Source organism: Hypanus sabinus, chromosome 26, assembly GCF_030144855.1.
Source record: "Hypanus sabinus isolate sHypSab1 chromosome 26, sHypSab1.hap1, whole genome shotgun sequence".
Taxonomy (NCBI): Eukaryota; Metazoa; Chordata; class Chondrichthyes; order Myliobatiformes; family Dasyatidae; genus Hypanus; species Hypanus sabinus.
The window spans coordinates 20,818,330-20,890,418 of NC_082731.1; positions in this window are offsets into that span (position 1 = coordinate 20,818,330).

Consider the following 72,089-nt stretch of genomic DNA (forward strand, 5'->3'; position numbering starts at 1 on the left):
GGAAACATAAATTGATCATATAGAACAAATGTACAATTAAATGGTATATACACATACACATGGATTTCTACGTTGTATGTACATAAAGCGCAGCAAGAACATGAGCATGCGCAGGCTGTGGGATGTGGTTCTGTGGGATGTGTAGATATGCTTAACTACTTAACTAAAAGCTTAACTACTATCATAATTCATACGTTCCTTAAGAATGGCCTTCTAAGTTTCTTTCTGAGAGTTTTTAAACGCTTCATGTCCCCTCTCTGTTGTTTTTACGTTGTCTCTAACATCACTTGTCAGGCACATTATGTTATTCTTCCATTCGAAAAGTTCTTCCTATTTGGAATATATCTGACTTGCACTTCCCTCATCTTTCTCAGAAACTCCAGAAGCTTTCTTGTGGCGTACTTACTGCCAATGATTATTCGAAAACCTTCCTCATTTCTGCGACAATAGAGAAGCAAGAGGAGCAAACTTTTGGATGGTTATCCCGCACCGCCTTTGCCGAAGCTAAGGCTTCCCCTCGTAGCAGCCCTATGATGTTCACAATCTTCGATTTATCGGAAGCGTAGGTACATGGCTGCAGCTCGAAAACCGGGGAGCATGGAGCAGGAAGGCCCGGCAGCCGCCTAGGTCCCTGGCGTAGGATTCAGACTCGGGCACAGACGGTTCTCGAGGGGATGGGGTTGCTGACTCCGTGGGCGAAGCCATCCTGAGCGGTGCGTTTGGGTAGCTGGGTTAATTGAAGGGGGGTGCGAAGGCAAAAGCGGAGACCCGGTCCATTCGTTCACTGATCTTCTGCACATTTTGGTGAGTTTTCGAAGGTTTCTGTGATCTCCCGAAGTAGTTGGTCATGGGCGCCCAACAGGTAGCCCTGGCTGGTCAGGGACTGTTGTACGGGATCCGTGTCTCCTGGCTTCATTGAGGCCAGTTCGTTCTGTTGTTGGGACGTGGCGGAGGAACGAACTAAAGTGCTGAACATGGCCACGGAAGCCGAGTAGCCTGTCGTAGCCAGCGTGGGAAGGGTTCCAAAGGGTGCTTTACCCGGAGTCTTGATCATGGTAGATAATTCAGGAATAAGTCTAGACTTAGAACTAATAGTCCTAAACAACATAGAGTGAGGGTACTCGTACACGAGTTGACCAACAAACTGGCACATTCTAGTTCTCGTCACAGGATTCTTATAGTACTTTGGTTGATGGCATGCAGGTGTTCTTAGTTATTGGAACCTGGGAATTGATTGGGAACTAAAGGAAATGTTTAAGGCCCAATTCCTGACGAAGATAGCCAGGTGCCAGAAGGGACCATGAAAGGAATGGAAGGTTAAGGGCTGAGTGTAGGTAGGTGGGACTAGCTGACTGTAAGCGTTCGGCACGGACTAGAAGGTCCGAGATGGCTTGTTTCTGTGCTGTAATTGTTATATGGTTATAAGCAACTACCGTGGCATTACTATGATAAACGTTCCAGGGCAAGATATGGGCTGATGTTACACAGGAAATAAAGCCTATATATAATAAGTGAGAACGAGTATGGATTTAGTGGGAAGTGCAGGATAGGTGGAATCACATAAGGGAAAATGACTATGCTGAACCAGGTGAAAGGCCAGAAGGAATGCCATAGGTAAAGCGAGGAATAAAAAGCCCAGATGGATGAGCCCGTGGTGGTATGCAAATGATCTTAGCTGAAGGAACGTGGGCTTGTGTAGAAACTGTGGCTTTGTATTAGGTAGAACCTGGTAAGTAACAAATGGTGGGCCTATTTCAATCATCAATATCAACTGCTTTCTCAGACCTTCCTTCAGTTTTATGACGGTAGACTGGTCTCTCTACTTTCTCTGAACTGATATGTGTATTCGGCATGCTCTGTTTTCATATCTGCAGACGTCAGTAAAAAATGAATTGTGTTATAGTTGCTCTGCCTCTCTCTCTCTCTCTCTCTCTCTCTCTCTCTCTCTCTCCATCTCTCTCTCTCTCTCTCGCTCTCTCTCTCTCTCTCCATCTCTTTCTCACCTCCCCTTTCTGGCTCTTTCTCTTTCTCTCCCTCCTTCACGGCAGCAGGAATAATAACGGCGCTCAGCGCAATGGTTTTTTCTTCGGTTACGAGGCCGGGGGATAATGACGGAGCCTGGAAGGCTCAGTCAATAGAAGGGTCAGTCGACATCGATAGGTCAGAGAGCTGAAAAGCGGCAAGAGAGCAGGAACACCAGTACGCTCATACATCGTCCGACCAGACCAGTAGACCATTAATTCACTGGTCAACGTTAACTGACTAGAAAACAAAATGGAATGACTGAGACTGAGACTGAAAGAAAATACTGAAATGCTGCATTCCGGTTTCCAAGGAAGTGTTATAACATCCTCGACTCGTTTTTTCAACACGACGGAATCATTCTGTACTGCACGGATTGGAGTCCTAACGAGGAAATCCAAAGAAAGTGGCCTCTGCATATACATAAATAAAGTTTATTGCACCAAATCTCTCTAATGGTTAGCAGTCACCGTTCTATACCATTGAGCACTTTCCAAATAAATAGTCAATGAATATTCCGTGCTCTAGCGGTTTATCACCGTTGTGTCGTCATCGATGTCTGCACACCCGCGAGTCCTGGCGGACACGGTGCACTGGGAATCAGAACTTGACGAATCAAGCATTTGAATTATGTTTTTGGAAGTTCAGTAGATTTCAACATGATAATCTGCATGCCATTTTACTCAGAACCCCCCCAACAAAAAAAATTACCATAACCTTCAGTGTACATATAGATTATATTATATATATAAGACACGGTACATACAAAACCACCAACGTTCTCATGTTGGCCACATGGACGACATATGCATCCATGACGTATGCAGGCAATCGGTTTGTTTCCCTACATTTTGTCCGAAGTAATTGGCTGATGCTAAGGGAGATTGCCACACTAACATTGGGGAATAAGCCTGATCTGCCACTGTCTACTTCAGAAAGCGTGCATGTGACGACGGTACCAGCTGGACGGTCATATCTTTGCCCAGCCAGCAGCAATTGGTGATGCAGAGTAGATTAATATAAAATACTGTCAGCGGACTTCGTTTTTAAAAAACGCATGCTGCCAACGCCAGGAACCAGAACTGTTCTCAGAGCTGCCGGAGGTTACTTCATCGTGTTCGTCAAGGGGGTAACAACAGTTTACGCTGATAAAAATGAGTCAGGAAACCCTCTCAGTGAAAGATTCTCAAAGTATGTGGTGGGTTATCAAGGGCATTATGGAGTATGCGACGAAGAAGGAAAAAAAAAACACGTCCATTGTACCAGTTACACCTTCTTTCCTGATGCTGTAAATAGCTTTAAAGCAAAATTCATGAATTCAACACAATAAAAAAAACAACCTGCTGCCCCATTCAAGTGTGCAGGCTGTCTGTAACAGCAGCAGACGTCAGAAGGAGTCAACACTGGAGAGCTGTGGCACCAGACAGCTTCCCAGGCAGAATACTCATGGTATGTGCAGTTTCTCATTAAGTCTTCAAGGAAATCCTTTAACACTTCATTAATCCAGCCTGCTGTCTCCACGTACTTTAAATCAGATAGATTTTAACTGCTCCAAGAAAATCTTCAAACTCAGTACTGAACTACTGCCGCCCGGCGGCAATAAAGACATTCATCGTGAAGTGTTTTAAACGGCTGTTCATCGCACACATCAAAAACTCCATTCCTACACTTCACCGGACGCTCATTAATTGATGTTATAGTGTTTCTTTTGCATCTAGTTCGGAATTACCTGGAAAACATGAACACATCTCAAAATATTAACACACGCAGCATCCACGCCATCACGTATAAACAGTTACTCCCCTCCCCCTTCCCCAAACCTCCAGGCTGGCGAATAATATCAAATAAGATACTAAAAGTGGTGTTAAGTATATTAAGGGGGAAAAGAGAGTTAAGGGTAGATATAAGACCATTAGAAAATGACGGTCGAGATATTGTAATAAGAAACGCAAAGATGGCAGAAGAATTGAATGAGTATTTTGCTTCACAGTGAAGTGGGTGCAGCAAAAATTACGACAGAAAATGCGTTCATGAAGCTTAATTGTCTCAGTTTGGATAATTCTCCTGGACCTGAAGGAATGCACCTCAGGGTATGAAGGAAATAGCTGCAGAGATTGCGAAGGCACTAAAATGATCTATCAAGAATCGATAGCTTCTGGCTTTCTTCCGGATGAATGGAGAATTAGATATATTACTCAGCTATTAAAGAAGAATGTGAGGCAACAGAAAGGAAACGATAGACCTGCCAGCCTGATGTCAATGAATAGGACTTTGTTGGAATCGATTGTTAGGTATGAAAAGAGTACTTGGAAGCACATGAAGAGATAAGCCAAAATCAGCATGGTTTCCTGAAAGGAAAATCCTGCCTGACTAACGTACTGCAATGTTTGAGCACATTACAAGCGGGATAGAGAAAATAGATGTAGTAGATATGGTGTACTTACATTTTCAGAAGGCCTTTGACAAGATGCCGCACACAAGGCTGCGTAGAAAGATAGAGCCCCTGGAATTACCAGGAAGTTACTAGCATGACTGGAGCAATTGCTGACCGGGAGAAAGTAAAGAGAAGGAATATTCTGGCTGGTTACTGGTTACCAGTACAGTTCAAGAGAGGTCGGTGTTGGGACGTTTGCATTATACGATGTATTGTATGTACGTGATTTGGAATATGGGATTAATGTATTTGCGCCTAAATATGGCGATGACGCAAACATAGGTGGAGGAGCGGATAGTGCTGAGGAAACAAACAGCCTCCAGAGACATAAATAGTTTAGAGGAAGGGGCCCATAAGTTGTAAATGAAATACGTGGTGGGATAAACTCACAGGCGGACTACTATTTAAATTGGCCGAAATTGAAAAATACAAAGATCTAAAGGTACTTGGGAGTCCATGTTCAGGATACCCTAAAGTTTAACCACCAGGTTGAGTCGGTGGTGAAGAAGGTGAATGCAAAGTTTGCATTAGGGTTCTATAAGGCACTCGTGAGACCACACTTGGAGCATTGCGTGCAGTTTTGGGATCCTTATTTTAGAATTGATATGCTGACATTGAACGAGGAGTTGTTGAGATAGTACTTCCGTCAGAGTGTGGTAAACCTGTGGAATTTCTGGCCACAAGCGGTTTTGGAAGGGGCAAGTCATTATGTACATTAAAGGCAGAGATAGCTAGGTTCTTCATTAGCCAGGGTATCAAAGGCTATGTGGAGAGGGCAGGAGAATGGTGATAAATGGAGGAATTGGATAAGCCCATGACTGAATGGCGGAGCAGATTTGATGGGCCTACTGGCCTACTCCTGTTCCTATAGTTTATGGCCTGAACAGAAATGCCTTATGATTATGAAATAAATAGATTGTTTTCTCTAGTGTTGCATTTTTTTGTTCTTAGCGAAGAATCGTTGGAATTACTCTCATTATTCTAACTTTAATTTGCCATACTTACCACAGAACGAGTGTTGTCCACATTGAATATATTCCCACCCAACTACTATCATTGATGACATAATACCTACACTCATAGCTATTTGGTTACTATCATAATACTTTGATCTGCACCTCCTGTAAAAATCTCGATTGTATCAAGGTAAGAGTTTTGAAAGGTAATTCGTTATTCTCTTGCTTAAGCGTATGAAATGCATGCACTAATAACATTCGCTTCTCCATCAGGTTTTAACACTTTGGAACACACTTAGGCCGAAATATACTCTGGCCACTCGCGGTGCCATCGTATTAAAAGACATTCGACACGAATCCCAGTAGAAGGCGTTGAAATAGAATCAGAATCATCCTCACAAAGAACTATCATCAGATTTCGGTTACAGATCGAGACAAATGATGCCAAAAATATGAGAGGTATGGTTACGGGGTAATTGTGCCACAAAGGAGATAATATCAGGCAGTAGTTCTCTCTGAAGTCGATTGCAGGCAGATTTTAGGGAGATCACATTTAATATAAAAACGCTGAAACGAGCTAAAACATTTGAAACAAAATATTTCTTGCTCTCTCACTGGAGTCTGTTAATTTAGATTATCTTTGAATAAATTACAAATTTATTGAGAGGATGATCGCGTTGATTATTTGTGTAAACATCTTTGAGAATTGAAAGAAACCCAGATTTGTACGCCAATGTGAAGGAGTAAATGGTGATCCTTTCAATCAGATCGCAGAAAATGTCTCGTCAGATTGTTACGAGAATTCGTCTCTTTTATAATGTGTCGTAGCTTCCAGTAGCTTTCAGTATTTGCAGATATTCATTACTGGTCAATCGATGGGAGAGGCTTTTCCAGCTCTTGCTGTTATCGTGTTGACCACTGAAAATGGTAGATTTGATATGCTTTATCTTCTTTGTTACATTGCACTTGCACACGAAGGTATACATTACTAAGTATGCCAAACGAGCTCGAACTCTGCAGTTATACACCGCGCTGTGGATACGTTTTTTATCGCGTAAAATCATTACCTAATATAAAGAGTAAAATCCGGAAGTACAATAGCTCCAGCAGGTATATTTGTTTTTTCTAAGTCGACTGGATCTTCCTCCGGTATATTTACTGCTAAACAAATTTTTAAAAAAATCCAGGCATCAGCACATTGAAGATTTGAGCTCTGCTCATTTTTTTCTGTTGATTCTCAAATATTTCTTTATAGAAAGTTTAAGCATATAACATTCAAATGATGTATCCGTTAACTGCAACGTTTTTAATTGTCTCAAAAGTTTACACAGGGAATGTTTCCTGATTGGTTTATAATTTCATCCCACTCTGTCCCTGATGTAAATATTACAGAGCCGCCTGGCGCATAATAAGTCAGTTGTGACAACCATTCCACTTGTACTTGGAGACTTCCTATTTTCACTTAAGTTTATATTCACAATAACAGTTTAAGGATGCATTTCTGTTCAGCCAGCCACACAACTCAGCTCTAATGAACAAGCTCAAAACCTGGGTCTCATTTCCAACCTCTGTATCTGGATCAGAACTCTTCAACGTGCGACCACTGTATATACAAATTGGAAATAGGAAATCATCCTCACGAACGAGCAATCGTACTGCACGATCGAGCTGTGCATTCAGGTTTGAACACAACTGTACCCATTTCATTTCCAGAATCAAGACTACCCACCAAATGGTGAAGTTGCCACAAGAAGCACTAAAATGTTCTTGATATAATGGGAAGACATTGCAGGATCCTCCAGGTACGACTTGCAACAGAAGCTATCTGTCATTTGAGCGACCGACTGTTGCGCCGATTCGCAATAATCTATATAGACGCACTAGATATTAACTCAATAAAAATGCTAAGAAAAGGTGCAATACACTTGAGTTATCAACATAACAGCCCCAACTGTTAATACTGCGCAGTTTGGTGACCTTACATAAGCTTGGGAATTACAAAACCCATCTCAATTATGACTGGATGGCCTCTGTCGAATGGAAGACTGTGACAAACATCAGCACAATTAGGAAACGCTATGTCTTTAATATTTTCTCTAGTATTGGAATGATAACCTTCATATTGCTTATTGTTTATTTTTCCAGTAACACAAAACATAGCTTTCCAGCACAAAGTACTTGTTTCAGAATAAAAGGTTGATTATTATTCACGTAAAGAATATCAGCAAAATGAGTGTACAAGCATTAAGGTAATCACCTAGGTGAAGATGTATTGCCGAATTCATGAAAACGTCCAGTACTGTGTCTGCTGTCGATCGGCTAAAATTGTCAATTGAACAGGGGACAATTTTACGACATATCACATGACAAGTACATTTTCATGAACTGTGAAAATGCACTTTCGGTTCAACTAAGATATTAATACCAACGATCGTGCATATCCTATAAGGCAATTTTATTGGATATTCATTCTAAAATTTCAATACTCTTGATATAATTACCACAGTCTAAAATCTAAATGATGAGTTGCTTAGAGACTTTTACTGTAAATGTTGCAAATACAAGTACAATGCTCCACTCTATTGGACTCGTGGCGTCAACACTGCTCAGAATTATGTATGGAAGGTTTCAAAAGATTCAAAAGTACATTTAATGTCAGAGAAATGTATACAATGTACATCTAAGTATTTTTGTCATAAACATACACGAAAGCAGAGGGGTGCCCCACAGAATGAATGAGAGTTGCATGCTACAACCCGAAATCACCACCCCCTGCACCCCGCCATCTCCCTTCTCCCACGGTTAAGCACCAGAGTGCAACGATCTCTCGCCCCCGCAACAGCGAAACAGCGTCGGCACCCTTCACTGGACACTCAAGCATGCAACAAAACTTAATTGAAGACACAGATTTGAAGTACCCAAAGACTATTCATTTACAGGGTAATTCCACTTACCACAGAGTCTCTCTCGTCCTAATAAGTGAAACAGAGATGTCTGACGTTCACAGCGAGAAAGGAAACATAGCAAGCAACTCATTGAATTCCGATGTTAAACGGCCGTTGCGCCGCTTTTTCCGACCTCTGTGCCCAATGATCTCGGGTCTCTTGGCACACAGCCAGATATCTTCCGTCTCCCACGACACAACAATTTCCTGCATTGGCACAGATTCGAGGCCTCTCACAAACAGCCATGAAATTCCAAAATACCGAAGGCTTGCTAATCTGCTTGGCAGCGTTCCTGGCATACAGGATAACGGCCAGTCCTGCAAACCCGAGATCCGGACCCATTCCCACAACGACCCGACGACAGCGTGTAACCCCAGGCTGGGACTAAAAAGAACCCTGAAAGCGAAAACATAGAGATATTAACCATAGAAATATAGCTGTTTCCGAAGATGCAACCAAAGGAATCATTGTCTCCAACGCTCCACCTGCGCATCAAGTGACCTAATTTCTGAGAGCAAGCGCCATTCATGTTTGAATGACAGATGAGTTCAACCAAATATATTGCTACTTTATACTCTTTTTTTAATGAGAACGAAATTAAATCTGTCCAGAGACACAGTGGATCGTGTCTTGGAATCAACACTAGCGGTATATTTCGAATAACTAACTCGGAGGATTCAATTACACTCAGCTTTTATTTATATCGGGAACAATCTGACGCTGGGATTTACATAGGTGGGCCACTCGCGTGGTAATAAAATAATCAACCACATAATGCACAACTTTCCTCCGAAGTTCAATTAAATCTTCAGCTGAAATCAAAAGACACATGATTTCTTCTGAGTGATATCACCGAACAATAACTTCTTCAACGTTTCGAAGAATAATGTTGATTAGGATATGTGGGATTCTTGTTCGAGAGCTTGGTCCCTTTCTATGTCAAAATAAACTTTAATTGGATTAATGCATTCGTACTGATTATTGTGGCAGCTCCAGATATGAAAGGTGAATATTCAGTGAAATCAAATACCACATAAGAATCACTTAAATTGAAGTGATTTCTCTCACAGTTACAGCCATCGAAGAGCAATAGAATTCATTGCCAATGCCAACTGGATATATCACTAGTGCGAAAAATTAACTAGTTAGTTTCATATGAAACTGTGTCATCATATGATATTCTATGAAACATAAGACTAAGCCTTTGGGATTCAGTTTGCATTTATGTTCGCCTTGATTTGTTCGCCCTCTATTGAGCCCTCGAGGAAACTGTGAAAGAGGGTTTTTGTTCGAATAATTCGGGTTTTTAAGCACCGTGGCTCATCGCGCAGATGTAGGTGGCCGAGTCAGACAGCTTGGTGTTGTTAATCGACAGTTCAGTATATTTTTTAATTTTATCATAGGAAGCAAATAATCGGTCGGTTACATGTTCATTTCGGTATACTGTTCCTGTGATAATCCGAATTATATACTGTGGTCGCTGTCCAGTGCGCTGCCTGTACCAGAAAACATTCGGGAATGAATCACTCGTTTGCAAAGTACAGTTTAGGGTAATACTTCTTTCTTCTTCAAACGTCATTGCATCTACTGACTGTTCCACTGAGTCTTGAAGGCTCCAGTCTAACAGTAAAATAAAAAATAAAACATCAAAAGCTGTACTTCGAACAACATGCTACTTAAATAGAGAGCAAAACACGCGGTTACAGAGAATTAAAAAGTCTGGAATAATACAGTGAAGGAGCATCTTACCCAGAAGAAACACAATAATGAGGACCTGCGTGAGGCAGTTCGCCATATTCACTCTGTGTCTGTACTTCCCTGACTCCAGCTGGAAACTCATTGCCAGAGGAGAAAAACACTTATCTTGTCCAATTCGACCAATCACAAGAGGCAACGCAAGGTGTTAAATCTCCAATTACACAATACAAAAAGGGCGTTCAGTCGTAATGCAGGAAATGAAATTTCGCAGAAGTGCAGAACATAGGAGTCAAGTACTCTGTGAGCGAAACGCCACTCATCGGCGAATGAATGCAGGGCAGGCAGCAATTCTCGTGGAGAAGACTGTCAACAAATTGCGATTGCTCATCGAAGCAGATGGTGCGAGCAGATTTAAAGGGACAGTAATGAAGCCGGAGTGCAGGAAAAGATAAAATTGCAGTCTTTACTCTTCTTCGTCATGGATAACTGGCAGAACGTAGAGAATTGATCTGAAAAGCAGAAATGAGCAAGCAGCAATGGGCACGATATTTGGATGTAGCACATGCAGCCTATGCTAACTACTTTTCTCTGAATAACTTATCAATTCATTTCGCGGATGGAAGTGTGACCGTTTGTGTATCTGTTGAGAAGTGAAGAAGACACGGACTTGAATGTAACAGCGACAGAAACAAAGAAGATATATTCCCCCAGATGTCATCAAAGCTTTTGTAATTCTCTCACGAGAAGTGTTTCTTCTTCGATTATCGTAGAAGCTTCCACGCCAGATGGGTTTCCGTCTTTTATAACTGTGGACAAACAAAACTCGCGGATTTGATGAAGCGTTTTCTTTTACCGCCAGAACCAGGACTGAAAATTCCCGATGATCAAGTTGCTCAACATCAAACTAATGGGTATTAAAGTTCGATGGATGTACGTAGATATATATGTCAGGACATAAGCAATATCTCCTTTCGGAGAAAGTTGAAATTATTCAGCAAATTTCCCACCTAACATATAAATTTATCATGCTCCTATTTTCTGAGGTAGAGACTCTGAAATAAACAAATAAAACGAGAACGACATTTTGTTTCTTGCGATTGTTCTGCAGTATATGATGTTGAACCATCCCAGTGGACGTTTCCGCAGGGTTGATTAATGACTCACAAGTCGTAAAGTTCAAAATCCAAGTCCCTAAAATTGGGAACAGAGGCATGTGACGACTTGGCCTTGGGTTGTTGGCTGTGCCGTTCATCATCGGCAAGAATACAAGCGATTTTTAATTATGATAAAATGTCGTGGTATGAGAAGTAAACAAAATTCCCACTAAGAGAGGCATATTTGAAGAATGTACAGCAATTTTATTGACCCCAATCCTGGATTGTATGACCGTGAGTAATATCCTAAACAGATGATGTATTCAAACTGTGATGATCTCGAATCAGGGGTATCGAAAGTTGAATCCATCTCGACTTGAGATTTAATATCTCAGATATCCTTATACTTGGATTTAAAAAACAACTTTTTCACCTAAATTTTAAATCATTTTATGAATTAGAGACGATTTCATACTCTGCATATGCTATGAAAAGAAACAGATTGAGAGGAATTCAAACGAGAGGACATGATTTGAGATTTAGGGGGTAAAAGTTTAAGGGAAACACGAGGGGGTATTTCCTTACTCAGAGAGAGATAGCTGTGTGGAATGAGCTTCCTGTAGAAGTAGTGGAGACCAGTTCAGTTGTGTCATTTCAGGTAAAATTGGATAGATATATGGACAGGAAAGGAGTGGAGGTTTATGGGCTGAGTGCGGGTAGGTGGGACTAGGTGAGATTAAGAGTTCAGCACGGACTAGGAGGGCCGAGATGGCCTGTTTCCATGTTGTGATTGTTATATGGTTACATGGAATAAGGTGAAGTTGTTCCTGTAAAATCAGAAATGGTATGTTGTGCGAGACATACAGTGGTGCTGTCTCATTCTTTATGATACGACGTTATTCTAATGATTCGATGTGTTCAGTGCTGCGAGACATCAGCGTGTTTTTTCTCTCATTTTAAACATATAACCGGACTGATCAATGCCGGATCAATAACACCGCAAAAGGCATCGTTCACCTGGACCAAAAATGAAATAACGTCACTGCATCTTTTTCCTTCAATTTATAATTTATCCGCAATTATCGGGACAGACAACCGGAGTTTGCCGTATGGTGACCAGCTACAAGAGTCTGTGAACATCTGGCTTAATTCACTAATGGTCGTTTTGCTGATACGGTCCAGTTGTTGTGAAGGAGCAGCAACTGACTATGGCACCTGTGCAGCTGACTGACTCCGCACGGTATTTCCGTGTGGAGATGAAATTAAGAGAAAGTGGATGAGTCCTCTCACAGCTACTGCGCACATTTCTGCATTACGGCTCTGTTTCAAACAGTGTCAAACGCACATGGGCCACTAAACAGGAAGCAGAGCCTTTGAACTTTATTGCAACTGCTTCAGTGGGTCTTACATATAAGGTAATATGTAATATAAAGTAATTCGTTAAAAGGTAACAATAAAATGATATATCTGAGAGTAATTACCACGAGTTATTAATCAATCAATATTCATTATGATACTTGATGTTGCAGGTTTCTTTAGTATCAAGTTACACATTGCGAAGAAAGGTAATACTAAATATCGCACTTTCTGTCGTAGGAATAAGAATGCATTGTCAAATAACTCAGTCTAACGTATTAGCACCTGGTGTCGTATGAAGCGATTTTATGTCTGCGTTCTTCCGTTACTTCTGCAGCTGCCTGTATGAAATTTTGTGAAGGCGATAAAGTGCTCAGTAATTGTCATGAATTTTGTCAGACGACCACAATAAAAAAAGGACGTCGGAACCAGTTTCAGAGAATTTGCTGTAATATGGAGTGAATTTGTAAATCTTTAAATAGGATCACGTACAAGGTCACTGCATGCTCATCATTAATAAGACACGATCAAATATTGTGGCGACGTCCACTTTAATGCAAACCTATGATAAAAGCAACATAACGCGTCCTCAGTTTCAAAAATGAAAGAGAACTTGAAACAAACATCCACAAGATAAGACAGCATCTGTGCAGTGCGAAGATTGTGCTATTCATTGTATACCGAATAACTATTGCAATCTATTACAATCCAGTGTAATGTACAGAGTGAGTGACCAGAGTGCATCAGAGACCCGACTAAATAAAATAAATTCTTAGAGATTTCTGCAGCATAAAAGAGGATTAACTAACATACCGCAATTAATCTAATATTAGCAGGCATTTTGAGAATGTTTTCGTAGAAATATTTGTTATTTTCACTCATTTAACTGCGCCTAAACTCCATTTTGACGCACATTTAATGAATGGATTTCATATGTCCTCTCAGTTAGGCAGATCTGGAAAATGAAAAATCAAGCATTTATGAAGTTAACACCAGTTACCTCGTCACTGTTTCATTTTCTGTTTTGACGAAGCATTCCATCTCAAGAACCCAAGAAACATGAAAATATGCTTAATATGTCAAGCAACTTGAAGAAAGTCTGATTTCCTTTATCTACTATTGGGCTATTACAACAAACAAACGGGAAAATAAAGTTTGCATCAGAAAATGACAACTTCCCAAATGAAATACGGCATTCATAGTGAATATAACTCAGTCGGGAAGAGAATAAGCTCCCTCGATTTAGAATTAATTATTTATTTTTCATCTAAATGCTCTAGATTTTTATTTCTTTCTCTGCTGTTTTCTCTTTCTCTTTTTTTTAAATTACAATATCTATCGATCCGCTGGAAAATGTCCAGGTAAATTTTGAGTAAACTGTTAATGCAATGATGCAGCTTTGATCTACCAAGTAGACATTGCTGTTGTTTTTTTTTCCCCCAGGCGTCCAATAGGCAGCGTGTATGAATTATAGATAGTGGCCAGCATTTTTTGGTTTCATACTCTAAGCTTACCTTTCAGGTTGAATAAATAGTATATCAATAAATATCTGAGAACAAACAAAAATAACTAACCTACTGAATAAGTAGCATAAATTGATAAATAAATAAACACATTAACGGATTCGAGGTACATGAATAAATAGATTGTTTAAATAAATAAATGAATTATTGAGGAAATAGATAGATAGCTCTGTAGATAAAGAGATAAGGATAAATCAGCAAGCAGGCAAATAAACAAGTAAGTTTTGACGTTTAAAACAATTCACCAGATACTGTGTCTCATGATTCACTGCATGACTCAACTACCCTCAGAGGGTGAGACTATTCTGGAACATTCCGAGGCGTTACTGAATTGAGAAGTTACTCACACTTCCAGTCAGTCGGGCTTTACTGTTCAAACATTTGTACCGGCTGGACCATCACTCTCCTTCCGAATAATATTGTGTAGCTGGTACTTGTGGTCCATGACTAATTTCTTTCAAATGATCTTTCAAAACATAATGTTCTCATTGCATTCTTCTGTTCATATTATGAAATCTGTATTCAGTATTTAAGACGTGCAGAAATATAAAATTTGGGATCGAAAAGGAAAATTGAAACCAACAAACATTTAGTAAACTTATCCGTTTCCTGCTGTTAACAGATTCGCGACGCATGACTTGGAGTGCCGCGAGCGTAACGGAAGAATTGCTCAACTAAGTTGCAATCCATTTATGCTTCTGAACACACTTACCCACCTACACTTTCACTATGAACACTATGAAATCAATTCAAATATGGCAAAACAGAGGACGTGTAATCGGATATGTTATTGCAGTGAATGATTGCTTTACCTTTTCACACGGAAAAGATTAACGATTAGAGGCATTTTTGAAGCAGCTTCCGGCATGCATTGTAATCAGTTTCATCGGTTCTGTAAAAATACAAATAGGTGGGGATTTAATTGAATTTATCTGTCATCCATTTGCGTTGGATAAATTGTTTAAGAATAGAAATTCATCCTGACTTCTCACCGAGTATTTAATTTGCAGCGTATGCCCATTCTTATTTATTTACTTATTTCCTTATTGGTTGCTTGATACTTATAAATTTCTTGAACTACAATGAGGGATTTACCCTTTTTGCTCTTCAAGGTTCGCAGTCTGGCATTCATCGGATTTAATCCTAGCCATATTAAGTTATTATTTACAATAAGGAATCAGCCTATCAAAGCATACCAGACCTTCAGCTGTTGGAGGAAACCATGCGCCCGAAATAAATGCCACGTGGTCCGGGGAGAAAGACAGACGGATAGACAGACATATTTTATGGATCCCAAAGGTTTCGTTACAGTCGCTCCAACCAAGAATAATTTAGAAAAATAGCAATATAAAACCGTAAATAATTAAATAATAATAAGTAAATTATTCCAAGTGGAAATACGTCCAGGACCAGCCTGTTGGCTCAGGGTGTCTGACACTCCGAGGTATGAGTTTTAATGTTTGATGGCCACAGGCAGGAATGACTTCCTATGCCGCTCAGTGTTATATCTCTGTGGAATGAGTCTCTGGCTGAACCTTCTCCTGTGCCTAACCAGTCCATTACGGCGTGGATGGGAGACATTGTCCAAGATGACATGCAACTCTGACAGCATTCTGTTTTCAGACACCACCGTCAGAGAGGCCAGTTCCACACCCACAACATCACTGGCCTTACGAATGAGCTTGTTGATTCTGTTGGTGTCTAATACCCTCAACCTGCTGCCCCAGCACACAACAGCAACCATGGTAGCACTCTCTTCACAGGCAGCGGTGGTATTTGAATACGGACCATAGGTACAGTAGATCATTGTGCTAACAAGTATGCCACTATATAGCTGTTTCACCTCTCCCTTTTTTATGATCCTCGTGACAACCAAAATCTTTTCCAAAACTATTTCGGCTGCTCTACATTCAGCACTCAGTATATTACTTTAGGAGTTTATAACGGATTTCCGGGCTATCGACACTGCAGTAATTTCAAGCGGGTTCGGGATATTTCTCCCAATATAAGATTCCTCCACGCGAAAACGTGCACCGGGCTTGGTCGTTATTGGGTTTCGAAATCATATCTTTCGTAACTAACAATCGTTCACGCATTCGACCAGTTTATTGCCATTTGACGCCAGCAGCGTAAGTTTCCGTAATGTATCAAGCAAATTTGTTGTTCCAACAGTTTTCGTAGCAGGCTGCTAGATGTTCGTACCTTTTTATTTGCAAGTTTAGGCTGTAAACCCCAGAAATTACACTTACTCCTCCGAACAAACAGTTATAGAGCAAATGTACATGGCGTTAATCGTGATCATATTGCAGTTACACAAGTGCGTATCCTGCGTAGGTACCCACGATGATCCTACAATAAGGAATGAAATATCTTTCAGTTGCTGGTAGTTACGGCGCAGATTCTTCTATTGGCGGTTTATTATTATGTTTATATTTTTAAGTGGAATGTATGAGCAACCTGTTCAACGAATATAGTTTAATTTTTACTTCAACACTTTTAATCATTTGCTTGAACCGCTCAGTTTCTATAGCAACACTAATAGACAGTATGGACCTTTAGCGATATATATGAAGTTACGTAGATTAGGGCAATAGGACAGGAAGCTCTGTAATTTGTAAGAAATAAGCTGAAAATAGATTCTGTTGGTTCCCAGTTTTCTTCACATAATAGTCGGCATTGCAGCCTCATTCTCTGTGTACTGAAAGACATTCGTCTGATGTATATTTCCCGCATTCGCACATCTAATGGAGCTGCAATAGTTCAGATAAGCAAAATGAAACAAACAGAAGACTGAATCTCACTTTTTAGTCCTAGGAAGTATCAGCCAGTCGTTGAAAGGGAATGCGATCATTTAAGGTTTTCCAAACTCGCTCTGAGGAACTGAGCAGTTCAGGTCTGCAATTTGCATTTTCTTTACAACCATACCTCCGTCTGCCAACTGTAAACCAAAATTACTTTCGATATTTTTGCTTGGCTTCTCAGTGAGCACAACTGAGAAACTTACGGGAGAAACAAGGAGGAATTCCTCAGCGACATATAGTATGATTACTTAAAGTGTAGTATTAGCATATGTAGCCTTCACATCTATCGGGTTATCTCAACTTTAAGGCCTGGCTTTTGTTAGGGATAAGAAGCGTCAACCTCAAAGCACTTTGTTGACATTGTGTCGTTTTTGGCTGCCTCGCTTCCTATCCTCCCATACTGCATCGCAACAAAGAGCGTCATTTTACACTGGGCAGCATGAATAAAACTTGTCATTTTCCACATCGCTACAGAACCTTGATGACAACAGTTACATTCTGTCGGAATGTTAATTTGAATTGTCAGTTTTCAAAGTTAAGGTGTTAAGTCCGCCAACACTGTTGGGCACATAGTCTCTTGATAGGGAGTCACTACTATCTATCTGAGATGGAGGCGTTAACCATCTACCCAAGCCCAGGACTGTGAACGCCCTGCATGCGTTCCTTGGATTCTGCGGATGGTATCGCGTTTCTTGAAGAACTACTCGAAAGAGAGTCACCCGGTAAATCAGCTTCGGTACGGTTACCCTCTATCGGGGACAAAACGAAGGATGGTGAAAGGAGAGGGCAGTAATTATTATCTTAGCCCTTCTGAAGCTTTTGGAACGAGATGGGATTCGAATTATGAAAGGATTGCAAGATATGCTTGTTGACCCAGAGCCTGACTTGGACTTGGGAGGGCTTTATAAGAGGGCTTCGCGGCGACGTGGGGAGACTGAAGTTGCAGCAGAAAGGAACGCTTCGATGCTCCTCTAAAATGGGATATGGTCCAGAAGGAGGTGGAAATGAGAGTGGGTTCTATGATTCCTTATGAAAAAAAAATAATAATTGAAGGAGAATGTCGGCACTCGCCGGGGCAGTTGAAATGGTGTGCACCAGCAGCAGAGAGTGAGGTCCGCAGCTGCACCATACACTCGAGCTGGGCTATGATGGACTCTCAGATAGTCTGGCCCACGTAACCCCGGGGAAACAGAGTGTTACGACTATCCTCCTAGTGAGATATGGCAGTGCATTTACAAATGTGTTAGAGATTCTGACCGTTTTCAAAATTGCTTTGAAAACTGTGTTATTAATGATGGAATGAAAAATTATTTCGAAGACATGAAGTCTTGACTATTTTGGTACGGGGTAGTGTTATTCCCTGAGCCATTTTCTTAACTATTATGCTGTATTTATTTCATTTAACAGTTCTGCAAGAACAATCTGATCGGTTTTCGGCCTGTTTCTGTTATTGCTGAAGATAAGGAATAAAGAGAAAGGTGGTTCATCAAATTAGTATTATAAAACTGAGGGGAAGATTGTCTGGTGAGGGACACTGACGTTGGAGCTTTGGTTCGGCGGGAGATGAAGAGAGAAGACGCTGAAAAGTACAGTTCGTACGTCTCCAGCCACTGCGGGACGTGATTCGATGAATACCGGATTGATGATCGATTGAGGATAGGTGAATACTTTGAAAAGCTGAACTCCAAATTGTGTACATTTGGCAGTTTAATTAAAATGGGCCCATTTCTTATTTTTTCTAAAACTTTAGTTAATTTTAATTTTTTTATATATATAACTCCTTCTATCGTTCACCGGGTACTGTCTGTCACTTTGGTGACACTGTTTAGTAACCGTGCAGCAAATTGCACAACATCCTCACAGACCTGTCTATGGCATTGGAGTCCCGTCTCCATATTACGAGTTTGACAAGACCGGTGAGAGTCTTCTCTGCACTTACCCAGGGAAGGAAACCATAAGGTTTTATCTGTGTTCAGCCTCAAGCTGTCTAACACAAAACAACAGAAAAAAACCCAAAACAAAACAAATATCCCAGTAAGCAACACTTTCGAAAAATGAATCTTATCGAGTGTGATGTAGTGTTCACACCCAAACATGCTAAATCTGCGTCACTTACACAAACATTGTAAGCAGAATCGTGAATTGGAAAATGCGAGCAGAACATGATTAAAAATTAAACTGACCTAATAATAGCTTGGACAGGAACGCTAAATGCACATGACCATTCGACATATCGCACCCTGTGACAGATTGGACCACGGTTTTATTTTCTTTTTTATAAATCTACGTGACACATTGAGTACTGGATTAGAGAATTCGTTATTACAAAATCATAGGAATTCTATCATGAAATTCGTTCTGACTGCTATGCCAATATTCGGAATTACGTTTTATCACTGTTTATCGAACATCCATTCAAGATTTCAGTTTCCATATTTGCAACGAAATGTAATTTGAACGATATGTTATTGCTCGCTGGTTTCAGGTCCACCTCGATTCAGGATTAACACCACCCTCGGTGCAATATCCTATGTGTAAAATTATATATCACTTGAACTGTTCGAGATTTCTCCCCTCACACTAAACAGCAGCATAAAGAAGCCTTCAATGGGGAAAAAATGCCTCCGCGTTCGATCATGTGTATGCAGTTTATATTTTACATAAACCTCCACCTCTTCTGCCTCTTTCATCGAATGTATTGTAATGCCCGGGGCTATGAAATCGCTATTTTGAAAATCCGATCTCCACTTCAAGAGTATCCAGTTAATGGCTTTTGCATTGTATTTCTAACTGCCATATCTGTGCTTTAGTAGGATGACCAGAACTGTCGTTATATTTACGGTCTTTCACGACAATAACCTATTGTACGTCGAACTGGAAATTTCATGTTCAGAATTTGGTTAACGTAATTACTATTTGTGTTGCTTTTACTGTTCTTTACCGCAACATCATTCACCGGCTACGTATATCGGAATTTGTTAGTGTTAATTCCTCACAATCCATAACCTTCATTCACTATATGTGAGCACCACGTGAAAGCAAATATTGATTAGATTTTCTTGTTTGTGACTGTAATTGAAGACCAACAACTAGTGAAAAATAATGAAACAAACGCAGATTATATTAAAAGTAGTCTGAGAGCATATACGAAAATATCGAAAGAAAGGAGTGTCGAGGATTTCATCTATAGTCGCAATTTATTGTAACTTATTTCGTTTCAAATTGTTAATGCCTTGATTGCCTTGATTAATGTAGTTTTGAGGTTGGTCTGAACTCAGTACTTGCGACTGCTTTGCATTATTATGCCAAATATTGCTTATGACTACTATCCGTAGACATTTCTGGGTGAAATTGCGCAAAAAAACATGCGTGCGAAAAGGTGCAGTTTGGTTATTCTTTACGAATAACCTCTTCTCGGGTTACCAGTCGGGTTCAGGCGTCAAATGTTACCGACATTTCCCGGGTAAACTCAGCCAGCATCATCAAGGATGGGGATGTCCAATCATGTGTATGTCTAGTCCCATGATATTTATACCTCCGTCGACCAATCTTGTGATTGGTCATTCCTCGTGTAATCAGACTTCACCTGCTACACCTTGTTCAGAAGAGAATGAAACTTGTTATTTGTTGCAGAACTGCCTTTGTTAGAATACTTTTCTTTGAGGTTCTGTTTCAATTATTTCATCCCTAAAACCCCTAAAGTCCCTAAAGCCATCGGCGCGGTACAGTAACTTTCTGTTGTCAAAGTCAATTCCATGGTCATTGCGAAAGCAATATTCTACTACAGACGATTTACCCGGGTAACCCAAAAGAGTACAGCTCATGTGCTCCTTAATAATATTTTGGACTCGGAGAGTCTCCACGATAAAATAAGGCGATTGAACTCTACGTACTACCGAATGGCTACAACGTGAAAGGACCAACAGATAAAGTGGGAAACGAGGAGGATCCCGTCGTGACCGTCTTTCTTCCCTATATTTCCACGTTTCCTGACGGATTACAATGATTTTAAGATATTCGGATTGATAGCATCCAGAAACTGTAAGGAAGCTCAGATCACAACTAATGCGGTTCAACTATTACGTGGGATTCCGTTATGCTGGTGTTTAAAGGATTCCTGAGAATGTGGACCAACATATATATGGCAGAAGAGACGCACGGTAGAAATCCGCGTCAAGGAACAGATTCGTTTGCAATAGCTGAAAATATCGTCGCTATTGAAATATTGCATTCCCAATGGCCATAGGTTTGACTTCGATGGTAGAAAACTATTTTGCCGCCCAATGACTTTTGGGACAGCCCGGCGAATGAAGCCTTTGAAGTGAAGTGAGAGAAGCAGAATTTTAAAAGAAGACGAAGCCCTCTCTAAAACTAAAAATAAGACGACTATACACAGCTCTGGACAGTGGAACCCTGATTGGATGAAGACTACCACTTATGGGGGTGAACAACAGGTGTGTACATCCCACAAGACTAGACACGTCGCCGTATTATCTTTGTATAAGATGGCAGAGTCTGTCATCCAAACGTTGCTGAACTTCTTTGTTGAGAAGCCAGACCATTTGGTTTTTCACGTCCCTCTATTCTGAGACAACGCCTTAATCTCCCTCACCAACAAATGTTGATCATATCTTCTTTACATCAACTCTATTGATACCTTTCACCATTTTATGTTGTTCTGAGAAATCCCACCCTCACAATTCTTCCAAAATGCAGCGTATACTGGCACATCAGCTTCAAATACTATGTGCCTCCACGATGTGTTCGAAATTTACACGCAAAACTCCAAATACGGTGTTCCCACCTTGGAACGGCTCTCAGGAAGAGGGCTTTGAATACCAAACCGACCTTGGATCGGGGACATACAGTACCTTCATAAGCTTGGCACTGTGACCTGAACGACTTCTATCCAGAGCTGTTGATCAATACAGTGATAAATCTGCCCTGGACACGATCCCTCATCTCTCAGATCGTCGTCTAGAAAATAGAGTAAATAAGAGTATGCTGAGCAGATCCAAAGGATTGTTAGGAAAGCTACAGTTTCGTTGGGCTCCGGCAGTCACAGCATGGAGTTCAAGACTTCCGAGGTAATCTCTCTGCTTCATAAAACCCTAGTTAGATCACACATGGAATATTGATCCGCTCTGATCGCCTGTTTTTCGGAAGAATGTAAGGAAGTTAGAGATGGCTTGGATTAGATTTACTGGGATATGACCTTGCTAAGTCAGTTCTCTGTCAAAGAAAACATGGACAATCAAAGTCCTTTCGATTTGAAGTGAACGAGGCGGTGAATTGATGGAGTTTTACAAAATGCCAAATACATGAATCGAATGGGTCGTCAAAGATTTGTTCTTAGGGCGGTCAGATAGAAAACGAGTTCTGTTCACGGAGGCTAGTGGGTGCGAAGAAGTATCAGTCAGTTGTTATGGTAGCGACAGATATACTGCGGCAACTATGAAATTCTTAGTTAACCAGATGTATGAAAGGAAATAAATGGAGGGAGATGTGGGATACAAAGTTTAATTTAATCTTAGAGTCGGTGATGTATACCGCACAGATTTTGGGCGTAATACCAACATTGTTCTGCAATGTTCTGTTCTATGCAGGCTATTGGCGATGCTAGCATGCAATATCCTTTTACAGCAAAAGACAGAGAGAGAGAGAGCAAGAGCGAGAGAGGGAGCGAGATAGAGAGTGGGAGAGAGGAGAGAGAGGGAAAGCGGTGGTGGTGTGATGGTGTGGGGGGTGTGCAGACTATTTTTCACATGGTCCATGCACACTTACTGCTGAACAAATGTTAGGAATATTATAGTTGTATGGTATATGTCAGTCTAATCATTAGACTTTTCAAAACACTCCACCAATACCAACATCCAACGTCTGACTGCAGAAAAGAGACGCATTTTATTGGCAATAGTAAACACAATGTACACTGTAGATGCTGTGGTTAAATCAACACGTACAAAAAATGCTGGATGAACTCAGCCGGTCGGGCAGTATCCGTTGAAAGAAGCAGTCAACATCGAGACCCTTCGTCGGGACTAAAGAAGGAGCGGGCAGGGGCCCTATAAAGAAGGGAGGAGGGTGGAAAACCAATCAGAGGGAAGATCAAGGGGTGGGTGAGGGGAAGCAGGGCGGGGATAGGCAGGAGAGGTGAAGAAGGAATCTAAGCGGAAAGCACTATGGGTAGTAGTAGGAGACAGAGTCATGAGAGGTGATAGGCAGCTAGAAGAGGAGACAGAGTGATGGTGGGATGGGAAAGGAAGAGGGAGGGGATTACCGGAACTTGGAGAATTCAATGTACATACCAAGGGGCTGGACACTACCTAGACGGTATATGAGATTTTGTTCCTCCAACCGAAGTATGGTCTCATCATGGGAATAGAGGACGCCATGTATGGACATATCCGAATGGGAATGTGAAGGAGAGGCGATGTGAATTGTCCACACGCCCCTCCCCACAGATCTCCCACCTGGCTCTTATCCCTGCAATCGTAACTGCTACACCTCATGTCATACCACTATTCAGGGGCCCAAACAGACCTTCCAGGTGAGCAAATACTTCATTTGTGAGTCTTTTGTATCCGGTGCTCCCGGTGCGGCCTCCTCTACATCGGCGAGCCCCGACACAGATTGGGGGACCGCTTCCTCGAGCAACTACGCTCCGTCCGCAATAACAGACAGGATCGTCCAGTTGCCACTCACTTCAAATCTCCTTCGCCAAGGAAAAGGACAGTTCTTTATGTCTTATTTATTTACTTTGTCGAAATTTCTTCGGAGAAGGAATACTTTGACTAGGATCAGCAGTAACGTCACGTCTTCGAGGAATTCGTTACTTCAGGAAAGTTTCTCCTAATTGTCAGGATAATTCATTTGGACTTTCGCATTTATCGCTTTAAGAACTGCTAGAGTTGCTGTATAACGTTTAACTTCCGGTTAAGTTAGCCGATTGTTACTTTTCACTTGTTGTTAAGCTAAGTTTAAATAAAAGTTTCTTCGGTATATATATATAAACTGTCTCAGTTCTATAATCATTGCTGCCGGATCTTAAGACTTCAAACTTTGAAATTTCAGCTCTACTGCCTGTTGTCCTCCGACAAATTTTGAAGCATACTCGTTGTATGTGGATGACTTATCTTTACACTGTGGACAAACGAACCACATCGAGGAACTTTATAATGCAGGTGCATTCTTCACAACTTATGTCACTCTCTAGTAATCTCTCCACAAATGGACATGATTAAAATCGTCATATGTGTTTCTTCAAAGAACAATGTTCACTGTATTGGCGTTGTAGTTTTTGCTGTTGCTGTTGTTGTCCAGGGAGATTGAAAACTCCTGGACACTTGCGTGATCATCCAATCGGAATGGTCGAGTGACATTCCCTTCAGTGTCTATTTATAAAACTTACCTTATCTGCTACTGCAAAATAAAAGTTGCGTGCACAGAGCGACTACATAATTAGTGGATTTACCGCTTTCACTTCAAAGACACCGGAAACGCTATCCACGAAAATATGAACACCATGCGCTCAAGAAGATCAGCCATTTATGATCACTGCATTGTGCGTCACGATGGGCTGTCCACCTTTGAAATTGTAATGGAGACCTGGCAATAACCGACGATGGAAATTATTGGAAGCAGATGAATCTACTGGTTATCTGGTTCAGACTCCACTATCTGTTAAATGCACTGATTAAAATAGTGGCATCTTATGCAACGACTGCCACTGTTACTTCAATGAAACAAGTCACCGTCACATCATCAACAGTAACATTCATATATTCGTGTTTCAAGGATAGTCAGAAAATTTTTGTAAATTACATTCTTGTCGAGTTTAGTAGAATATGTATTGGTGGATGAAAAGCGGTACTTTATGGCGTTTCTTTTTGCTTCCAATTTTTTAGTCAGAATTCACTGATGGAAAAGAAATGCAGAAAATGCACTTTCACCTTCCTGTGTTCTACCTCGTGGATCAATTGCATATAACCACATTAGATATTAGCTCAATAAAAATGCTCAGAGAAGGTGAAACTTCCATGAGGTGTGAGCGCAACGGCTACGAAGTTCAAACCTATGCGGTTCTGTCACTTTACATAGGGGTGGGAATTACAAAAACCTTCTCAATAATGACTGGATTAGACGAGGAGGCTTTTATTGAATGGGAGACTGTGACAACCATCTGCTTATTAACTGAGACATACAAAGTGAACTGAAGTGATAGAAATTTAAGAGATATATTAACATTCTGCCCAAATAATGAACTGTATTAATTTTGCACAATTAGAAAAGGCTAGGTTTTTAACTTTTATTTTCTGGATTGGAATGAGAAAGTTTATTTTATCTGCGGTTATTTTCCCAGTAACAAAAACAAAGCAGCTTTCCAGCACGAAGTTCTTCATTCAAGATAAAAGCTGCTTGTTGTATAATTCTCGAATTCAGCAAAATGGAATGTACCGACAATAGAGTTATTTGCTAGCCGAATGTGTATTGTGTTTATCGAAAGGTCTCGAACAGTGTCTTCTCATCGCAGCTTAAAATTGTCAATTGAACGTCAGAATACAGAAGGAACAATTTTAGGACATATGAGACTGCAGATTTTTAAATCTGAAAATGCACTCAACGTTCAACTGAGCTATTAACAACAATGATTGTGCTTATCCAATTAGACAATTTTGGTGGATACGCGCTGTGAATTCATTTTAAGCATTCAATAGTCTTGACAGGTTAGAACGTATTAATTTATTTAGAAGCTCTTAATGTAAGTGTAGTAAAAACAAGTACAATGCTTCCGCCAATCAAGATGCATGATATTAACGTCTCTTAGAATTATGTGAGTTAATTTCTGAGAGCAAACGCCATTCATATTGCTGATTGTACAGTGATTCGACTTGCCGATGTATTCTGTCGATATATATTGCGAACTTCATTTTATTTGTTTGAGCACTAACGTAAACTGTCGGTAAACGCAATGGATCGTGACTTAACGTTTATTCATGAACATAGAAAACCTACAACACTGTATAGGCCCTTTGGCTCACAATATTTTGCCGAACATGTCCTAATTTAGACATTATTAGACTTACCTTTAGCTCTGCATTTTACCAAGCTCCTTGAAACTATCCAAATGTCTCTTAAAAGACCAGATTGTATATTCCTCCACCATTGTTGACGGCAGCACATTCCTCGCACTCACCACTCTCTGAGTAAAAAACTTATACCTGACATCTCCTCTGTACCTACTCCTCAGGACGTTAAAACTGTGTCGTCTTGTGGCAACCATTTCAGCCCTGAGAAAAAGCCTCCGACTATCCACACGATCAATGCCTCTCATCATCTTATATATATCTATAGCAGGTCACCTTTAATCCTACATAGCTTCAAGGAGAAAAGGTCGAGTTTAGTTAACATATTCTCATAAGGCATGCTCCCGAATCAGGGCAACATCCTTGTAAAAAATCTCTGCACCCCTTTTTTATATCTTTGTCATCTTTCCTGTAGTGAAGCAACCAGAACTGAGCACAGTACTCCAAGTGGGATCTGACCAGGGTCCTATGTAGCTGCAACATTACCTCTTGGCTTCTAAATTCAATTCCACGATTGATGAAGGCCAAAACACCGTACACCTTCTTAACCACAGAGTCAACCTGCGCAGCTGCTTTGAGTGTCCTATGGACTCTGATCCCAAGACCCCTCTGATCCTCAACAGTATCAAGAGTCTTACCATTAATACTATATTCTGCAATCATATTTGACCTACTAAAGTAAACCACGTCACACGTATATAGGTTGAACTCCATCCGCCAATACTCAGCCCAGTTTTGCATCCTATCAATGTCCTCCCGTAACCTCTGACAGCCTTTCACACTAACCACAACACATCCATCCTTTTTGTCATCAGCAAACTTACAAACACATCCTTCTACTTCCTCATCAGGTCATTTATAAAAATCACGAAGAGTAAGGGTCCCAGAATAGATCCCTGAGGCATCCACTTGGTGACAGACTGCCAAACAGAACATGAACTGTCGACAACCACTCTTTGCCTTCTGTCCGCAAGCCAGTTCTGGATCCATAAATCAATTTTCCCTTGGATCCCATGCCTCCTTACTATCTCAATAAGCCTTGCATGGGGAACCTTATCGAATGACTTGCTGAAATCTATAACTTTAAATATGTCGGAACCAATCTGATCCTGGCGTTGAAATAGGTAAGCCTCTCGCGTGGTAGCCTCTGTTGCTGCAAAGTGTGGTCTCTTTCTACGTCAAAGGATCCCTTTAAAAGATTAATGTATCTGTACTGATGATTGTATTAGCTTCAAATGTGAAATGGTGAATAATCAGAGAAATGAAGAAACACATAGGAATCACTGAAGATTAAGTGGCTGCGATTAAAGTTACAACCATCAAAGAACAAAAACATCCATTGCAAATAGTGTGGATACATCACTGGTGACAGATGCTCGCCGTGACATCATATGAAATCATTGGACTAAGCCTGTAGACGTCAGTTAGCAGTTCCGTTCACTTTGATTAGTTCGCCCTCTATCGAGCTTCGAAGAAACTGTGAAAGTGGGTTTTTGTTCGAGATAGTTGAGTTTTTAAACACTGTGTGCTCATCGCGCAGAGGTACGTGGCTGAGTCAGAGATCATGGTGTTCTTAATGGAGAGTTCGGAATATTTTTTACTTTTATTATAGGAAGCAGACAATCGGTCGGTTACATCTTCATTTCGGTTTACTATCCCTCCGCTGATTCGAATCAAATACTGTGGTCGTTGCCCGGGGCGCTGCCTGTACCAGAAAACAATCGGGGATCCAGCATTTGTTTTTAAAGTACAGTTTAGGGTAATATTCCTTTCTTCTTCGATTGTCACTGCATCCAATGACTGTTCCACTGAGTCTTGAAGGCTCCAGTCTAACAGTAAATTAAATAATAGATCATAAGCTCTCCTTCGAACAACATGGTTACTTAAATAGAAAATAAAACTTGTTTACAGAGAGATAGCGGTGTCTGGAATATTACAGTGAAGGAACATCTTACCCAGAAGAAACACAATAATGAGGATCGGCGTGATACAGGTCTTCATAATCACTCTGTTTGACTCTGTTCTCCCGCGACCACAGAGTGGAAACTCATTGCCAGATGATAAATACACATACCGTTGGCCATACCAACCAATCACATCAGGCAACGTACGGCGTTGGATCTCTAAAGACACAATAGAAACAGGTGTTAGACGCAGTGCAGGAAATGAAATTTTGCCAAGTCGATTGCAGAAGTTCACAACAGATGAGTAATATACGTTGTAAGATGAAATAAACACTGCAGCGCCACGCAGAGCCGAATTGATGAGGGGCAGCTCGCATTTCTCGTGGATGAAGATCGTCAACATATTGCGCTTGTTCAGCGATGCAGAGGGTGCGAGCAGAATAAATGGGAGTGTAACGAACTGGGGGTGCAGCAAAAGATGCAATAACAGTCCATGTGGATTTCTGGCAGAATTAGAGACGGCAGAATTGATTTGAAAAGCAGAAACGAGCACGGGATTTAAAGTGTTCAGGTGCAACCTGTGAAATTAGCTATTCTCTGAATAACTTACCAATTAATTAGGCGTATTGAAGTAGTGCTTTTTTATGTACAGGCTGTTGTTCTGTGAAGGATGCAGTGGGTTCATGTAACATTGCCAGGAGCAAAAAGATATTTTCCATCAGATGAAAGCAAAGATTGAGTAATTCGCTCCTTTGCACTCTTCATTCTTCGATTTTCGCAGGTTTCCTTGCCAGCGGTATGTTCCCAACGTTTCCGTCTTTTATAGTTGTCATGTGAAGTGAAAAAAAAACTCAGTTTACCTCAATAACTGCAGACAAGCAAAATTCTCGCTTTTGATGCAGCACCTTCTTGCGCAAACCAGGGCTGAAAATTCTTGATGATCAAGCTGATTGATAAAAGAATCAATGGATGCATTGTTAGAATATGAAACAGTGCCTCCTTTCCAGAATGTTGAGATTAATCTGCAAATTTCCCGACTAACTTAAACGAGTTTGTCAATTACAAATTTTCTGAGTTGGAGACTCGGACGTAAACAATAGACATAGAAGGGAATGGGATCAAGCTGTTCTTGTAACGTGAGAACAGTACTTGGAACTGCTGAACGTGGTTTTAATATATAAGATAATTAGTATATTATAAATTAATGAGGTAATATATGATAACAATAATATGACACCTCTGAGAGTAATTACTGCTAGTTTATAATAAATTAATATTCATTGTGTACCCGATGTTGCAAATTAATTTAGTTTCAAGTTACTCATTGCGAGGATAGGTAATGCTGTATATCGCACTTTCTATTGTGGGAATAAAAATAGTTTGTCCAAGAACTCAGTCTAATACTTCAGCATCTGGTATAGCATGAAGCAATTTTATGTCCACGTTCGTTTACTACTTCTTCAGCTGCCTCTATGAACTTTGTGAATGCTATAAAGTGCTCGGTAAATGTCATGGAGTTTGTCAGACGACCACAGTGAAAGCAGACGCAGGACCCTGTACCTGAGTTGTTGCTGAGTTTGTACATCATTAAATAGGATGGCGTGGAAGGACACTGCATTGGCAGGATAAATACAACATGTTCAAAGTCAGCAGCGCTGTAGACTTGCATGTATAACTATGAAAAAGGCGACATACCGCGTCCTCAATTTCAGAAATCAGAGAGTTCATGCGAAGAAGAGTTCATGCAATTTGTCATATACCTAATAGTCCGTTCCAAACTATTACGAACCCATGTAAACTGCAAGAATGAGTGACCAGAGTGCAACGGAGATCTAGGTCTTTAAAATCGTAGTTGTTAAAGAGCCATGCAGCATAAACAGAAGATTAATTAATATACTAATATAATCTTATACTATCAGGCCTTTGGAAATGTTTTCACCGTGAGAAACGTTGTTTTCACTCCTATAATGTCTGTTAACGATAATGTTGGAGCAATTTTAATCACGGGTTGCATATTTTCTTTCAGGTAGGAAATAAATTCCGGCAGATGTGAAAAAATGCAGAAATAAATAATTTGTAGAGGTAAATACCTGCGGGATTCGTGACGGTATCATTTTCTGTTTTGACGAAGCATTCTGTCTCAAGAACTCACAAAAACGGGAAAACAAGTTTTATATGTGGATAAGTTTAGAGGAAGTTAGTCTTCCTTCATCCATTATTAACTATAATATCGAGCACACAGGAAAAAAATGTCTTTGTATCAGTGAATGGCAGCGTCTCAAATCAAAGCATAGTAAACTCAACTCAATCGAAAAATGAATAATATTCCTCGGTTTCGAACCAGTTATTTAATTTACATCTAAATGCTGCAAATTTGCATTTCTTTCGCAGCTGTTTATATATATCTATGAATATATATTGCAAAATCTATCGATCAGCTGGAAAATACGTTCAAGTTAGTTCTCAGTAAAATGTTAATGTCTTTTTCTGCTATGTCGAATATATAACTTCCTGTTTTTTTTTTTTCCCAGAAGTCCAAAAGGGAGCGTGTATGAATTATAAATTGTGGCCGACATTTTCTGTTTTGATACACGAAATCCAACTCGTCGTTTGAATAAATCATTCATAAATAAATAATTTTAGGTAATGATATAAACAACACTGAAAACGTAACACAAATACATGAATAAACTCATGAACAAATGGTGAGTAAATAAAGAAATAGAACGTTTTTTAAAATAAACAGATGTTAGCACAGATGATAGTACGGCTAGATAGGTAGTTCTGTAGATATTGAGATAAGCATAAATAACTAAGCATGCCAAAAATAGATAAGTAATTGCGTTTAAACAATTTAGCAAATACTTCGTCTCAACTTAACAATGCAATAATGACACAACGTGACTCAATGAGGGCAAATTTGCAGATGAAACTCAGCTGAGTGGCAGTGTGACATGTGATGAGGATGTTACGATAATTCAGAGTGACTTGGATAGACAGGGTGAGTGGGCAGATAGTTGGCAGATGACGTTTAATGTGAGTAAGTGTGAGGTTATCCACTTTGGCAGTTAGAACAGGAAGGCAGATTATTATCTGAACGGTGCAGAGTTAGGTATGGGAGAAATACAAAAAGATCTAGGAGTCCTTGTTCATCAGTTACTGAAGGTGAATGAGCAAGTGCAGCAGGCAGTGAAGAAGGCTAATGAAATGTTGGCCTTTATTACAAAGGGAATTGAGTATAAGAGCAAAGAAATCCTCTTGCATTTGTTTAGAGCTCTGGTGAGACCACACCTGGAGTATTGTGCACTGTTTTGGTCTCCAGGCTTAAGGAAGGACATCCTGGCTGTAGAGAAAGTGCAGCGCAGGTTAATTCCTGGGACGTCTGGACTGTCTTACGCAGAGAGGTTAGAGAGACTGGGCTTGTACACGCTGGAATTAAGGAGATTTAGAGGGGATCTGACTGAAACATATAAGATTATTAAGGGATTGGACAAGATAGAGGCAGGAAATATGTTCCAGATGCTGGGAGAGTCCAGTATCAGAGGGCATGGTTTCCGAATAAGAGGTAGGTCTCTTAGGACAGAGTTAAGGAAAAATCTCTTCTCCCAGAGAGTTGTGGGGGTCTGGAATGCACTACCTCGGAAGGTAGTGGAGGCCAATTCTATGGATGTTTTCAAGAAGGAGCTAGATAGGTATCTTTTGCATAAGGGAATCAAGGGATATGGGGACAAGGCAGGAACGAGGTATTGGTAGTAGATGGTCAGCCATGATCTCAAAATGTCGGTGCAGTCTCGAAGGGCCGAATGGTCCACTTCTGCACCTATTGTCTATTGTCTATCGTCTATAAGACTATTCCGCAACATTCAAATGCAATAATCAGATCTACAGTTTATTTCACTTTCTTCACTTCCAACGAAATTTAATGTTCAATTACATATTCCCTCAGGAGCATCACTCATCTTCTGAATAATATTGTTTATCTGGTATATTGTGGACCATTACTGAAATGTTAAAAAATGACGTTTCATTAAGCAATGTCCTCAGTGCATCCCTCTGTTCATATTATGAATTCCATGCTCAGCATTCACAACGTAGTGAAATATACAGAATTTTAGGTGAAAAGGGAAATTTGAAATCGAAAGCCTGTCGCAAGCTCAGGCGTTTCATGCTGTTAAAAAAATTGTTAACGCGAGAATTGGAGTTCTGTGAGTGCAACACAAGAGTTGCACAACTAATGTGCAATCCATTTCAGCAGGTTCACTGTGTGCAGAAATCAATTCACATTTGGCCAAATAATGGGCCTTAAAATGGATATGTTGATGGAGTGAATTTTGGTTTCACCTTTTCACACGAGAGGGATTCAGTAATAAATGCAGTTTTGAAGAATCTCCCGGCATGCATTTTAAATGGCTTCATCGGTTAGCAAGAATAGAAAGAACTTTGGCATTTAATGTAACTTTTCTGCCATCTATAACGATGAGATAATTTTTTATTCAAATTCATCCCGACTTCTCACTGAACATATGATTTTCAGGACAAACTGTTTTTCTTATCTACTTCTGTGCTTGTTTGTTTGATTAGTTATGCATTTGAAATACAGTACGGAATTTGCCCTTTCTGCACTTCGGTGCTCGCAGCCCGTTAATAAACTCATTAAATGCGAGCAAAATTACTCTACAGTTCAATTGAAGCAATCAGCTTACCAAATCCAGCAACAGAGCAGTCGACAGTAATCCCACGCGTTCCAGGGAATAAGATCAATCTCTTTACAAACTGTGCTGGTAACTGAATATCAATCATAGGCACAGTAGAACGGTGCGCTAATAATTGCGCTACTGGTACCTGTTTGATCTTTCCTACTTTATTAAATTCGAGGCATACGAAATCTTATCCAAAATTGTTGCGGCCTCTCGTCATCAATTAATCACCGTCTATTTTAGAAGTTAATCCCAATTTCTTGGCCATCGACACTACAGTAGCTTCAGCTGTTTTCGGGATCCTTCTCCCACAGTAAGATTCTTCCATGTGACAACGGACAGCATCCTTTGTCATCATTGAATTTCGAAAGCATATCTCTCTTAGCGCACGGTCGTTCACGGGTTCCGCCAGTTTATTGCCATTTGATGCGGGGTACGTAAATTTCGCTATGGTACCACGTTGTTTGAACAGTTTTCGTGGTGGACCGCCAGAAATTCGGACCTATTTCTTTTGCATACTTATGGCATAAACGACAAACCTAAAGATTCAGCTTCAGAGTAAACAGTTACACAGCAAATGATTTAGGCGTTCATCGTGACCATATTGGGGTTACACAAGTGCGCACCCAGCTTATGCTTAATATTCTGGTTATCATAAGTATTTTAGCGGATTGTTGCACTTAAAATAATCCCATAATAAGGAATAAAATACATTCCAGTTTCTGGTGACTACGCGGCACAGTATTTTCTGTTGTGATTGAAGATTATTTAGAATTTTCTAAACATGGAGTTAACAAACAACTTGTTCAAACATTTACTTGAACCATTCAGTTTCTGCACCAACCCTTGTACACATTTATGGACCTTTAACGAACTTAGGAAATTGGTTCCAGTCACTTATGTTGCAGCTGATGTTGTGCAAATCGAAAGCAATGAAATAGATCAATATAAATGTAGATAGATAGAAGACAACAAGAAAGGAAGCTTTGTAATTTTTATGAATTAAGCAGAAAATAGATTCTGTTGTTTGCAGATGTTTTCTGTTCCCAGGTCACTTTAGGCAATATTCTGCATTTCAGCCTCATTCTCTGTGCACTGACATTTGTCTGAGTGAATAATTCCTTTACATTATGGAGCTGCTACATTCCAAACAAGCCCATAAAACAGGCAGACATTTGATGCTCATCTTTCAATCCTAGGAGGTATTTACAAATTAGCCATTCATTGAATGTGAATGCGATCATTTATGGTTTTCCAACTCACATACCTCCGTTTGCAAGCTGTAAACGAAAATTTATTTGTTTACAATTTTTTTTTTTTTGTTTGACAACTCAGTGCGTGGTGGCAACGTTTAGTCTTGCAAGACTATGTGTCTGCGCCTGGAAAGTCTACTGGAGTGCACTACTGAAAGTCTCCACGACACCGATATATTCCGAGGAATGGGCAAAGGCCGATGGAGATTGGCACCAGTGTCGTTGCAGGAGTTACCAGAACGAAGTTGAAGGCAACGTCGGACTGCCTTAGGGAATCCAGCTCCGGATTTCACTTCAGTGTTTATTCCCGAAGCCTTTCCCATGAATGTGTATGGCCGCGAGACTGCGGAGGTTTGTAACCAGAATTTTCCCTCTCTTAGCTGGACTGCCTTTCCAGACTGACGAGCTGCATCGACCCGAAGCATTGGTTTTAATGCGCCAGGAACCGGCTCCTGTCAGCAGAAACAGTTCCGCCGGGCTTAGAGGCTAAGCCACCCGAGATGGCAAGGAGTTGGACTTGCTTGTCAGAGGCGATTTGAGACGCATGCTGTGAGGAGCACTTTTAGGTAGTGGCAGCTTGTCGCCAATACCAGCCCCCACCCTCTCGGCTTAACAAGCTTGGAATCCAGTGATTACAACTGACACAATTACATGCAAAATAAAGGAGTAATTCCTCAGAAACATACAATATGATCCCAATAATTATAATATTAACATATCAAGCTATTCAATTTTCTGATTCTCTCATCTTAAAGCCCTGGCTAGAGTAAGGGATATGGTGTCTTCTAACCTCGAAACATTCCGTTGAAATTGTCTATATTTGGTTGTCCCGTTTCCTATCCACCGGCATTGCATCAAAGCAAAGAATGTCGTATTACTTTGGGCAACATGAATAAAAACTTAACTCTTTCCATATAGCTACTGAAACTTGATTAAAGCAATTCTTTCTGATGGACTCTTTATTTGAAATGGCAGTTTTCAATGTTAAGATGATACGTCTGTTACATCTGTTGAGCACATAGTCTCCAAGAATAGAGTAGCATTCGATCCATCTAAAACAGTGGAGGTGAACCGCCAGCTAAGAACTCAACTGTGAAGTTCATGAAGGATCATCAGAGGTTCATGAAGCACTACTTGGAAGTCAGTTACCCTGTCAATCAACTTCTGTGCGTTATCCTCCCTCGGGGACAAAAATAGAATGAGAAAACTAGTGTATGATAATATTACCTTCGCTCTTCGGAAAACCTTGGAGGGCGATGGGTTGTGAAATGTGAAGAGGCATTTCAGTCGCTGAAGGAGCTGTTGACCAATACGCCTGTGCTGAAGTTTGCAGACTCCTGATTGTCGGATGTACTGCATACGATGCAGCAGAGACTGCTTAAGTTCAGGATTAGGCCACAGGGTTGAGACCTGTCGCATTTGTCAGTCGGAGTAGGTCACATTCTGAGAATAAAAACATATCCAACGCACAAATTGGACTTCCTGGCATTGAAATGAGCTGCGGTGCTTAACTTATGTGACGAATTCATTGGTGCCAATTGTGAGGTGAGTACGGACAACGAACACTTAACGTATACTTTCACTTACGCCAAATTGGATGCCAGTGATTTCAGCCTGAAATACCGGCGGGGAAGTAGGGACATTGATGCTGATGCGTTCTCTCGACGTCCGTATGAAGGGCTAGATAGGTACCAAGGGTGGGAGAGTGTTCCTGTCCCAGGTGTGAAAGCCACGGTTTAGCTTTCCAGCACGGTGAAGGTGGTAGAAAGGCAGGGATCGATCGAGCGGTAGATCATTTGCGGGCTTCTGATCGTGCTATTGGACAAGCTTAATGTACCCTGAGTGCTCTGAAGAGAGACCTGTGGCTAGAAATGAGACCTGACGAAGGGGCATCTGCTCACCCAGAGAACACGGGCATCGGCACCGTTTCGTAAGTGGTTACAAAAAAGAACATGGCCCAGGGGTGCAGTACGAAATCCTCTGTGGTGTTTCGATTACTGAGAGAATGACCCAGAATGGGGTTGAGGAATTCGATACTATATTCGGTCACGTTCCCTGCACACCGATATCAGCGTTCCTAGCTGGTTCTGCATGAGAAGTATTGGAGGATTGTGTTGAAATCGTATTATGATCTTTCTGGATATTTGGGGGTTGACATGACCAAAGGATTGTTATTATATCTGAATGCGATTCCTGATTTCGATATATACGGAGGAAGACACTGTCTGCGAGGACAGTTCCGTTGTCCTACTTGAAGACTGCGGAGCCACTTAACCTGGTGTGTACAGATTTTCTGTCAATAGATCCATATGCAGCAACATTGCGATTGACGTTGTTATGACGGATCACTACACCAGATATATGCAAACATTCCTTATCAAGGATATTTGGGCGTCGGCTGTGGTCAAATGGTTGTAGGATAAGTATTTCATTGATTAATGACTCCCCAGGCTGATACATAGCAATCAAGGGTTGCATTTTCATAGTAGGATCTGACACGACTGAGTGAGCATGCTTGAAGAAGAGAAGTCGAAGACTACGCCATATGACCCATTGGGTGTTCCCACGCTCGAGAGGTGCAATCGGAACTTGTTACACATGTTCTAAACCTTGAATATCATCGAAAAGAACAAATGGGAACAAGATATTGGATATCTGGTCCGCATCTATAGCTCTGCACTAAATGAAGCTACAGTGTACTGGCCACAGTCTCTGGTGTTAGGGCACAAGACAAGTTTTTTTTTCCCGTTAACCTTTCTTTTAGGACTGGCCTGGAATATCCACCGCAGAAAACGACAGAAGTGTGTGAACGATATGAGAAAGGAGCAGTAAAATGCTTAAGGATTAGCTGAAATCGCGGACACCAAGCAGAATCAAGGAAATCAGAGGAGTTATGATCAACAGGTTAGGCTTTCCCAACTCAAACCTAGAGACAGAGTCCTCAAAAAGTATTTAGGGACTACGTAGAAAGCATAATTTGTCTGACTGCTTGACGGCTATGATCAATGTAGTGGAGAGTTATGTGCCAAACGTATCAGATTTCTAGGTGAAACTAGAGGATGGGGATGACCCTGGCAATATTCTCTATCGGAACTACCTTCTACATCTGGGGCAAGAGGTGCGTGTTCACGCAGTACCTGACCTGAACAGTAAACATAGCAAGAGGTCTCTGCAGCGACATGGGGAGTCTGAAGAACCAACATCTGAAACGATTATACGGCACCCCACCCTCTCCTGAATGGAATATGTACTTTGACGATGTTTGGTGTATGGTGCCTTTTGTTAACTTCCCAACAATTGAAGAAGTGTCGCAATTCTTTTCACGCTGAGGAAGTTGAAATTGTGTGTGGAGTGGGGGGGGGGGGGGTCGGAGTGTGTGGAAAGCGGTTGGGAATGTGCACTAGCAGCGGTCAGGCAGGTTTGCCGCTACACCATGCAGTGGGGTTGCACTCTGTAGCACATGCAAATGAAGCTGAGCGCAGCCAAATAGCCAACCAGTCTGATTCATCGGAAAACACATGTTATCGATAAGCGGAAGCCTCGACAAATAGAATAGAAGTATCCCAAAGAGTGTTTGGAACTGAAGAGGACGATAATGTGATAAGAATGTCTCAAGGGTCAGATAGGTAGGCTGGCATATGTACCCGTTCCATCCACAAACCGATAAGAAAACTCAGATCACAGCTTCTGCGCTTCAAATGTTACGGAAGACTCAGTAAAGCTGGTGCTTAAAGGATTATGTGAATGAGCAGCAGGTTATACATGTTAGAAGTGATGCCGGTAGAAATCCGCGTCAACGAACAAAGGAAGGGAACCCGTTTTGCGTTACTGGAGAAATCGCTTTTAGTCGAACATTGCATTTGTAATGGCCGTAGGTTTGATTTCGAAGGCATAAAACTACTATGCCGCCCGAATGATTTTTGGGACGGTCCGGTGAAGGAAGCATTTGAAATTAAAGAAGAGAAACGGAATTTTAATAAAGACGAAGTCCTTACAGTAATTAAAATTATGTCAACCTTTAACAACCCGGGGGCGGCGGAAGCCTGATTGGATGAGGACTAAACAATCAAGGGGCGGGGGTGCAATCAAGCGCTGTATATATTCCACACGACTAGGCATGGCTCGGCATCATCCCCTAACATGATGTCAGAGTCTGTCATCAACACGTCGCTGAAAGCCTTTGTTGAAGACTAATGGGACAGACGAATCGCTGGACTCAGGCTCCTCCGATGATTGGGCTTCCAAAAAATTCCAACTTCTGCAAACAACAACGTAGCACCGATTTTTCATCAAACTAGAAGTCTATATGACATAGAAGCAGAAAAAGCAGAATAAGAATGAGCAAATTTCTGCTCATTGAGTAAAAAAGGAAAAATAAAATAAGATCATACTACCTTTTAAACATACTGAATTTCTTTGGAATGACAATGAACTCAAGAATTTGACGAAAGTTTATCCTCAACTCTGTTCTAAATCGACGTCCCTCCATTCTAAGATAGTGCCTTCATGTTCCTGTCACCCAACTGGTGACAACGTACTCCTTCCATCTGCTCTGTTTTTGTCTTTCAAAATTTAGAGTAGTAGAATGAGATACACTCAACATTCTGTTGAACTCGAGCTTATACTGGCGCATCGACATCCAATGCTGTGGGGCTCCTCCAATGCCAACATATCTTTTCTTAGAAAAGGGGTCGATAGCTGCACACTGCAATCCAAATGCGATACTTCGACAATGGAATCTTTCTCAAGAACAGAAGGCTTTCAAGAACCAAACCGACCATGGATTGAGGACATCCAGGCAGAAGCGTAGCACAGTGATATAAATAACCTCTGCCCAGAATCGCTGATCAACAATTGATTAATTTGCTCAAGACATCACACCTCAGCGTCATTGCTGGCCCTTAGTTGGTCCTCTGCAGGTAGAATGACTGTAAATATAAAGATTATTAGCAGTGTGGGGGAATGGAGGGACTTTAAGTTCCATATCTATTTATCGATTAAATTATCCGCACAAGTTTAGAGGATTGTTAAGATAAGTAATGTTGCGTTGGGCTTCAGCAAGTCGGAGGATCCGGTTGATGCTCCGATATAATGCTTAGTCTTTAATAAACCTTAATTAGGTCACATTGTTCAATTCTGGTTGACTGTTCTTCGGAATGTAAGAGCATTAGAAATGCGTATTATATTGACTCTGATGTTGCTTTGACTAAAGAGATTATCATTCAAGAAAGCGAGGCACTTTCCAGTTGAAGTGAATGACGGTGACTTGATGGAGCACCACAAAATTTATGAATCAATTGGTTAACTAGAGATCTGATCTTGAGGTGGTCAGTAAGAATAATAGGAGTCACAATTTAAGATGATAAGAAGAATACATAGTGCTGCAAGTCGGAATTGTGTTTTTACACGGAGAGCGGTGTGCGTATAGAATGACCTTTCAGGTGTGATGGTAGTGACAGATATATTGGGGCAATTATGAAATTCAAATAGTTGAAAGTAAATAAATGGTGCAATATGTGAGATGGACAGGTTAAATTATTCTTAGAGTCCGTTAAATATTCGGCACATTTCTGTGGGCGAAATATCAATATTGGATTGGAATGTTCAGTTCTATGACAGAATCTCACTGGATGCAGTATAATCAATGAAAAGTTGTGATGCGAGCATGTAAATGGCTTTCAGAGGACACATGCAATTTTTCTGTAAGCAGCTTGGATTGCGTACCAGTCTAATAATACGGCATTTCAAAGTACTCCAACAACTCTTTCCAGAATTGCAGAAGGAGCCTGGTCTTCTGTTTAAATTATTTGAGTCAGGAAATGTTTCCATATATTCATGCATTGATTAATGTGTCTGTTCTTTAAAATACCTTGGAGATGGAACATTGCGGCAGGTGGCACAGTCTGTATATGTTGGAGATTTTTCTGACATCTGACTTCGTCCGGTTTTATACAAGGTACAGTCCATTGTATTTGTTAAAAGACCAATGTCACTACAGTGTAACATGGCCACTGGCATGGATGAGGTAAAGTAGACTGCGACACGTAGAGATAAGTCTCTATTTCATTAGTGATAATTTATACTGAGACTCTGTAAATTGGGCAGCTTGATGGCGGTGTGGCGTAAGACCTTTCAGTATCAGGGACATCGGTTCAATTTCCATACTGTCTGTAAGGTGCCTGTAGGCCCTCGCCGTGACTGCATAACTTTCTCTTGGTGGTTTTGTTTCCTCTCGTAGTGCAAAACATACTAATGGATAGGTTAATTAGACTTTTAAAAATAGTGACCTGATTAGGGCTGTTGGGTCAGCCTGGGTCGTTGGAAGTGGTAATAAATGGAACAGAAATCACTTGAGCTGGTAGACATGCTAAATCTTCAAGATAAATGCGTGCTTGCTTACTGAACCAGCCATTATGAAAATGGGAACGGAAGATGTTTGAATTGATTGCACAATGGCAGAGTTAATAACAGTCTTGAAATACATTAACTAGATATTTTTCAGGAAATAGAGAAGAATATGTCCTTTTTGTCCATAATTAAAATAACGATCTCCATGCTTGCATTCTTCTTAATTTCCGGATATCGTGAAGTACATTCTATTGAAGCACCAAAACTTTGTATCCGACTGGCGATGAATTACCGACAATTGGATAAATCAAATCCATGCCATCTGGTAGGAGGGTACCCAGGCGGAACATGTAGTGTTGCTCCTCGAAACTCAGAGGACCCTCACCTAGGTCGTAGAGGAGGACAGAACCAATAAATCATTCTGAGAAGAGGAATTATTAGTAGTATTTGTGATCACCTGGATATCCTATTCCTGGCTGTTCACTCAAGTTGGAACATCCGAACATCAAATATATATATCTCGGCATTTAATGCTATCAACTCCGCCAAACCAATCAATACCTTTCAAGGCCTCAGTTCTTCCTTATGAAATTGGATGTTTGATTTCCACACTTGCCTACCTTGACTGTTCGGATTGGCAACAAAATCTCATCCAAAATCTTCATCAAAGCAGTTGCACCAAAGGTCTATGAGATTTGCCCCTTTACTCTACTGACTTTATACATATGACTATGTGACTATCACTTTAAATACCATATTTACCTTTACTGACGGTATCGTTTGCTGACGCAAAGGTGTTGACGAATCAGCATATTGGAGGGAGATTGATATCTGCCCCAGTGGCATCACGATTATACTGTCTTATCCAATGTGAACATGACCAAGGGGATGATCGCTGATTTCAAGTCGAAAAAAACTGAGTTACGTGTAGCAGACTATCAGGGGAATCTGAGTTAGAGAAGTTCAACAACGTTAAATCCCTGGAAAGCCTGTATTGTACAATTAAAAAGAAGGCGCAGCACCGCCTCTACTTCCTCTAGAGTTTTCGAAGATTCGATCTGCAACTAAGACGTTGACGCGTTTCTAAAGAAGATTATGTTGGTTTGCTTCATCACTCATGACAGACAGGTATGGAAACAGCAATGCCTTTGAACGGAACATCCTATGAACAGCGCTTGATACATCGAAGTCCATCACGGATAAAGCTTTCCACATCTATGAGCATATCTACCCAGATCGTTGCCCCATGAAAGCAGCACCCATCATCATGGACCCCCACCACACAGGTCATGCACCCTACTCGGTGTCGCTATCAGGGAGAAGGTACAAACGTTGTATATGAAGCCTAAGACTGACGTTGTTAGTGGAAGAAAAATGTCTTTGCACACAAACATCAGGCTGTTGAAGAAGAGAAGTTATTTTGCCCGTCTGTTAACTGTTTTCCGAAACTATCGACTCACTTTGAAGGACTTACTCATTTCATGCGCTCAATATAAATTCATTTATTATTATTATTATTATTATTATTATTATTATTATTATTATTATTATTATTATTATTATTATTATTATTATTATTATTATTATTATTATTATTATTATTATTATTATGCATAGTTGTGTATCATATTTCAATAACTCTGCTTCAGTTACTGTAGTTCCTGAATATGCTCACATTAACATGATGTCACAGTATTATATATGTACGTCGATATATCTATACGTCCATAGTAAATTTACTTTGAATTTTGAGCATTGTTTTGGGCTACAAGGGGAAGATGCCCAGCGAAGCGCTCCCCAAACTAGCTTTAGTTGTTGCAGTCTAGATCGCGCCTGGAACGTCTGAAAAAGTTGGTGCGCTCGAAAGACAGGCAGGTAAACTACTGCCTCATTTAGAAAGAGTTTTTAGGCCTTGCCTGGTGATGAGCGACGAACTGAATGGACAAATTACATATTCCATTTGCAGGGATAAGATGCAGCATTGTGATCTATGTGCATTTGCGCGATCTCTGCTGAAAATGGAAAAAAATCGGAAAGATGGAGAGAAAGTTCTGCATAGTGACTATTAGTTCTCTCTAACAATAGTCCCGATTATTTGAGTGAAGTATCAACTCACCGAGGATTCAAGAATGATTCATGGACAATAGTTGAAGCTCCGTTGATTGATGAGCTCGTTGAGCCTGAAAAGTAAAATACGAACTTTATCCCTTTCACGGCGTTTGGACGATGGGAAACTGTTTAGTTGAGCGTGACGGCAGTGTTGACTTTAAAGGAAGGGAACCACCGCACTTCAGTGAATGAGAACGTCTCAGGTGTTTTTTTTTCTTTATTAACAGCATGATTCAAAGGACGGATGTGAAGGGAAAAGAGCAACAATGCCAAAGGGTGAAAATGTTTACCAGTGAAAGTTTGAGGAAGTATAGTTAAGATAGCAATGGGAGTCAGTCTGCTTATAAAATATATCAGAGGTGTGCGCTGACTGAAAAACACAGCGATATATGTTTTTGCTATGTGAGAACGCCAAACGGTGGCTCCTTTGTGATATCGATGGGAAGTTTTGTCTGATCAGAATCTGAGCACGTTTTTCACCAACATCTGATCTATTCTTCTGCCACTCCATTCAAAATATAAATTAATTGTTATTGACGACAGTGGTAACGCAGGATTTGTAGCTGAATATTCCATGACATTAAACAGCACAGGGGTCGCGTAATTACATTTTGATGTGAGCACAGTTAAAACGACCAAAACACAACAATATACATCAATATATAAGATAATGTTCGAGCCTTCGTGCAGGACACTCAATATTATGAACCCATTGAATCAAGTCTTCAGACGCTAAAATTCTGATCCACATTGCCTTTCCATGCATGTTTCTGTTAATGAGTTCGCCAACTAAGGAACAGATAGGAATCCCTAAAGATGAAGAGGCTTTGATCAAAGTTATAGCCATCGAAGTTCAAAAACAACGATTGCAAATGCCAAGTGGATATGTTACTGGAGATGAACCTGGCTAGAAAATCATATGGTATTATTGGACAAAGCCTTTACACATCAGTTAGAATTTATGTTCCCCTTGATTTGTTCGCCCTCTATCGATATCTGGAGGAAGTTGTGAAAGTGGGTTTTTGTTCGAGATAGTTGAGTTTTTACAGCACTGTGTGCTCATGGCGCAGAGGTACGTGGCTGAGTCAGAGATAATGGCATTCCTAATCGAGAGTTCGGAATACTTTTTACTGTTATCATAGGAAGCAGATAATCGGTCGGTTACATATTCATTTCGGTTTACTGTCCCTTTGATGATCCGAATCATATACTGTGGTCGCTGTCTGGGGCGCTGCCAGTACCAGAAAACATTCGGGAATGCAGCACTTGTTTGTAAAGTGCAGTTTAGTGTAATATTACTTTCTTCATCGATCGTCACTGCATCCACTGACTGTTCCACTGAGTCTTGAAGGCTCCTGTCTAACAGTAAAAAAGATAATAGATCATAAACTTTACTTCGAACGCTATGGTTGCATAAATAAAAAAATCAAACGTATTTACAGAGAATTAGGTATCTCTGAAATATTACAGAGAAGGATCATCTTACCCAGAAGAACGGCAATAATGAGGAGCGGAGTAAGACAGTTCTTCATAATCACTTTGTTTGAGTCTGTACTCTCGTGATCATAGAGTGGAGACTCTTTGCCAGAGGAGAAAAACACGTACCTTCGGGAAAGCGACCAATCAGAACAGGCAACGCACGGTGCTGAATCTCTAAGATAAAGCGTTCTGACGGAATGCAGGAAATGAAATGTTGTCGAGCTGATCGCAGAACCAACAAATCAGATACCTTGTGAGCTGACATCAACAGCGCAGCGCCACTCAAAGCCGAAGAATACGGGGCAGCCTGCAATTCTTGTTGAGAAGTCTGTTAACAAATTGCGATTGCCAATCGTGGCAGAGAATGCGAGCAGAATTAGATCGGAGGGTAACGAAGTCTTAGTGCAGCAAAAGATGCAATAACAATCTTTACTCTCCTCTGACGTGGATTTCGTGCAGAACGTGGAGACGACAGAATTGATTTGAAACGCAGACATGAGCAAGCAGCACGGCGCCCGACATGTTGACCTGTTCAGGTGCAGCCTATGTAGCTTTCCTCTAAATAACTTAGCAATGAATTTCGCGGATGGAAGTGGTGATTGACTGTGCATAGGCGGTTATGACGTGAAGAAGGCACAGCATTTCCTGTAACATCGCCAGGAGCAAAGAAGATATATCCACCAGGTGGCATCAAATCTTAAGATATTACTTCTTTAGGAATGTTTGTTTTCCGATTTTCGCTGACACTCCCTCGCCAGATCGGTGTTCTCAGCAATTCCCTCATTTATAATTGTCATATGAAATGAAAATAAGCAATCTCCCTCATTAACTGCAGAGAAGTAAAACTCTCACAGTTGAGGAAGCACTTTTCTCCCGAAAATCTGGTCTGAAAACTCCCGATGATGAAGCTGATAAAGTATCGATGGATGTTCTTAAATATATAGGTCAGAATATAAAACAATATCTCCTTTCCCAGAATGTTGAGATTAATCAGGATACATCCAGCCGAATTTACATGAATTTGTCACGCAACTATTTTCTGAGGTACAATCTCAGAAATAAACAAATACAATCAGAACAATACGTTGTTTCTTGTGTTTGTTCAGCAGGATATTATGTTGTACCATCCGAGTCTACGTTTTACGCAGGTTTTGATTATTGACTCAGCAGTCGCAGAGATCAAAAAATATGTCTCGCATTTTGGTAACAGAGGCATGTGAAGGACTGGCCTTGGGCTGCTGTGTATGTCGTTCATCATTGGCAAGACGACAAACAAATCTTAATCATCATTAAGTGTTGCGGTATCAGAAGTAAACAAAATCCCCATAAAGAAGAGCATAGTGGAAAAATGCCAACCCATTCCTATTGAACCCATTCCTGGATTGTATGACCATGAGGGAACAGCTAAACATATGATATATTCAAACTGTGAGTTGAGTTCTAAAGTGCACCCCACCACGACTTGTGTTACAGTATCTCTCATGTCATGATACTCTGATTCAAATACTTTCTCCCCCGAAGTTGAAATCATTTGTGAATGAACGCTGTACTCATATTGCGCATGTGATGTGGAAAAACAGAACAGACCTGGACGAGAATGTGATCGATCTATTCTGGTAAAATGACAAACAGTATACCGTGCCGGACATAGAGAGGTGTTGTCCCATTCTTTATGATGAATTCTGATATTTCGAGGTGCTTGATTCTGTGAGACGCCGGAGTGCTTTTTTAATCATTATAACCATATTTAAGCAATGCCGAAACAATAACCCTGCAAAATTATTGGTTGACATGGACAACGAAGCATCTCATTACTTCAAGCCGCACTTGCAGCGGTTATATACATATATATAGTTTTTTTTTCTTTCTCCTTAATCTATTTTCTCTCCACAGCTATCCGAACAGACAACCAAAGTTTGCCGTCTGGAGACCAAATACATGAAGCTATGAACATACGGTGTAATTCATTAAAAGTCGTTTTGATGATACAGTCCAGGAGTCGAGAAGCAGTAACAACTGACAGCTGGAGCTGTGCAGCTGACCGACACCACGTGGTAATTCCGTGCGGAGGTGAGTTTGAGAGTAAAGGGATGATTTTTTTTCAAAAGTTACTGCGTACATTTCTGCTGAGCAAGCCACTGCAAACGATGTGAACCAAACGTGGGGAGCTAAGCAGGGTGCAGAGTCCCTGAGCGTTATTGGTACCACTCCACTGAGTTTTAACATAAAATACAGTATGTAATATAAAGTATGAGGCTATATTAGGTGACGATATGATATATCTAAGAGTAATTACCATTAGTTTATAATAAATACATCTTTTGGAAGACGTGATGTTGCAGGGTACTTTAGTTTCCGTTACACATTGCGATGAAAGGTGATACTGTACATTGCACTTCACATCGTGAGAGTACGAATAATTTGTCCAATAACTCAGTCTAAGGCATCAGCACTTGTATTAGAATGAACCGGTTTTAGGTCTACGTTCTTTCATTATTTCTGTGAAATTTGTTAATGCTATAAAATGCTCAGTATATGTCATGAACTTTGTCAGACAACCGCTCTGAAAACAGACCCAAGAGCCAATTACAGAGTTTATTGCTGTAATATGGAGAGAGTTTGTATATCTTTGAATAGGATCACGTTCCAGGGCACTGCATGGTCACGTTTAATGCAGCACTTACAAAGTTAGTAGTGCTGTACACTTTAATGTAAACCTGTAGCAAAGATAACATACTAGGTCCTGAATTTAACAAATGAAAGAGAACGTGAAACAAACATTCGTAAGATAAGACAGCATCCGTGCAGTGCACAGAAGAGTTCATGCTATTCAACATATACCTGATAGTGTGTTCCAATCTATGACGAATTAGTTTAATCTGCTGAGTGACCAGAGTGCAACGGAGTCCCGAGTATTAAAAAATAATTGTTAAAGAGCACTGCAGCATAAACTGAGGATTAGCTACAAACCGATCTTAATCTAATATGCGCAGGCCGTGTAAGGATGATTTTGTAATAGTATTTGTTGTTTACGCTCCTATAACGAAGGACGATGTTGGCGCAGTTTTAATACACGGGTGTCATATGTCCTCTCAGGCAGTGAATGCATTCAGGCAGATCCAGAAAACGAAAAATAAAGAATTTATAAAGGCAATGCCTGTGTGCCTTACAACTATTTAATTTTCTGTTTTGACGAAACATTCTATCTCAAGAACTCACAAAATTAGGAAAGCATGATTGATATTTGGATAATGTTAGTGTGCCAATCTTCTTTCATCTATTATTTGTCATGGTTCCGGTTGGCTGCTTCCCGTTTAACGCTCCTTTCTCCCTGATTACGCCCTAATTTCAGTCATTAGATCTCCAGTTGCTGCTAGTTTTCTCAATTACAGTACACCAGGTTTTCATCAGAGACTGTGAAATAAGTACGGCGGCGCCTCTATCACAGGTTGCCAGTTTGTTGGTCTATTCCCATGTGATAACTTCGTTTCTCGACTGCTTAGAACTGTTTGTTCTAAGTTCAGCTCCATGAATACCCCGTCTCCGTTTCAAGACTCCATATCAAAGCTCCGTGTCAAAATTCCTCCCGTTTACTGTTCAATGTTCACATCTACGCCAGCATTCGCAACTCATTCTCCGTGCCTGTGTCCTGCACTTGGGTTCTGCTCAGTCGCTCCGTGCAAAATTATTAGCGATGACAAAGTACAAGCGGGAACACTGTTTGTATTAGTAAATGAGAGCGTTACAAATGAAATAGGATATCTCATGCTGAATTAAACTCAATCCTAAAGTGATTAAATTTCCTCGATTTGTAATGGATTATTTCATTTCCATTTACCTTTCTACCTCTGCTCTTTTTATGTTCTTCTTTTTAATTGCAAAATCTATCCATCAGCTGGAAAATACCTTCATGTTAATTCTGAGTAAACGTTTAAGGCAATCATGCAGCTTTGATCTATCAAGTAGAACTTCTTTTTTCTTTTACTCACAAGACGTCCAAAATGGATTAAAAATTGTGTCCTACATTTTATGGTTTTATAATCAAAGGCTGCCTGGACGTTTGAATAAATAATACATGTAAACAATTAACAGATAATTAATTAAAAAGCTACCCACTTACTGATTAAGTAACATAAATAGTTAAATATATAAACACATAAACTAATGGTAAGTAAATAAAGGGAAGAAATGTAAAAATAAATAAACAAATTATGGCACAGTCGAACAGATAGATATTTCTGTAGATAAAGAGAATAGGTTAAATCACCAAGCAAACAATCAAATAATTAAGTAATGATGTTTAAAACAACTCAATAGACAGTGCGTCTCATGATGACCATATAAAAATTACTAACATATCTTTGGAGGCTGAGACTATGCAGGAACATTCCAAGGTGTTTCATAAATCGACAATTACTCACACTTCCAGTTTGGCGAGCTTTACTGTTCAAACACATTTACCCTCCAGAGCATCACAGTGTTTCCGAATAATATCGTGCATCAGATGCTTTGTGGTCCATTACTAAAACTTTCAAAATGATCTTTCAGAAGACAGTGTTCTCATTGCTTCCCTCTGTTCCTATTATGAAATCGGAGCTCAATATTCAAGTCTTACAACAATACAGAATTTTAAATCAAAAATGAAATTTGAGGAAATTGTGTTCCTATAATTTGTTCCAGTAAAAGTCTTAAATTTGTCCAAAAAGGTTGAATTTTAGAGCAAGACCATGTCGAATGTAAAAAAGTACCAGTTTCCTGGTTACATCGGAAACACTGATCCGATAAATTTGGATTAAATTTTTTTATTTTTTGTGGTGTAATATATAATTGATGTAGAAAATTATACTGCACTAATCTTAACCGAACATTTATTGTATTTGTCATACTGTCAAGGCATAGTCTTGACCAATTTGTTTCTTCAATTTTAATATTCAAATCACTTTCCCATTTTTGTCTTGACTTATGGACTCCTTGCTTAATTACCTGTCTTTGAATCAAATTATACATGCAAGATTATAGGAACACAATTTCCTCATAATCCAATATTATTTTTACTAGGTGATATTGAAGGGATAAAACCGAAACTCAAACTAAATAAGTATCAGAAAGAATTTATAAAAATTGCACTGGCAGTAGCCAAAAAAGCTATTGCAGTTACTTGGAAATCGGATTCACATATAAGTATAGATTCTTGGAAGAAAGAAATCTATGGTTGTATTCCATTAGAAAAAATTACTTATAATTTAAGAGATAAATATGAAACATTTTTGAAAATTTGGAGCCCTTATTTACAAAAGATAGGATTAAATATATAGATGCTTTTAAGATGAAACAATTGGTTATTAGGGGGAAGAAATAAATATACATATTAAAATTATTACGAACTCCATGGAGCATGTGGAGATCTTCCAACCACCAGGCATTCTTTCTTTCTTTCTTTCTTTCTTTCTTTCTTTCTTTCTTTCTTTCTTTCTTTCTTTTTTTTCTAAGGGGCAGTTAGGGGGGAGGGGTTAAGGGGAGGGGGTATGGGTTATATACATTGTTTTTTTCATACTTTGTAATCATTTAAAAATGCAATAAAAAATTATTTAAAAAAAAAAAAAAAAATGAAATTTGAAATAGAATAACTGTCGCAAACGCAGACTGTTCTTGCTGTTTACAGGTTCATGATACGTGAATTAGAGTATCGAGAGTGTAACACAAAATTCCGCGACTGGGGTACAATCCATTTCTACTTCTGAACAAACTTTCCCTGCTGCAACTTCACTGCAAGCATAGTGAGAAATTAATTCAAATGTGGCCCAATAAAGGGCGCGTAAACCAATCTGTTGTTACAGTGAATGCCTGTTTCATCTTTTCACACGAGAGGGAGTAATCAATATATGCAGTTCTGAAGGAGATCGCGGCATGTATTCTAAACGGTTTAATCGGTCCTGCAAAAATCGAAAGAGTGTGGGCATTGAATTTAATTTACGCCTCATCTATAAGCGTTGGATACATTGTTGGATACAATTCCTTTACAAATAGTGGTGCGAACTGAATACGGGTCAAAAGAACTGCACATCTTTGTGCTAACCAGTAGGCTACGTTATCGCTGGTTAACCTCTCCCTTATAAAACTCGTGGCAACCGAAATCTTCGTCAAAACTTTTGCAGCCTCTCCTCATCAGTCACTCACCATCTATTTCGGAAGATTGTATACAATTTTCTGGTCATCGCTACCAGAGTAGCTACAATAGGCATCGGGATATTTCTCCCACTATTGCATCCCTCTCCGCGAGAAAGGGATGCAGGCTTGATTGACATTGGGTTTCGAAAGCATATCACTTTTCGCTAACGATCGTTCACGCATTCGACCAGTTCATTGCCATTTACTGCCGGTGGGGTAAATTTCGTTATTGATCAAAGCAGACCTGTTATTGCAACACATTTCGTGGCGGGCTGGTGGAGGTTCATACCTTATTCTTTCGCAAAGGTGATATTTAGAGTACAAACCACAAAGCTTACACTTCCGCTTTAGACCAAACAGATATTCACCAAATCAAGATGGCATTAAGCATGACCACTTTGCAGTTCAACAAAAGGGTTCCCTCCAAATGCTGAATGTTCTGGCGATAATACATATTCTACTGGATAGCTACAAGCAAAATGATCGCAAAATAAGGAAAAAAAATATATAATTCAGTTGCTAGTGGCTTCGTGGTGCAGTTTCTTCTGTTGCGGTTGACAATTAATAAGATTATTTTTAAACGTGCAATTAATAAGCAACCTGTTCCATAACAGATGAACACGAGTAAACATTTGTTTGAACTGGTCCGTTTCCGCACCACCCTTTTATAGACTATGGAACTTTGACAAATGTGTTTAGTAATTAGGTCATGGGATTTATGTTGTCCGTTCATCTAGTGCAAATTGAAGCAAATGTCAGTACTTATGAATTTAGATAGATTAAGCTGAACAGGACAGGAAACGTTGTAAGTTTTATGAAATAAACAGAAAATAGTTTCTGTTGGTTCCAGTTGTTTTGTATTCCCTGGTTTCTTTATATAATTGTTGGCATTTCAGCTTTATCCTCTGTGTACTGACAGACATTCGACTGAGTGAATAATGCCCTCTTCTTATGGAGCTGCTACATTCCAACTAAGCCCATGGAACAAGCAGAAAACTGAGGATCATTGTTTTTCAATCCTAGGAAGTATTTGCAAATGTGCCAGTCGTTCAAAGTTCATACGACCATTTAACGCTTTCCAAACTAGCTCTAAGGAACTGACCAGCTCAGGTCTGCAATTTACATCTTCTTCACACACATGCTCTGCCAACTGTAAACCAGAATTACTTTCGATATCTTTGTTTGACTACTGAATGGGCACAACTGAGAAATGTACATGATAAACAAAGAGGAATTCCTCAGAATAGTATAGATTGATTCCTTTAATTATAGTATTAGCATATCGAGCTGTCGCATCTACCTGGTTCTCTCATCTTAAAGCCCTTGCTATAGTCAGTGATATTGTGTCCTCTAACCTCAAAGCATTCTCTTGATATTGTATATAATTGGCTGCCTTAGTTCCTAACCTCCCGGAGTGCATCACAGCAAATAACGTCATACTAAACTGGGCAGCATGAATAAAACTGATCATTTTTTCACTTAGCTGTAGAACCTAGATTACATATTTTTTGACGGACTTTTCATTTGAATTGCAAGGTTTCAAAGTTAAGGTGTTATGTCTGTCAACACTGTGGGGCCCTTTGTCTCTGGGGAAGGAGGAGCTTTGGATTATATCTAAGATAAAGGCGCTATCCTGCTAGCCAAGACCACAGAATGTGAGCGTCCTGCCTTCCTTCTTTGCGTTTTGCAGATATTATCGCAAGGTGGTCAATACATACTGTAAAGTGAGTCACCCTGTAAAGAAGCTTGTGTTCGATTACCCTCCCTCGGGGACAAAAGGGACGATGACTAAAGGAGCGGGCGATAAATATTACCTTAGCCCTTCGGAGCCTTTTGGAGCGAGATGGGATTCGAAAATTTGAAGAGGCATGACAAGAGGTGTAAATTCACTCAGAGCCTGACTTAAACCCTATAGCTAGAGAGTTGAGTCCGCTGCGACATGGTGGAATGAAGACCCACCAGCATAAGGGATTACACCGCCCTCCCCACCACCTCCAAAATGCTATACGGTCTCAAGGATGAAAAAATGACGGTATGGTATATGCTGCCTTTTGATAAATCCGCAATAAATGAGGAAGAGTACTAACATTTCTCACGCCGAGGAATTTGAAATGCTGTGCATCAGAAGCGAACAGACAGGTTTGCAGCTCTACAATGCAGTCAAGTTGGGCTCTAAAGTAATTGAAAAGGAAGCTGAGCGGTAGGCACCAATATTGCCGGAAAACAATTATTTTTCAGAAGTGTTGCTTCCTCAGATTTTTTTTTGTTTATTATAGAATACCTGAAGATGAAGACAAATATGATTTAACACTACTTGTGTCACACAGGAATTTGGAGAAGCGACAAAGCAACTTTTAATGCTTTTAAATGCATAATGGTTCTGATGCTTTGAAATAATTTAACTAAGTTAAAAATAAATGAATTTCATTTGTACTCAGTGCCTGAAGCTTCTCGCTTAAATGTCCAACAATCATTCGCCAGCACTGATGGATTCCAGATGCCGTTGTATATTTTCTCAATGACAGCAATGTCCTGGTGAAACCTTTCACTATTCTCGTCACTAACAGCACCATGATTTGCAGGGAATAAGCCCAAATGAGAACACATAAAAATATTCTTCAGTGGCATATGGCATTTCATGGTTTTAAATGTATGAAACATGCTTTCAACCAGCTGAATGTAGTTTGGTGCTCTGTAGATGCCGATAAAATGTCAACAACTTCTTTGAATGACTGTATGGTGATTGCATATCAGTGTACATTTCCTTTCACGGAGAGTTGTGGGTGCGTAGAACGATCAGTCAGGTGTTGTGGTAGTTCCAGATATATTGGGGTAATTATGAAATTCTTAATTAACAAGATAGATGAATGAAAATAAACAGAGGGATGTTTAGGATGCAAATGTTAAATTAATGTTAAAGTCGGTAAAGTATTCGTCACGTTCTTGGGCGAGTACCAATATAGTACTGGAATGTTATGATCAATGTCAGACTCTTGGTGAGGAGAGAGGGAAAGAGTGTGTGCGTGTGAGAGATGGAGAGACAGCAAGAGAGAGAAAGGAGTAGGGAGAGAGTAAGGGACAGAGAAACAGACAGAGAGAGAGAGAAAGAGAGATATAGATATACAGAGGTAGAGAGAGCGTGATAGGGAGGGAGAGAGAGAGAGAGAGAAAGAGAGAGAGAGAGAGAGAGAGAGAGAGAGAGAGAGAGAGAGAGAGAGAGAGAGAGAGAGAGAGAGAGAGACAGACAGAGAGAGAGAGAGAAACTTTGACATGGTTCACGCCCACCAGCTGCTGAACAAAAGTTTGGAAAATGATAGTTTTATTGCGTGTTCCAATCTAATCATAAGACATTTAAAAGTACTCCACCTATTCCAGAATCCAAAGACTAATTGCTGAAGAAATGACGCCTTCGATTGGCAATATTTCCGTTCTGAAATGTCTCCGTATATTTGCACACTGTTTAATGTGTCCGTTATTCAAATACCCCGAACAATGCAACAGGCGGCTCAGTCTGTTTTGGGTGTGGATTTCTCTGAGATCTGACATCATCGGATGTAATCATTGGCACAAACCAGTGTATTTGTTAAAATACGAACATCACTCCAGTGTGAAATGTTTCGGACATAGAGATGTTAAAGCCGACTGCTGCTCGTCATAATCCTGGTTTTCGATATTGCAGCTGTCACGTGTCCAGCAACAGTTAATATATAATTGAGTCGAGTTTCTAAACAAACATAAACATTTATAAACTTCTGCTCAACAATAGCTAAAAATATTTAAAGTTATGTGCTATATGGCAACACTGGAACAGTTCTTAAAGTGGTAAAATCGAACACAGTCTTAAAGTGGCAAATACGAACACATATTTAAAGGGGTAAATTCGAATGTCCAAATGATTTATACAGTCATTTAGAAGAAACTTTCCTAAAGTAAAGAATTCCTCGACGACGTTGTGTTACTACTGATCCCAGCTGAAATATGCCTTACCCGAAGCATTCACAGCGAAGGAAATAAAACCGTTTAAGGGAGCACACCTTTTTCGTCTGGAGGATAGATACTGTTCCATACTTTCCTGCTCTGCAGAATTTATCTCAAATGCAGGCCACTATTCATGTACGAAGATTCAATAATGCCTATCATTTCTAAAACCAGAGAACGACGCCAATTTTCCCCACTTCTTTCTTCACTCTCCAATCCTGGACTGTGAAAGGTAAATCAAAAATACCCCAATCAAAACTGGCAGCGATTGGCGAACCTGCCGTCACAACGATTTTACCTTACAATAGAAAGTAAAACTCCACTATAAAACGAAACTGCTTCAGGAGACGAATACGTGGTAAAACTAAAAACTGACGAAGTAACTGTCGAACCAACCAACACAAAACACCTGCATCATCGCAGGGCTTTCCTGTTTTGTCCCTGTTGGAACAGGCAATCACATGACTTCGCACAGGCAGGAAAATTGCATCATGTGACCTTACACTAGCTGGAAAAATAACATCACACCAGCAGCACAACCATTACATCATGCTCATAAGATATTCAATTACACCATGCTTATACGACAGTCACAAAATGCCCCCGGGGTATGTTATAGCAGAGATACCCTGTTTTATAACTTATACAAAACCGCTGTGAATTGCGCAGCATGGTGGCAGAGCGGCTGGCGTTAGAAATTTTAGTATCATCGACGCATATTCAATTTCGAACCCGTCTGAAAGGAGCTTGTACGTTCTCTCCGTGATTGCCTGGATTTCATCCGGCTGTATTGATTTCCTCTCATAGACCAAAATCGTACTAATGTCAGCCATCACTTTAGCTGGCCGAAGCTCTAAGTATTCACGCGTATGATACTCTGGCTCACTGAGTCAACCACTATGAACATAGGAAGAGGACGATATGAAGCGGCTGCACATTAGTAGAGTTAATAACAGTCTTGAAATGCATGACATGACTTTTTTCAGTAAATGGGGAAGAATATGTCTTTTGAGTCCATAACTAAAGTATCAATCTATCTACTCACATTCTTCTTGCTTTCCAACTTACTTGACGTACCTTCCATTACGTACAAAACATGGTTTGCAACCGAAGGGCGAGAACTTTCGGAAATATAGATGAATGAATATTAATGCCATCAGATCCGTGAGTACCAAGGCAGAACAGGAAGTTTTTTTTCCCCTCAAAACAAAGACAATCCCCGGTGTGGCCGTAAAGGAAGCCAAACACTAATAATTCCTTTTGAGAATGGAAATCGTATTGTTATTTGCAATCACCTGGATATCTGCTTCATGGCTGTTCACTCAAAGGTGGTACATCCGAACATCAAATGTATGCACATCTCTGCATTTAATGCTATTATCTCTTCAAAACTATTCAATACGTTTCAAGGCCTCGGTTTCTCCTTGGAAAACTGGATGTTCGATTTCCACATATGCAGAACCAGTCAGTTCGGATTAGCAATAATATCTCACCCATAATTTCCATCAACACAGTTGCAGCACAGGTCTGTGTGCTATTCCTCCTACTCTACTCACTTTAAACTACTGACTATGTGGCTAACATCAGTTCAACCGCTCTATTTACATTTGCTGACGATATTGTTTGCCGAATCAAGTGTGATAACGATTCTGTAGAGAAGAAGGAGATTGAAATCTGTCACAACACTACGATCTTATTCAATGTGAATAAGACCAAGGAGCTGATAACCTAAGGTACATGTACCAGACTTTATCAGAAGAATCAGTGATAGTGATGGTCAGCAACTTTATCACCTCTGCTTCCTGAAGTTTGCTAAGGTACATTCTGACATGGGCACACTCCGACATAAGATTATATTGATTGGCTTCATCACACTTGATGGAAACTACAATGCTTGTGAACAGAACATCGTACAAACAGTAGTTGATACATCAACGTCCATCACCTATATAACATGGCACATCATTAAGCATAACTACAGAGATCGTTGTCGCAGGAAAGCAACAATCATGATCAGGGACGCTCACCCCATTATTTTCACTATCAGGGAAAAGGTAAATGAGGCTCAAGACTCACGTTTGCAGGTTCAGGAAAATGGCTTACCTCTCAAATATCAGGCTGTTGAACCAGAAAGGAAGAACTCGTATCTTCACTGTTGTGTGCCATATTTCACTGCCTCTATTATAGTTACTGAATTTCCTCAGTATGATCACAAGGAAATGTTCTCAGTGTTAAAATTACTTTGAACTTTGTTTTGGGGTCACAGCGAAAATGCCCTAATAACCTCTCCAATCTAGCCCTATTCTATTCTGTCATTCTAGGCCGCACGTCGAGCGTCAGGCAAAGTTGGTGCCCACGAAGGATAGGCAGGAAATCTATTGAATCATCTGGAAAGACTGAATGGGCCCTGTTCCGTGGAGAGCGAAGTGATGAATGGGCAATATTAGCACCTATTCCATTTGCAAAAAAAACTGACAGCATCGAGTTCAGTATGCAGTTGCCTTGACAAAAATATACTCTCACAGAGCGCGACCTCTCCTGAAAGCGAAAAAAAAATGGAGAGTTGGAGAGAAAGCTGGTCTTCGACACGTCTTGTGGACGAGAGCGGACGTTCAATGGAGTCATGTACTGGCTGAATCTCCTAAGTACATTGGGAAATTTATTCCTCTCAAAGCGATAGGACGATGGGAAATGGAGTAGATGCGCGTGAGATGAGTATTGATTTTAGAGGGAGGAATCCCCTGTATTTTAGATAATGATAACATATCAAGCGTTCTTTCAATTTTATTGAAAACATCATACTGAGAATGGGACACAGAGGAGACAGGATAACAACGACAGAGGGCGACCATTTATACCAGTGAATGTGTGGGAAAAGGTCTAGTAAAGATAGCTGTACGAGTATGTATATTTATAAAATATATCAGAAGTATGTGTACAAGCCGTTGACTGAAATCCCCAGTGAGAATATTGTTGATATGTGAGATAACCACATGTTTCTTCTTTTATGATATTGATGAGAGTTTTGCCTGATCAGTATATGAGCACATCTTTCGCCATATGCTGTCTGTTCATGGACCACCCCTACAAAATATTAATCTATTGCCATTGTCCACTGGGGCAATGAAAGATTTATGGCGGCTTGTTCCATGTAAACAGGGCAGAAGTCCTGTAATAGAATTTTAGTCGGAGCATAGGTAAAACGACTAAAATACAAAAAATATACATAAAATATAGAAAAGAATAGTATCGCGTTCGTGCTGAGCACTCGGTATTTTAAAACCATTCAATTACTTTTCTGATGTTAGTTAGAATGCGTTTCTACATTACTTTTCCAGCTCTGTTTATTTTGATGAGCTCGCCCTCTTTCGAGCTCACGTGAAATTTTTGAAAGACTTTTCTTGTTGCAGTGCAAAAGATACTTTTATACATTCTCTTTGGCAGTGGTACATAGCGGAGTAGCGTTTGAAAAGAATAATTATGTATATTTTTTACAAATGTCATACCATGTGTCTATTTTGTCCCTTTATTGATTTGCTTTCTCTGCTGTAATCCACAACGATTGCTTTGGTTGTTGGCTATCCAGGAATACATCTGGGACAGCACAACGTGGTTGCAAAGTTAATTTCAAAACTGTCTTACCTTTTCATGAAAGGTATTTTAACCGAACAAATGTTCCACGATGTCTTGATCTTCTCAGTGCAACTGTAAAATAAATAATAAATCACAATCAACAGTTCCAACAAATTGCAAACTTAAATAGTGTAAGGGTCGTTGAAGGATATCGAGACTAGTTTCGAACATTACAGTACTATTCTAGAGTACCTTCCGATAGTAAAATAGTATTCTAGGTTAATATCGATTATTACAATGAAGTAACAAATTACGGAGGAGGAACATAATAATGAGGAGCGGCAGGAATCTTCCTTTTAAAATAAAGTTCCCGACACTGTAATTTTGGAATAGTGCATTGGAAACAGGCTGCCGGATTGAAAACAGAACAAAATCTGTCGAATTCCACCATCCTCAAGAGCAGACTAACAGTATCAAATTTGTGACAAAAGGCTTTCAAACGTGGTGCAGCATTCGACATGTCAGCTCGCAACCGGCAATGATAGGTAAAAAATGGATTGAAGTCTTTGTGTGTCAGCATTAACTGCACAATGCCGCTCGGCGGTGTGCGAAGTTAATGAAGCTAGAGGGCGCCATGGAGAAGACTGTCTTCAAACTACGCTTGCTCGTCGAGGCAACATATATGCCAAAATTATGAAAGGCAATGTAACGAAGTAAGTGTGACAAAATGGAGATAGTATCAGACAGTAAACAGAAACGAGCTAAAACTTCTGGCGCGCAATATTTCTTCGTCTGTCAGTGGTGTCTGCGAATTTAGCCTTTCTCTGAATAACTTCAGAACTTAACGAAAAGATAGTAGCGTTGATTGTTTGTACAGACAACTTTGAGACTTGAAGTAAGCCCAGAGTTTATTTTGTGCAGTTGCTTCCAATGGCACTGAGTATTTGCAAATACTTCTTAATAGGCAATCGATGGGAGGGGCATTTACAGTTTGTCCTGTTATCGTGCACACCACTGAAAATGGTAAAATGTATATTTTCTATCTTCTTCTCAGATATTTGCTGGATTGCATTTGCACAAGATGATGTGCATTGCTGGGTCCTCTCAACGAGCTGGAGCTCTGCTGTTATACAGCATGCAGTGTTTCGGCGCGTCATGTATTAGCCAATTAAAGTATGATGTAAAGGAGGAAGTACAACAGCTCCAACAGGTGTTTATATTTCTTCCCGGCCGACTTGAATATCCACGGCTATAGTTACTGACAAACAAATTCAAAAGAAAAAAATCCAGGTATCAACAAATGACAGACAGCTCTGCTGATGCACAGTTATATCTTTATAGAAATTGCAAAAATATAAAATTCAAATGATGTATTCCTTAACTCCATCGTTGTCAAATATTTCTGAAGTTGGCACATAAGGAACAATTTCTTCATTGTTTTATGATTGTCGACACACTCTATCGCTAATAGAAATATTACAGAAACAACAGGGAATGATTGCAATCAAAGGCAACACGAGTGAATCTGCAGATACTGGAAATAAATAAAAACACAGAAAATGCTGGAGGAACTGATGAAGGTTTTCGGACCGAAACGTCGTCATTACTTCCTCCCATAGATGCTTCCTGGTCTGCTGAGTTCTGCCAGCATTTTGTGTTTCATTTGATTATTGCAATCAGTTGTGTCAACCCTTTATCGTGTACTACGAGCTAATAATTTTACATTTAATTTTAGATTCACAATATCAGCTTCGGGATGCCTCTTATCTCAGGCATCAGCATTGCTAAGCTTTAATCAACCAGCTCAAATCCTGGTTCACAGATCCTCTTCCAACAATTGGATTAGATTTCCTTAACGGGACACCTCCTGGTAAACCACTTGGAAAGAACATCTCATGGTCACTGATGATCAACAGTGCCGCAATTTAACCATACAATCTCGACCATTATCCCAGCACGATTCTGAGGCTTCGTGGAGCTCCTAGCTCTTCGTTAAATTTGACAGTAAAATAGATATTGTTTGCATAATTACGGATAGTGACGGAGAGGCGTATGGCATTTATAGAGATCGGCTGCTTGAGTGCTATCTTAGTAAGACCAAAATTAATTTGGCACTTCAGGAACGGAAGTCGATGAAACAGATCCCGATCTCTATCGAGGAATCATAATTAGTAAGGAATGCGTTTGGAATGCGTGGCTGTCGACATCTCTGTGGATTTATACTTGGCACAATTACAAAGAATGCATGACAGAGGCTGAATGTCACTGGGGGTTTGAAAATTAGTCCATCAAGTACTCACAATAATTTCTAGAGATATATGGGGACAATTATAGCTGGTTGCGTCTGTGTCTGGTATAGTAGGGAACTACAGTGGAACTAAAAAAAACAAAAAAAAAGCGCGGAATATTTCAAACTCAGCCAGCTTTATCATTGACACCACACCCGAAAGAATCCAGGATATCTGCAGTAGGCGATACTTCGAAGAAAGGACTCATTGTGAACTCCCCAGTTACCATACCGAGGTGTGCCGTCACGCTCAACCCTTCAGGAATCTCCCGTCAGCTTTCCGAGTACAGGTCAGCCCAAAATATGCCTCAGTATCTTTCCCCTCACTTTTCGCAATGCTAATTTAATTGATAATTAAAATGCACCTATTGTGGTATTGCATCATAATTGTTATGCATTGCAATGCTTCCTGACGCAAAACAACTTTTGCACGTCAGAATTTCAAGGAGGCATGTGGGATATGTGCATAATTTCATAATATATTTGCTTATAAGTTTGACATTTCATCTCAACTGTCCTTGTCCTCCGAAAAATATTGAAGCAGACTTCTTATAACAAATTGCATCAGGATTAATTATCATTTCATTGTGGACACACAAACTACATCGTGGAACTTTTTATTTATGCTGGTGCTTTCCTCCACAACGTATGTCAATCTCTAGCAATCTCTCCACAAGTTATCAGCACTAAAATCGTCATCTGTGCCTTCTCAAAGAAAAATCGTTATCGTATTGTCTTTGCGGTTTTTATTGTTGTTTAATCTCCAGGGAGATTAAAAACCCATGAATTACACACTTGGCTGATCATCCAGTGGGAATGGATGAGTGAAACTCCTTTTAGTGTCCATTTATAAAATTTGCCTTATCTGCTGTTCCAAAATATGAGTTGTGTGCATATAGCGAAGTTGTATTTAGTGGATTTACCACAATCAGCTCATAGACACCGGATAAATAATACGCGAGTACATGGACATCATGCTCTGAAGAAGATCTGCCATTTCTGACCACTGCTTAGCGGGACCACGATGGGCTGTCTACTTTTGAACTGGCAGTGAAAAACTGCCATGGACGAACAATTGAAATTATTGGGACCTAATGATTCTGCTGGTTATCCGCCTCTGAATTCACTGTCAGTTAAATGCAGTAAATATATTAGTGGCGTCTCACCAATAGTAAAGTACACACATATTCGTGTTCCGGGAGAAGTCAGGAACTTTTTGTAAATTAAATACTTGTCGAGTTTTGTAGAATGCATATTGGTGGACGAAAAGCTACTTTGTGGGGTTTCTTTTTTGTTTCCAATTTAGCGGTGAGAGTAAAGCACTGATGGAAAATAAATGCAAAAAAAAAAAAAACACATGCCTCTTTAACCTTCCTGGGTTCTACATCGTGGAACAATTGCACGTAGCCACGTCAGATATTAGCTCAATAACAATGCTCAGACGAGGTGAAACAGAAGTGAGGTATGAGCGTAACGGCGACAACGTTCAATCCTGCGCCGTTTGGTGACCATATATTGGGGCGGGAAATACAAAAACCTTCTCAGTAATGAATGGATTGGAGAAGGAGGCCTCTATCGAATGGAAGACTGTGACAGACATCTGCTTATTAACGGAGCCATGCTAAGTGAATTGAAGTGATAAGAATTTAAGAGATTTATTAACATTCTGTCCAGATAATGAAGGGTATTTATGCCGCTCAATGAGAAAAGGGTAGGTATTTAAAATTTATTTTTAAGATTGGAATGATAAATTTTAGATTTTTTACTGGTTATTTTCCCAGTAACCAAAAACAGAAAATACAGCTTTTCAGGGCAAATTACTTGATTCAAAATAAAAAGGTTATTTTTATATATTTCACGAAATTCATCAAAATGAAATGTACAATTTGCCAGTTGAAGATACATTGTCCTATTATCGAAAGGTGTCGTACAGTGTCTTCCGATCGTAGCTTAAAGTTGTCAATCGAACGGCAGAATATAGATGGGACAATTTTAGGACAAACGAGATGGAGAGTTATAATTTCTGAATATGCACAACGTTCAACTGAGAGATTAATAACAATTATCGTGCTTATACCATATGTAGATTTTGGTGGATAAGCGCTGGGAGTTAATTCAAAATATTCAATCGTCTTGATAGTTTAGAACGTGTATATTGATTTATTTAGAGTCTCAAATGCAAGTACAATGCTTAAGACAATAAAGACGCATTGTGTCAACCCTGTTCTGAATTAAGTGACCTAATTTCTGAAAGCAAACGCCATTCATATCGCCAATTGTACAGTGTTTTGTCTTCTAGCAGTAGTCAATCGAAATATATTGCGAACGTTATCTTATTTGTATGTGCACGAATGAAAACTGTCGGTAAACGCAATGGATCGTGACTCAGATCACTGCTTGTTGCAAATACACAGCGTTTATTTATATCGGAAATAATCTGACGCTGGTGTTTAAATAGGGAAGTCTCTCGCGAAAATAAACGAGATTTAAAACAGCAACCCAGCAAAGTGCGATTCATTCATTGATTGAAATCAAAAGCCACTTACTTGCTTCTGAGGGATTTCTCTAAACGATAGCTTCTTCACAGTTTGAAGTATAATGTTCATCGAGACGTACGATTCTTAGGGCAAAGTTTTGTCTGTTTCAATATTAAAGTTCCCATTACAAGGATTAATGAATCCTTACTGATCATGATGCCAACTTCGGATGTCAAATGGTGAATATTCAGAGAAATTAAGTAACACGTAGGAATGACTGAAAATGACGTGGTTTGATAAATATTACAGCCATCGAAGAACAAAAACATCCATGGCAAATGCTAAGTGAATACGTCACTAGTGATATATGTCACTGTGACATATATGAAATCATTGGACTCAACCTTCAGACTTCATTCAGCACTTAGTTTAACCTTGTTTATTTCGCCCTCTATCGAGCTCTCGAAGAAACTGTGAAACTAGGTTTTTGTTCGAGATTGTTGATTTTTTAAAACACTGTGTGCTCATCGCGCAGAGGTACGTGGCTGAGTCAGATATTATAGCGTTCTCAATCGAGAGTTCAGAATATTTTTTGCTGTTATCATAAGAAGCAGATAATCGGTCGGTTACATCCTTATTTCGGTTTACTGTCTTTCCGATGATTCGAATCAAATACTGTGGTCGCTGTCTTGGGCACTGCCTGTACCAGAAAACATACACGGATGCAACAGCATTTGTTTTTAAAGTACAGTTTAGAGTAATATTCCTTCCTTCTTCGATCATCATTGCATCCAATGCCTGTTCTACGGAGTCTTGAAGGCTCCAGTCTAACAGTAAAATAAAAAAAAACAATAAGCTCTACATCGAACAACATGGATACATAAATAGAAAATAAAACGCGTCTACAGAGAATTAAGCAGGTCTGGAATATTACAGAGAAGGAACATCTTACCCAGAAGAAACATAACAATGATGAGCGGCGTGAGGCAGGTCTTCATAATCACTCTGTTTGACTCTGTATTCCAGCAACCACAGAGTGGAGTCTCATTGCTAGAGTATAAATACACATAAGCTTGGACAAACCGACCAATCACATCAGGCAACACAGGTGCTGAGTCTCGAAAGACACAATAGGCGTTCAGACGTAGTAGAGGAAATGAAATTTGGCGAACAGGGTCGTAGAGGTGCACAACAAAGGAGTCAAACTCTTTGCGAGCTGACAGAAACACCGCAGCGCCACGCATAGGCGAATTAATACGGGGCAGCTGCCATTTCTCGTGGAGAACACTGTCAATAATTTGCGCATGCTCATCGAGGCAGATTAAACGGGAGTGGAACGAACTGTGAGTACAGCAAAAGATGCAAGAACAGTCTTTACTCTTCGCTGATGTGGATTTCTGGCAGAAGTTAGAGACGGCAGAATTGATCTGAAAAGCAGAAATGAGCACGCTGCGCAGTGCACGATACTTCGACGTGTTCACATGCAAACGATGAAAGTAGCTTTTCTCTGAATATCTTAGCAATTAATTAGGTGTATGGAAGTAGTGAGTATTTGTGTATAGGCTGTTGTGACGTGAAAGAAGCACCGAGCTCATGTCACATCACCAGGAGCAAAAAAAATATATATTTCAACAGATGGCAGCAAACATTAAGCAATTCTTTCACTTGGACTGTTCATTCATGCAATTTCGCAGCTTAGTGTTCCCAAAGTTTCCGTCTTTTATAATTGCCTTGTGAAATGAAAGTATTCAATTTATGTCATTAACTGTAAACAAACAAACGTGTCGCTGTTGATGCAGTGCTTTTCTTCCATAAACTTGGGCTGAAAGCTCTCGATAATCAAGCTGATCGATATAATAGGAACGAATCATATATGTAAATAGTAATATCCGGATATGGAACAATGCCTCCTTTCCAGAATGCTGAGATTATTCAGCAGATTTATCGCCTAATTTGAATGAAATTCTCACGCAGCTATTTTCTAAGTTACAGACTCACAAATAGTCAAATAAAACCGGATCAACGTTGTTTTCTGCGATTATTCAGCAGGATATGTTGTAGTACCATCCGAGTGGACGTATTCCACATGTTTTGGTTAATGACTCACAAGACGCAGAATCAAAAAAGTAGTCTCGCATTTTGGGACACTGAAATGAGAGGTCATGACCTTGGACTGATGGGTGTGTCACTCAGTATCGGCAAGAGTAAAGAGATTTTTCATTATCATAAAACATCGTTGTATTGGAAGTAAACACATTACCCATTAAGAGAAGCGTTGTGGAAAAGTGCAAATCCATTCAATTGAACACAATCCTTGATTGTATGACCATCAGGTAACACCTAAACAGAGGATGTTTTCAAATTGTGACGTTCTCGAAAGCATAGGCTTGGAAAGTGCATTGCACCTTGCCTTGTGTACAGTATATCAATGATCATCATACTCTGACTCAAAAGCTTTTTACTTTAATTTGAAACAAATTTTTGAATGAAGGCCGATCTCATACAGTGCTTATGATTTGACAAATTAACTGTCTTTGTGGTGACGTGGTCAATCTGTCTTTGTAAAATGGCTAAAGGTATGTTGTGCAGGAGGTTCTTTATAATGAATTCCACTAATTATATATGTTCGATACTTTGCACATCTTCAAATAGGGTCACGTACAAGGGCACTACATGGCTTTGTTCAACACAACACGTTTAAAATTACACGCGCTGTAAACTTTAATGTAAACCTATGGCAAAGACTGCATACCGAGTCCTGAATTTTACAAATGAAAGAGAACGTGAAACAAACGTCCACATGTTCACAGAGCATCTGTGCAGAGCGAAGAAGAGTTCATGCCATTCGTCATATACTTGACATTCTGTTCCAATCTATTGCGAACCAGTGTAATGTGCAGATCGAGTGACGGCAGTGCAACGGAGACCCGAGTATTAATAATAATTTTTAGGGAACCATTCAGCATGAACGGAGGATCAATTAATATTCGAAATTTAATTTAATATTATCAGACATAGTGAGAATATTTTCGCAGCAATAATTAGTGCTTTCGCATATATATATTTATATATATCAGGAAATGACAGCGTCACTAATGAGATAATGTCTCATAGTGAATTCAGCTCAATCAAGATGTGCATAATTTTCCTCTATTTAGAATGAATTATTAATTTTCACCTAAATAATCTGAGCTTACATTTCTTCATCTGATATATTTTTCTTCCTTTTTAATTGAAATATTTATCAATCAGCTGGAAAATGTCTTTGTTAAATCCGTGTCCACTGTTAAGAGAACCATAAGGCTTTGATCCACCATGTAGAACTTGCTCCTTTTTTCTCTAGACTTCGATAAAGGAGCGTATTTGAATAATAAACTGCGACCAACATCTTAAGGTTTTAGACTAAAAGGCAACCTCATCGCTTCAATGCATAATACATAAATGCATAATTATCAGATAATTAATACATAATCAATACTCTTTCTGAAAATGTAACATAAACAGATAAATATATAAACACGTAAACGAAAGGTAGGTGAATAAATAAATCAAATTATATCTATATGTAAATAAATAATGGCAGCAACAGGCAAATAAATAGTTCTGGACATAAAGAGATAAAGGATAAATAACCAAACAGATAAAAATATGTAATGGCGTTAAAACGATTCAGCAGATACAGCGTCGCATGATGATACTGCAAAAAAAATGAGTCAACTACCCTAGGAGGGTGTGATAAATTCAGGAACATTCCAAAACGATTTTTAACTCGACAGTTACTCTCAATTCTAGTCAGACGAATTTTGCTTTTCAAATAGTTGTACTCTTTGGGACATTACATTCCTTCCGAGTATTACCGTGGATAATAGATAGGGTATTTCGTGCTCCGTTACAGAAATGTTCAAAATAATCTTTCAGAATATATTTTCTCACTGCATCTCTCTGTTCATATTATGAAATTAACGCTCAACTTTTAAGACGGTCAGAAATATAGAATATAAATAAAAAATGGGAATTTGTAATCAAAACCCTGTCGCAAACTCAGCCGTTTCCTACTGTTAACGTATTTACCGCGCCTGAGTTGGATTGTCGCTATGTGCAAAGCAAGAATCGCACAACTACGGTGCAATCCATTTCTGCTTCTGAACACTCTTACACTCCTGTACATTCACTGTGAACACTGGGTGGAAATTAATTTGAATACGTCAAATTAAAGGATATATAATCGGATATGTTGTTCCGGTAATTTCTGTCAACTTGTCACATGAGAAGGATTAACCAATCGATGCAGTAATGAAGGAGCTCACCTGATGCATTGTAATCAGTTTGATGGGCTCTGAAAAAATTACAAATAGCATGGGCGTTTAGTTGAATTTGTCGGTCATCCTGTACCGTTTAATAAATTGACTAAGAATAGAAATTTATCCCGACGTCGCACCTAATATTTGATTTGTAGAGCATCCCGATTCTTATTTATTTACTTTTTTTGTTTGATTACTTGTTTATTTCATGAGATACATTGAGGAATTTGCCGGTTTTGCACCGAGGTACGCAGCCCGGCAATCACCAGATAAAATCCGAACCTAATCATGTTATTCTTTAGAATAGCCCATCACCCTACCAAATACGGCCAAACGTTTGACAGTTGGAGGAACAGAGAGCAAACGACGTACATCCCAGGTTGTCCGCGGAGAAAATGCAATCCCTTTAGAAGCAGTGATGAGGATTGAATACATGTTATAAGTACAGTAGGACGTTGGCCTAAATGTTATGCTCCTGTGTGGTTGCAGGACCTCTTTCTCATTCTTTATGAAATGTTACATACCCTGTTGCTATCTTGTGACTGTCCTATAACCATGACGTAATTGAGTACCTGGTGAGCATGATGCAATGGTCTTGTAATCGTGTGGTGATGTAATTTCCCGCTAGTGTGAAGTAATTTTCCCAGCGGCGAGAGGGCATGAAATGGCCGGTTCAAACAGGTATAAAATGGGAAAGCCTTGCTGTGAAGCAGGAGTTTTTTTTTTTGGTTGGGACGTCGTTTAAGTTCCTCTGTTATGCTGTGTATTCCTCTCATGACGCAGTTTTGTTTTAAAGTGGAGTTTTACATTCTATCCTAAGTCTCAATATATATTTCCGGCAGTTTCGCCACAACGCTGACAAATTTAGTACAGTCGGAGAGTGAAGAATTTACCGAAATACGGAAAAGCCGAAGGATCGAGAAAATTTGGTGTCGTTGGCGGTATACTGTAGGATCGACTTTGTTGACTCCTCGTTTAAGGAATTAGTAACCTGCATCTGAGATAACCCCTGTCTTGTGTAAGGGAAGAATGAGTTGGAGCAGCGTTATTCGTCAAGGAAAAAGTCTGTTCTTTAAACCTTTAAATTTCCTTCCTAGTAAATCCTTCAGGCAAAGCATATATCCACTAAGATCAGGAGTAACGTCACGTAGTCCAGGAAATCATTACTTCAGGCATGTTTCTCCTAATTGACTGTGGAAAACATTGGCCTTTTGCATTTACCAATTTTCAGAAATGTGTTTGCATTTATCGCTTTAAGAACTTTTCGAGTTGCCGTATAGCCGTTAACTTCCGGTTAAGTTCGTCCTATGTATTTCTTGATTTGTTGTTGAGCTGAGTTTAAATAACTGTTTCTTTGTTTATAAAAAAACCTTCTCAATTCTATATTGATTGTTGCCGTAACATAACGGTAATTATTGGCAACTGAAATCTTTCTCAAAAGTTTTGCAGTTTCTCCTAATCAATCTCTCTCCAACTAATTTGGAAGTTTAGGCCGATTTCCTGTCCGTCGCCAAGACTGTAACATTTGCCAGCTTCTGGATATTTCTCCCAATGTAAGATTTATCGCGGCGAAAATCGACTTAGCTTGGTCGATATTGCGTTTCGAAGCCAAACCTCCCTGAGCTAACCATCGTTCTGGCGATTGACCTGTTCATTGCCGGCGCCGTAAATTTCTTTACTTTATAAAGCAAATCTGTTATTACAACCTGTTTCGCGGCTGGCTGCTAGTCATTCGTACCTCTTTCATTTGCATAGGTGATAATTGGGTGTAAACCACAAACCATACATTTCAGTTTCAGTTCAAACAGTTATAGAGGAACTGAATTAATCTTTAATCATGAACACATTGCAGTTACTCAAGTGCGTACCCTGCTAGCGCTGAATATTATGTCGGTGATACATAATCTTGTGGATGTTTGCCCGCAAATGATCCCAAATTAAGGAATACAATATAATCAGTTACTGGTGGCTTTGTGGCGCCATTTCTCTTGCTGCGGTTGACCATATAGAGATTTTTTTTTATTAAACGTGGAATTAACAACTGGCCTATTCAATGAATATAGTTCAAGTTTTACTTCAACACCAGCAGACATCTGCTTGAACCACTCAGTTTCTACACAAACCCTTGTACACAGTATTGGCTGTTCATAATCTTGTGTAGTAATTAGGACACGCAATTTATGTTGTGAGCTCACTTTGTGTAAAATAAAACAAGTACACTGATACATATCAAGTTCGGTAGATTGAGTGCAACAGGGCAAGAAGTTCTGTACGTTTTAGAAAATAAGCAGAAATAGAATCTGCTGGTTCCGGTTGATTTCTGTTATACATAATAGTCGTCATTTGAACCTCATTCTTTGTGTTCTGACAAACGTTCGTCGGAATGAATAATCCGTCGTCATTTGGAGCGACTACATTTCAAATTAACCAATGAAATAAGCAGAAAACTGAAGCTCATTTTTCAATCGGAAGAAATATTTAGAAATAAGCCAGTCGTTGAAAGTGGAAGGATATCCAAACTAACTCTGAGGTAGTGAGCAGCTCAACTCTGCAGCTTGTATATTCTTTTCACACATACACTCGCTTGTCATCGTAAACCAAAATTACTTTCCATACTTTTGTTTTACTATACAGTGAGCAAAACTAAGAGAGTTACAATATAAACAAGGAGGTATTTCTCAGAAACGTATAGAATGATTCCTTTAAGTGTCATATTATCATATCGAGCTATCCCATCGATCGGGTTCACTCATCCTAAATCCCTGGCTATAATCAGGGATATAGTGCCATCCAACCACAAAACCTTCTGCTGATATTGTGCATACTTTTACTGTCCCAGTTGCTGTCCTCCCGCACTGCATCTTATTTAACTAGGCAACATGTATAAAATTTATCATTTTCCATATAGCTACATAAACGTGATTACAACAATTTCATTCTGAAGGACTGTTCATTTGAATCAGTAACTACGTTTGCCATCTCCGTTGGGCACCAAGTCTCCTTGTATTTAGTAGCTATTGATCCGTCTGAGAGAGAGGCGGTAACCACCTAGCGAAGGCCCCATACATTGAGCAACCGGCTTTCATTCATTCGATTCTGCGTATAATATTGGATATTCGTGAAGAACTATTGTGAATTGAGGCACTCTATAAAACCGCTTCCATCGTGTATCTATCCAAACTTCTCTTTAACATTGGAATTGAGCTCGCATCCACTATCAGTGTTGTAAACTCATTCCAGACTCACCACACTCTAAAGAAGTTTGCCATCATTTTCCCCTTAAACATTTCATCTTGCACATTTAACCCATGGTCTCTAACTGTCGTCCCACCGAACATCGCTGGAAAAAGCCTGATTTCTTTTACGGTGTCTATACCCCTTCTAATTTTGTATATCTCCTTCACATCTCCCATCACTCTTCTACGTTTCAAAGAATGCAGTCCTGACCTATTCAGTCTTACCTTATAACTCAGGTCCACCAAAACCAGCAACATCCTTCTAATATTTCTCTGCACTCTCTCAATCTTCTTTACATCTTTCCTGCAGGTAAGTGACCAACACTGCACACAATTCTCCAAATTAGACCGCAAGAATGTCTTATACAACTTCAACATCCCATCTCCTCTCCTCAATACGCTGCTTTATGAAGGCAAATGTAAAAAAAAACACAAAAGAAAACTCCTTTTCCGACCCTATCCACAGTGCCGATAATAGCATTCACACCCTTGGAAGTTTTCATATTTTATTCTTTTACAACATTAAAACACAGTGGATTTAATTTGTTGTTTTAGATAATGAGCTACAGAAGCAGGCTCTGCTCCATACAGACGAATCCATTCTCTGCACATTCACGTGTCTGTCTAACGGCCTTATTAACAACCACTGACGTATCTGCCTCCACCATTATCCTTGACAGCCTGCTCCAGGCACACACCACTCTCCGTGTTTTAAAATGAACTCTGCAATCATGAATCACCTTCAAATTTTGAACTACTTACCTTGATGCTAAATCCTCTATTATGTGATACTTTTGAGGCCCCCTGTTCGTCACGGTCAACCATGGGTGTTCCATCTGAACTGTCTATTAACTGTGAGTAAGCGTTCGGCACGCACTAGAAAAGCCGAGATGACTTACTTCCGTGATATAATTGTTATACCGTTATATGTCAAGGGGAGGGGTCATTAATTATTATCTTAGACATTCGGAGGCTTTTGGAGCGAGATGGTATACGGAGTAGGATCAGTGGTGCATGTGGTGCATGTTGACCCAGAGGCGGCCATGGACGGTACAGGTAGAAAATGGGCGCTGTGAGGACGTGGGGAGACTGATCACGCAGTAGCAGAAATGATTACACCGCCGTGCCATTCCTGAATGGGGTACGGACTCGTAGGATGAGGAAATAACGGTGTGATATATGCTGCCTTTTGATAACAGAGAGAAAATAAGAAGCATTGAAAACCTGCTGCACAATACAAGCCCTGCGGCCCACAAAGCTGTGCCAAACATGTCCTTACCTTAGAACCCCCAGCCTTACCCATAACCCTCTACTTTACAGAGCTCCAAGTATCCACCCAGGAGTTCTTAAAAGAGCCTATCTCTTTCGCCTCCACCAACACCGCCGGGTGCGCTTTTCATGCATTCACCACACTCTAAGAAAACGAAAACGTACCCCTGATAACTCCCCAAAAATCAAGGAAGACAGTCCCAACTCTTCTCATGACGAGTCAGTTGAATTGGTGTGCACTGGCAGTGAACAGGGAGGTTTGCAACTGCACCATACTGTCAGGATGGAGTCTGAAGTAACTGGAAATGAAGCTGAGCTCAGATAATTAGCCGAAAGGTCTGAGCTGCCGGAAGGCACAAGAAATCGTTCGGGGGAAGCTTTGCTAGACAGAGCAAGAGAATCATAAAGAGTGTCTTACACTGAAGAAATAGAATGTGGCGTAAGGAGGTCTCAAAGGGTCGAGAGACCCCAGTAGAATCTGGCCTATATAACCCCTGGAGTTTTACGACTATCTCCCTCGTGAAATATGTCAACATATTTAATAATCCATTGCAGGTTCTCAGCGTTTTCAAAATTCCTTTAAATGCCATGTTATTAATGAACGAAAGGCAAATTATTTCGAAGTCATCAAGCCATTACTATTTTGGAGGCGGATAGTGTAATGCCCTGGTTCCATTTTTAACTGTTATGTTATTAGCATTTCATATATTCAGTAATTCTGTAAGAGCGCTCTGTTCTACTTTCATCATTTCTGGATTATTCCTGAGGATAAGCGATGAAGAGGAATGTGCGCCATCCAAGTAAGATGATAGAACTGACGTCAAATTATTGTGGTGAAGGACACTCACAGTGCGCCTGGGAAACTGGTTCGGCGGGAGATGAAGAGAGAAGATTCTGGAGGGAACAGGTCGTACTGATCCACATAGTTCGTCATCTTGATTCAATGATGTCAGGAACGATAATCGATTGAGGATCGGTGAACATAGTGTAACGCTGAGCTCCAACGAGTGCACATTTGACTGTTTCTTTCTTTTTGTTTTTCTTTACTAACCTTAAGTTAATTTAAAATTCTTTAATATATTGCTTTCTGTAGTT